The sequence below is a fragment of the Arachis ipaensis genome, chromosome B7 (assembly GCF_059453495.1).
Source record: "Arachis ipaensis isolate K30076 ecotype BB chromosome B7, ASM5945349v1, whole genome shotgun sequence".
NCBI lineage: Eukaryota > Viridiplantae > Streptophyta > Magnoliopsida > Fabales > Fabaceae > Arachis > Arachis ipaensis.
In genome coordinates, this window is record NC_142442.1 from 9,989,643 (window position 1) to 10,061,731 (window position 72,089).

Here is a 72,089-nt window from a genome sequence, read left to right on the forward strand (position 1 = left end):
TCTTACGTTCACAGCGTCTATCAGATTAGCTCGGTGTTCAGTGTGTATCGGATGGGATTCACACCTCCGATCCCGGAGGGCTTCTGGCCACCTTACGACGGGCCCACGGTGATTCCGGACCCTGACAGGAGGCGTGCGAGAGAGGGTCGTCCTAGATCCACAAGGATACGGACGAATATGGACGAGGCAGATCCGAATCGGCCAAAGAGGTGCGGCCTATGTCGCCAACCTGGACACACACGATGTTGTTGCCCACAGGTTGGAGGATCGTCTCAGGCAGGACGCCATTAGTGGGAATGTAGTTAGTGTTAGTATTATTTACATTTTATTTTTCCTGTTAGATGCAATGTCTTAGCACGTATGTAACTGTTTGATCTTTATACATTGTACTTTGATTGTTGTGAGTAGTAATGAATATATTGTCTTTCATTATGAATACTGCTACAAGTTTCGTCGATGCAAATTTTAATATGCAAAGGTAAACACTAAACTGTTTCATGATTCGATGATTATAAATAGTCAATGTCCCACAACACAAATAACAAATAACAGAGGTAAATAGACTACAACATAACAAGGAAAGTACATATCGTTATCATACACGATTGAACCATAGGAAAAAAATACATGAAACGTGCATCATCTAAACAGATGCGATCCAGTACCACAGCGACGGGCTACCCGTGCCCTCTGACCTCGGCGGATAAACGGCTCCTCATCCTCGATGTCATCCCCATCCTCCTGCAGGGCAGGCTGTGCAGGTGGCGCAACATGCAGGAGTGCCGCAGCCACCCCTGCGACAGACTGTGATGCAGCGGTGAAGGCGGATGGAGGGGTACCTCCGAGACAGAACTGCTGACCACCGGATGACGATGGAGGCTCGTTCAGATCAACATCTAACGGGGCCTGTGTGCCTGAGCTCTGACCACCACTGCGGGGAGTGACGTCCCCCTGCATGATGGCGCTGATCTCCTCTAGGAAGCGTGGACTCCCGAAGTCCCCAACAAGCGTCTCGGACCCAATAAAGTCTGACCACTGTGATCCCGGGATAACCCAAGGTGTACCCCCCTGCTCAGGCTGGTCATCGGCTGGCACACCAACGAAGTAATGTCCAAGAGGGCCCGATCCAAGTCCAGCGTCACCCGTGTCAGCCCCGTCACCCATCCCTGTACCATACCACTCACCCCCATGACCGCCATCGTGTGTACTAGTACCTGCAGCTGCAATAGCCCCTGAACCACCCCCGCCAACGGGCCCATGCTGATGATCGTCGTCGTCCCCACGGTCAGCATGCCCCCTCGCCCAACCTCCCTGGGCTCGTCGTCCGCCTCTAACTGGACCGGCGTCGTGATCATCGTCCATACCATGATCAGGCCACCTAAACTCATGCTGGCTCCGCCGTGTCCCCACACCCATCCTCCTCTCAACCCTACGCCTGTCCGGCACGTCCTCAGGACGATCCATGTCAGGAACTCGCCCCGGACCTCGCTGTGACGCCTCAACTGGAACCGGAACTGCTCTAGGATCCCCCAGCTGCGTGTCCGGAGACAAGAACCTCTTCCCATGCTGACTCCACCAATCAAGGAACTCATGCAATGGTCCGGGGTCGGCAACAACGTCGAACCTCAGCACACTCTCCTGACGAGAGTCCCAGTAGAGATGCCACTTCTCCAAATAAGACGGGAACCACCGATCACCACCTCTACCGTCCTTGGACATCAGAAAGTCGATGTTCAGGGCGGAAAGCGGAGGGGGATGAACCCCTCCAAACTGCGGAAGAACACGATCTATCTGATGCCACTCTATGACAGCAAAGTAGATCAGCGCGGTCACAGAGCGCCACAACGCCATATGCCGAGGCTCCAAAACCTCCGGATGCAAAACCTGAAGTACGTCGGGGCTACTGTACGGCATCCATATGAACTGCACAACACAAGAAAGCCATTCTTGTCAGGGCAACTGTTGGAACCAAATAGAAAAGCTTGCTTATAATACGACACTTGTTAACTTGCATACTCACCTCCCTGTCCTGTAACCGGTCTATCCTGAGCCTCCACATCGCCACTCTAGGACCCTTCTCGCTCCCGGAAGGGTTGTAACCTGACCATCTGCAACATACACATGTGTTACATCAATTGAAATATGTGTTTAGAGTATGCAATAGACTATTAATGAAATGCAGTGATGTGTGTAAAATTGAAACAGATAAGGCCGTTTCGAGTACCTCGAGGCCAACGGCCAGCTGAACGTCTCATATCCTGCAGGCCTAGACCGAGGAAAGCGCCAAAAGATCCAAGACTGAAGTAGCTGAAGCGGGCCGGCTAACTTGACGACATGTCTGTTCGCCACTCGGCACATGCAACGGTGCAACCAAGCCAGTGCTGCAGAACCCCAGCTGTAGGTACCCAGCTCCTCCAGCCTCGCTACGTACGGAAGCCATCTGATGTGAATCCGGTTCCCGGACTTGTCCACGAACAACTGCGTGCCCAACAACATCATGATGTACGCACGGGCATATCGGCGCACAGTCTCCTCATCTGCATCCTCCGGGCACTCGCCAAAAGTCTCCTGAAACCAGCTGCAGTTCACGGCGTACTTCTGAACCTGACTAGGAGGAGGTATAACTCCGAGCAACTCCTGGAACCAGACCCAGGCTGGACGGCCACCCTCGATGTATATATGGAACTCTGACAGGCACCCGCTCACGTAACGGCCGTCCACTGGCAAACCCAGCTAGTATGCCACGTCCTGGAGTGTGATAGTGCACTCTCCGAACGGCATATGAAACGTGTGCGTCTCGGGACGCCATCGCTCCACGAATGCACTGACAAGGGCCTCGTCTAGGCGGAACCATCGGTCGTTCAACCTTGCAAGATGGTATAGACCTGCCATCTGCAAGTACGGAACGTATCTATCATCAAGTCGCATGCCCTGCTACCGCCGCATGCTCCTAATGCATCGCTGGGGCTGCGAGTAGTAATGAACCGCATAGTTAAAACCAGCTTAAAAACCAACCACAACCGTAAGCAACGCGATAAATCATCAACAAACCATTCTGCTAAATAAAACCGCATAACATTACATGAAAGATAAGCAACTGGAAAACAAACCCATATACCGCACAACTAAGCCGTTAACATAAACCGGCTTAACGAGATCCACTAACAAGAAAAACCTTAACTAAACCTATTTACATAAAATATCTAGCGTAAAACAACTACAATCAAACAAGTCAAACAAATCACCAACATAAAACCACTAACGAAAACCACCTACCCTAAACCACTCAAATAAACCGCTTGCATAAACCACTCACAAAAACCGGTAACATAAACCATCAAAATAAACCACTAACAAAAACCACTAACTTAAACCACTAACTTAAACCACTAACATAAACCACTATCCTAAACCACCAACCTAAACCACTAACATAAACCACTAACTTAAACCGCTAACTTAAACCACTAACATAAACTACCTACATAAACCACTAACATATACCACCATCTAACCCACATGCAAAACTACTAAGTCACAAATACCGCTATAATCAAAAATATTTCCGTACTAACCTCGTCGTTGATGACCCCGGCTATATGAGCGACTCCGTCCAAGCGATATAACCGTGCCGGATCGTCCCCCATCAGCAGAGTATTCCGTTCAGGTCTTCCTCGGAGAGAATCTGGGTCGTTTTCTCTGAGATTTGGTGGGGGTAGGGGGAAGGAATAATAGTTCGAATGAGGGTGATTCGAACTCCTTATATAGCCGAATCACTCCTAATTCGAACCAGCTTGGTTCGATTTATGAAGGACCATGCCAAGGGTAATTCGAACCAGCCTGGTTCGAATTACATACGTTGCACAATTGGCAATAGTTCGAACTAGAGGAGTTCGAATTACTTGGGTTAGTAGTTCGAACCACATTGGTTCGAATTACACACAAAGCTCCTCTTCACCTAATTCGAACCACCCTGGTTCGAATTACTAAGGTTTGTAATTCGAACCACCCTGGTTCGAATTACATAAAATTCACGTTTGGCTTATTGCTGAAACGATTTTCACTTTGGCGTATTTAGGTTACACATTTCTTGCCTTGGCTTATTCTAGTTTTTTGCCCCATATATATATATATATATATATATATATATATATATATATATATATATATATATATATATATATATATATATATATATATATACAAATTTTTTAGCATTGTGTTTATAGTTAATATTATAATTTTATTTCACACAAAACAAAATTTATTTAAATTTTAATATTATATACATAATATATATTTAATATTATTTTTTATGTATTATTTATTTTAATTCTAAAATCCAATAATTTTTTTTACAGGCATGTTATTTTTAATATTTATATACTATTTTTTTATTTTGAACTTCAGCCCAATACCTGAGACTTACAAAAAAAAATCTAAAACTTATCAAAAATGATTAACCTGATTAACAGGTTACCTTTTTAAATCCAGACCATTCAAATAAAATATAATAAATGAAGAGTTCAGATTTACGAATTCACAAGGTGTGCAGCACTCCATACTTAGCAAGGAGCGTTTAAGGATGAGCCAAAACACTTATATAAATCAAACTAATGTCAATATTACATAAATCACCCAAATCAAATAACGTTATATGAATGTCTCAAATCATAATTCTATATAAATCGAATTAAGTTAATTCGAATTATACAATATAGTAGTAAATCGAAACACATTGATTTGAATTACATGGGAACATTGTTTGAAGTAGAGTAAAGTATTGTTTTTATCCCTAACGTTTGGGGTAAGTCTTAAAGTTGTCCCTAACGTTTCAATCGTCCTATTTAAGTCCCTAACATTTCAAAATTGACTCAATGTTGTCCTACCGTTAGGGATCCGTTAATAGAATTGACGGCGGGACAAAATTTAGACGATTTTAAAACGTTAGGGACTTAAATAGGACGAAAACGTTAGGGACAAAAACAATACGTAAAAATAAATTTTAATTTAATTATATCTTTCAATAATATTAATTTTTTACTATAGATAGTATTCAATTATTTTTTAATTACATCTAAATAAATTACATTTAATCACATTACTTTTATTTTAAATAAATTTATTTTTTTATAATTTTAAAAAATTTTGATATATTAGAGACAAAAGGTATAATTTATATTTTATTGTATATATATTATTTTTTTCTTTTCTGCAAGTTTATATACTAGTTATTCTACAAACGTTTTATGATAACTAAAAATCTTTAAGAGTAAAATTATAAAAAATAATTTATTTAAAATAAAAGTAATATGATTAAGTGTAATTTACTTAGATGTGATTAAAAAATAATTGGATACTATGTATAGTAAAAAATTGATATTATTGAAGGATAAAATTAAAATTTATTTTTATGTATCATTTTTGTCCCCAATGTTTTCGTTCTATTTAAGTCCCTAACGTTTCAAAATCGTCTCAATTTTGTCCCGCCGTCAATCCTATTAACGGATCCCTAACGGCAGGACAACATTGAGTCAGTTTTGAAACGTTAGAGACTTAAATAGGACGATTGAAACGTTAGGGACAACTTTGCGACTTACCCAAAACGTTGAGGACAAAAAAGATACTTTACTCTTTGAAGTATAAATCGAATTGGTTAAATTCAAATTATACATTATAGTACTAAATCGAATCAGTGTGATTCGAATTAGTATGGAACAATGTAAACTAAGTCAATTGTTTATTTATTCTATATTAACTTTAAAACATAAATGTCAATAAGGAAGTACCCCATTTGGATTCAAATAAAATATCAAAAAATCAAAACGAATAAGAATGAAAATCCAACTTTTCTGTTTTAGTTCAAATTTCAGAAAATTTACATTTTTATAAACTTATGAATTTAAAAAGGAACATTAAACGATTTCTAAAAATTTATTAAAAATTATTTTTTGACTTATTAGCATCTAAAAAATCATTACCGAGACTTTTGATATTGAAAAAGTTAATATAAAGTATAGCCCTCCAAGGTAGCATAGGAGTTAAAATTTGAATTTTTTTCAGAGTGAAGTAACAGATTGTTATAAATTATAAAATGACCAACTATATTTATACAATATGTAATTTGAAAAATAATTAAAATACAGTATAAATATAGTTAAACAATTAACTTAAAAGTAATAAATATCAATAATCTATTACAAGTAGTAAATCGAATCAAGCTGATTCGATTTATATTGTTCCATACTAATTCGAATCATACTGATTTGATTTAGTACTATAGTGTATAATCGAATTTAGCCAATTCAATTTATATTTCAAACAATAACCCATGTAATTCGAATCAATGTGTTTCGATTGACTGCTATATTGTAAATTCGAATTAACTTAATTCAATTTATATAAAAGTATGATTTGAGTTTTGAGACATTCATATAACATTATTTGATCTGGGTGATTTATGTAATATATATTAGTATTGGTTTAGTTTATACAAGTTTTTTTATCTTTTTTTAATATTAGAACCTAAAATAATCCTTTATATATTTTTTAAAAAAAAGTGAATGATTTAGTGATTCCAACACAAAACAAACATTTTAATTGAATTATAAATAGTTGTACTATAGAAAATATTATAGGTTAGGGACGATTCAAGCACCTTGTGGTTAATATAATATCCACATGACAACATTTGAAATTGAACTAATCTTTTAAGACGTACGATCTTAGAAACAAAATATGAAACACCTTCCAATTGTTGAAGCCAAATATATAAAAGGGTCCATGTATATAGGAGATTAAGCACTAATCCTTACCCATACCAAATACTTAGGGACAAATCAAATCAAATCTAAACCCTCTTAACCTTTTTCATACAAACAAATTAAAAGGCAAGCCCACAAGGCTTAGTGGCTTTCTATGATTATATTGCATTTATCAAATTTTTCTGGTAGAGAATTAGACAGAACCTCCAAAATTAAAAAATTTCAAGTTGTTGCACGTCACTGAAATTAAATGTGCTTGAGTTCTCATATCCACCGGTGTGGCCATTCATATGCAATTATGCATATGTGTGGCCATTTTAATTTGGTTGAAATTATCATAGGTGTTTTCTCATTGAAGATAATCTTGTCGGAGCATTGTTAGATATATAAGTTATGAGTTTTTTAAAATACTGATTTTAATATACTTATTATTCAAATTTGACGGCACAACTGATTAAAATTTTTTTAGTCAAAGTGTCTTAAGGGAATTGGTTAAAAAGATAAAGATAAAAAGTTTAACCTTTTTTTTAATGCATAACAAATTTTATAATTAATTTATAGAATTTATTTTTTATGACTATAAAGGTAAGAGAGTTTTATATAGATAATCAACTGTGTATTATCATATTAATAAAACTAATTAATTTTTAAATTTGTCACTTAAAAAATCATATGAATCATAGTTATTAGAATTGAACCTACAATTAACCCAATAAGAGTATTAAGTTAACGAATTACTGATTCAATTCAATAGATGATTGATTGAACCAGTTGATTCAGTCATAATTAAATAATTATTTAAAATTATATTTTTTTCTTATTATAATAAGTAATTTTTTATTTTGTTTTTGTATTAAATTAATTATTTTTATATTTTAATAATTCATTAGTTTATACCTATTATATATTTTAAGTATTTATTAAAACATAATATTAATATATTTCGTATAACTATGAATAGAAAAAGAGTAAAGTATATTTTTTGTCCAGTTTGTCAAAAATTTTAAAAATACTCATAAATTTTAATTTTTTTCAATTTTATCCTCAATATTTTCGATTTGCATTAATTTTATCCTTATCCTCAAATTCTTCTGGTTAAAATATAGTCAACAACATTTTTTTTTCAATTTTATCCTTTAAGAACTATTTACCATTATCATCAATTTCAAAATATGTTCTTCTCTCCCTCTTTAAACTATTCAAATCCTTGTTGGCGGAATGACGGCATGTTCAGAGTCATTGGGCAATTGGACGGATGGTTCTTAGCACAGCAGCAGCCGCCTATGCATGCCAAACAATAGCTGTGTGCAGGGACTGACAGTGCTGTGGAAGAGCAACGTGCAGGGATCGACGGCGACGTAAAACTCCTGGCAAGGCGGCGGTGTAGTGGAACTTTCAGGAAGAAGAAGAAGAACGCTGCTAAATGTTGAAGAAAAGAGTCTTCAATCTAGATTCGGGTTGGAGAAGGAGGTGCAGAGAGGCAGAAAAAGAAAATGACGCTACAACACAAGGGTGGAATCATAGCAATGGTAGCGATAGTTACCAAGTTTTCAGTCATCAACGACGGTCGAAGTCTTGCATCCAAGGACGACAGATGTATTAGAGGTAGCATCTGGGCGAGAATCTCAACAGTGGTGTCGTGTCATCATCGACAAACCTGGTCCCCCCACCGATTGGCAACGACGGAGACCAACGGCTGAGGCGATAGGGAAAATGCTGGAAGCAAGGGCGCGCGATGAATGATCTTCTTTGAAGCACAGTAGCGACGGCCATGGAGAAGGGAAGGAGAGGCCTCGTCTTGTAGTGTCTGCTAGGTCGGGTTGGGGCTGGGGGTTCTGTAACACCACATTACCCTAAGTCTTACCTCTAGCCGTAAAGCGAAGGATAACAAGACGTTACGACAGTTCTAAAGCTTAATATATATATATAACTAGAAGCCCAATGAAAGAGTAAAGCTCAAAGTCGTTTAAAGCGGAATTACAAAACGCGAAGCATTCACACACGATAACTAAACGCGTAGGTATGAACAGAACAAGACATAATACATTTAAAATTTTGTAGATAGCTCCAGGATACATAAGGTAATAATTAAAATAAACAAGATACATACAAGCCTCTAAGGCTAGTCAAATTGGAATACAATAGAGTTTTAGAAGTCTTAAACAGCTTATACAACTTATCTCTCAAATAAAGCCTCTAAGGCCATAAAGTCTAAAATAAAAATGTGAAAGAAAATACTACAACAAATAATCAAAATACAAAAGAGTGCATAAACTAAGATCTTCCGCTCCGTCACCATCTCGTAACTCATCGAGGTGGGTTACGACCTGCATATGAAAAACAACAACATATGGTATGAGAACCAGAGGTTCTCAGTATGGTAACAGTGCCCAATATGTAAGATGTAAGGTTTCGGGATGCCAAAGACAATTCTAGAACTTCACATCACAAATATTCAAGCTTAACCAAAAAAAAAAAAAAAAAAACTTAAACCATAAACCAAAATAGGGTTATCTAAACTTAGGGAATTTCTAACTAAAACTAGTCACACCGCTATATCCCACAGCCTTAACTAACCTAACTTCCGCGCGATCCCATCACCGCCGCCTACCTGACCTCCTCAGCACCAAACAATCACAGATAATACAAGCAAGTAAAACACAAGTAATATACATATATAGCAGGTAATTCAACTAACATTTAGGCATGTTATTCAAATAGGCATAATTCAAGTAATCAAAGCAAGCAAGCATATAGAAGATGCATATGATGAATGTCTATCCTATATGGCTCGTGATATCACTTGTCGGTTCAAAATGCCAACCCGACACATCCCCGGTGATGTTGCTTTTCTGTCACGACCAGGGATATAGTGCCATGCTCACTCTTATGTTATCTTGCGCCTCGCGAGTTATAGTGCCCGACACACTCTTTTGAGTTATAGTGTCTAAGTTCACTCTAGCAGCAAAAAGGTTATGTGAGCGGGAGACTGCCATAGCCCTCATATCTCAACGTAGACGGGAGACTGCCTCAACTCCTACGCTGGCACCGCTACCTCACACAAGTGGGAGACTGCTACAACCCTCACATCCGAACATAGGTGGGAGACTACCACAATCCCTACGATGGAGAACAATGCATGTCACAAACACATAATCCATCTCAGAGGCCACTGCTTATAGCACACTTCTGTTTATACTCATTCCATTAACCATAATCATTCATCAATATATCAAGTTCATCATCAACCTAGCTCCCCATTAGTTAACAAGACGAAAACACCCAACAGACATACCAAGCCTAAGTCACCGTCTTCTAAAACCCGTACATAAATCTATTAATCTCAAACATAAATCTATCTATACTAGTCTTAGGGCCTAATTACTATCCACAAGTCTTAAGGAAAAGTTAAAGAAGTTTGAAAAACTAGGGAACACTTAAAAGTGAAGAAAAACACATTTTCAACAAAACAGCGGTTGTGCGTACGCACACCCCTATCATGCGTACGCATATGTTGAAAAAGGTACGTTCGCGTACGCATACCTGGGCCGCGTACGCAGGAGTGCTAGATAGAGGCCACCATCCGCGTATGAGGCATGGTTCCGCGTATGCATGTATATCAGAATCTAGAAAAATTAAGTTGCAGAAATTTCAGTTTTAGATCCCAAACTTTAAACGTTCATAATTTTCCCTACAAAACTCTATTTTTCTCAAACTATATATCAATTTAAAGCTCTTTAAATCATCTTTAATTTAAAGTAATTTTCAACAAATTTTAAAAATTGAGGCTCAAGTTATGATCTGACAAAGTTCACCAAAAATTAAATTTTACACAAAACATCAAAGTTCTCTACTTTCCAAATTCCCTAACCAAAACAAACCAAAACATACCCAATCATCATAAAACACCACCACACACAATAACTTACCATTTCATATCATTTCCATCAATTTCAACCTCTATCCCACTCATTCTCTTCTAACTCTTCCCACCACAAATCCAATACAATTCACAACTTCCAAATCAAAATATCAATATTAACCAATTTGCACAATCCAACCACTCATAAACCTCATCCATCCTATGACATCTTCAATCCTCATAAATTATATCATTCAACACTAATATCAATACTCAATATCACTCATTAACAATAACATCATAGTATCATCAAAATCATCACATTCATCAAAATCAACATACATCATCAATTCACAATTTTTAACAACCAATCCAATCCTATCCTAAGGTCCATTAGCCTAAGTGTCAATAAATATTACATATTACATAAAGGAAACTGAAACTATACTTTGGCCGATTCCTAAAATGCACCAAACACCAAAACGAAGCCACCAAGCTCGATCCAAAAGTCTCAAACCAACTCCGATAAACACCAAAACTCAATCTAACATCATACAACATACCAACATCAAACTTAGGTTTTACAAAAATAACTAAACACAAGGGTTCAGTGAGATCTTACCTTACCCAACGAGATTAGGGACAAAACCTAATAATATTATAATGCTAGATCACCCCTAAACAAACAAAATTACAAAATCTACTCAAAAACCAAACATAAAAATGCGAAAATGTTAGGGCAGAAAATTGGAGTACAAGTTTTGAGTTCCTACCTACAAACCTTAGTTAGAAATGATGGACTCAGCGAGAACTTCGCATGACCGTAAACGGCTCGTCAATTGGAGTATCGTAGCTCAAGATACAAGCAAAAGAATGAAGAAGTGAATAGTGTTTTTGTTTTTTTGCTCTCCTCTCTCACTCTCACTCTCACCGTGCTCCCTCTCTTGGCTGCAAGGAATGAGCTGAAATGCTCATTAATGAGGGTTATATATATTAGACTTGGGTCCAACTTGAGCCCGGTCCAACCCGTTAGTGTTTTTGGCCCGTTTGACTCAATTTTGGGCCAAACCTTTAGAATTAGTGCTCGATTTTTAATTCTAAATTATTTTTGTCATTTCAAAATAATAAATTAAATTTTTAAAATCTTATTTTTCTCAATACGCGCTTCCGGTCAGACTAGAATTGGTACTTCTGGCTTAAGTGCCGGTACGCATTTTTACAACAAATTTTCGTAAAATATACATTTTCCCACTCAGAAAAATTCATTGAATTCAAATTTTACCTTTATATTTTCAAATTAAGATGTCTAATTTTTCAAACCGATTCTGTGCAGTTAAAATTATTATTTTATTAAAGCGGTTAAATCGGTTCTTATAGGTTCTGTCGGTTCGGGATCCTCGACACTAGGATGAGGCCGAAGACAAAGAACTTCGACGATTCTGGCATGCCTCTGGTTCCCACAAGGTGGCGCAAACAATGTGAGCTCACTTCGAATTTCGATCCATCCCTCTATAACAGAAAGCTCATCGGAGCCGGGATTTTTTCCAAAGGCTACTTATTGTCCTCCGACGGCAGTTACATGGTTAGGGAGAAGGACCAAGGGTCTCCACACGACCATGAAGGACATGGAGGATTTGAGGAGGGATGTTTTGAAGAGAGAGAAGAACATATTTTAAAAATGATGATGATGGTGAATAGTCTTTTAAAGGATAAAATTAAAAAAAAATGTTGTTGACTATATTTTGATCAAAAAAATTTGAAGAAAGGAATAAAATTGTTGCAAATCGAATAGAAGATATTAAGAATAAAATCAAAACAAATTAAAATTAAGAGTATTTTTAAAATTTTTGACAAATTTTAAGAATAAAAAATATATTTTATTTATAAAAAAAATATGTTATGAATTATAAATATTTTTAATTTATAATTTTTTTAATAAAATTTAATATTTGTCTTAATAATTATGTATAGTTAAAAATATAATTAATTTAAAAATGAATATAAAATTAAAATTAAATAAATATGAAAAATTACATCTAACTGCAAATTTTAGATAATATGTATTAATTAGCATATATATTGGTAAAAGCAAACTTAGTAATAAGCTTTCCAAAACTTCTCTGCCTCCAAGCTGCAAGTTCAGATAGTACACTTTTCCTAATTAAAATTAAGGGGGTTTTAAATCTAAATCGATCTAAATTAAATCGTTTATTAAATTCAATTCAAATTGAAAATTGATTAAAAACACATTAATTTAGATTTGATTAGATTTTATTTTTTATAAACTTCATGGATCAGATCGAATTTCAAATCTACTTCTCATAATCGATCCAATCCAATTTAATCTAAACCGCACAATATATTATAATATTATTATTTTATTATTATATTTATAATTTTACTTATAATATGTTCAATTTATTATATATTTTTATATATTTATATATTATTATTATTTAATAAATATTTTATGTTTAAAATGAGATTTATTTTATATTAATTAACCTATAATTTTATTTTTATTATGTTATTATTAATTTTTTAAGATATATATTATTGAGACTTGTTATTTCATTATTAATTATTTAAAATTTGATACTGAAACTTGTTATGTATTTAATTTTTTTAATTTATAAAATTACAAATCCAATCCAAATCGTACCGCAAGTAAAATTAGTATTCGAATCAAATAATTTTTTGCTCAAAACCGATTTAAACTGCACCACGAACACCCCTAATTAAAATAATATTAGGTAATTAATTTTTTCAGTCTAATATTTTAAAATGATTTTATTTGTTTTAAATTTTAAATTTTAAATCTTAAATTTTAAATTATAAAATTAAATATTAAAATTGACGACTAATATTAATTAACTTAAACTTCATTCACATAATTTTTTTAATTGTTAATGTCAGCATTAAATACCCTTGTTAACCCGCTTTCCCCCACCTTGGAAATTAAAAAAAAAAAAAAAAAAAAAAAAAAAAAAAAAAAAAAACCATGTTAGTTTTCTATTTATATTTCTTCTGGAATTTATTATTTAATTCTCATTTCACATGCACCTCTAAAACCCCATCAAATACACGTTTCAAATTCCAAGTCCATGACGGTCCCCACATAGCATGGTCCACATTTTCCTACACCCATACCTCTGACCTCTCCTCTTTAAATTTCTCTTTCAATATCATGTCCGGTGATTAAAAATTAAAATTAAAATTTTAAATTTTGAATATAAAATTTTAATTTTTTTTTATTGAAAATACAAAAAATTAAAATTTTTAAAATAAAAACTAAAACCTTAATAAATTTTTTTGGTGACATTTTATTAAGTGTTTTTTGTAATCAGTCAAAGATTTTATTTTATGATTATTTATAGGATAAAAATATATATTAAAACTTAGGTAGATAAAGATTTACTTGAAGAAGGAACATACAGAACAAATAAAATATTTCTACTAAAAAATAACACTAAGAATGTTATAGAGACAATTTTTATATTTTTCTATTTCTACAATAAAACATACAAAAAATTTGTATTGAAATAAAAAATCAATACTAGTATGACATAGAATTGTATATATATGAGGTTGAGATGAAATTAGAACCTTAGAAATAAAGAAAGCCTAGTAGTAACTGAAACTATTGTAGCAAAAGAAGAATAACAACACATAGAAATAAACAATGATGATGAATGATAGCCCACAGGAATGGCCAGAACCTATAATCAGGGTTCAATCCTTGTCTGAAAGCATCAAAGGTTCAAACTCAATCCCTGAAAGGTATATCAAACCCATAAGTGAGCGTCCAAATTCCAATAATAATATGATTAGTGATGATGATTGCATCAACATACCAATCATTGATCTAAAGGGTGTGTATAGTGAGGACCCAAAAATAAGAGCCTTAACACTTAACAAGATTTCAGAGGCTTGTAAAGAGTGGGGGTTCTTCCAAGTGGTGAACCATGGTGTTAGCCATGAATTGATGGACATGGCAAGAGAAACATGGAGGAAGTTCTTCCACATGCCCATGGAGGAGAAGCAGAAGTATGCAAACTCTCCAAAGACATATGAAGGTTATGGAAGCAGATTAGGGGTGGAGAAGGGTGCAATTCTTGATTGGAGTGATTATTATTATCTTCATTTTCTTCCATTCAACTTGAAGGACTTTAATAAATGGCCTTCTCACCCTCCTTCTTGCAGGTTTCTTTTCTTCTCTTTTTTATATATAGACTCTTTCATTCATTCTTAACAAATTAAAACAAGGTGAAAACTCAGGTAGAGTCGGCTTCACGTGAAGTTCATACCTGATAACCGTTAGATGATTTGACTGATTTGATTAAATTTTCATCTAACGACTCTCAGATATCAACTTCAGGTGAAGACTTCACCTTAAAACAAATACAAAGGATATATCTTTTTAATTTTTTTTACATGTAGTAATTAATTTGTGTATGCATGTTAGGATGCTATTATTAGTATAGATTTTGGTGTTTAGACCCCACAAATTAAAGTACAAACACATGCCTAGCTAGCCCACTGGAGTCTTTTGGAACAAATTAAAGACAATGGTTTCGTAGAAGTTAATAAAATCCAAAAACCCCCAATCATCAACTACTTTTTGTGTCTACACTTTTCTATAAATTCTTTTACTTTTGGTTGGTTCATATATATTATAGATGACGATGGTTTATATCCGCGGTAGTTAATTATATGGTTAAAGATATAATTATTTATATATTTTTTTATTGATGTAAATTTTTAAAATAAATAATTTTATATGATTATCAAAGATTTTTACATAAAGAAAAAACATGTTAAAGATATAATCTTGTTAATTTAATTTTTTATTGGATAAATACTCATATAATAACACTTGTATAAATAGAAATATGTTAATAATATAATAAATCCAAAATCATATGTGTAAAGGGAAGTGGTAGATGAGTATGGAAGAGAGTTGGTGAATCTATGTGGGAGGTTGATGAAGGTGCTATCAAAAAACCTTGGATTAGAAGAGGAGTGTCTTCAAAATGGTTTTGGTGGAGAAGACATAGGAGCATGTTTAAGGGTGAATTTCTACCCAAAGTGTCCAAGGCCAGAGTTGACTTTGGGTCTCTCATCACACTCAGACCCAGGTGGCATCACTCTCTTGCTCCCTGATCATAATATTCCAGGCCTTCAAGTTCGTAGAGGCCATTCTTGGATCACTGTCAAGCCTTCTCCTCATGCCTTCATTGTCAATATTGGAGACCAAATTCAGGTTATTATTCTTTTTATTTCTCTAAGTTATTATATATTCTTTTCATTAAATCAAATCGAGTGTTCAGCTCACTCATCCGTTTAAATAAATGTCAAAAATTTAAATCCCACTTTGTGTATGTAGTATTCTATTAGCCAGTGAGACAGCGATAAACTTTAGCTTTAAAAGGAAGTTAGATTCGCGACAAATTTTAACCAAAAAAAATTTCAAATGTCTTACTTAAACATTTTCAATTTTTTAGATAAATATAATTTTTTTTGGTAACTAAAAGATTTAAAATTTGATCATTATTAATCTATTTTTCTAAATAACTATTATAAATTTGTTAATTATAAAAAATATGTATGTTATCATCATACCATAAAATCTTAAAAGACTATTGTTGTTATATCATATTTTTTTGTTTTTATTATATCGTCCAGAACCCTTTTATTAAAAAACTAACACTAGAATTCTTTTACTATAATTAAACAAAAAGTTTTACATATTCGTGATAAATGAATTTGTCACGTGGAGGGGGGCACTTGAACTTAGTTGAGGCATTTTGATTATTTTATTTATTTTGTTCCTTGTCATTTTTTCCATCTTGTGGTTGTTGCCTTCACATTATTGTAGCTGTTGTGTGTGTATATAATTTACTATTAAATTATTTAATTTTATGAATAGTTAATAGGACTGTGAGCATGTGTGTGTACATCTACTAACATATGATTTCTCATGATTCTCTATGAGTAATACAATTAAAAAACTTAACTATTATATTATCTGCTGATCTCTCATGAAATTATATAATATTTAATGATTATTATATTCAGTGATTCTACAAAGCTATCCAATATTATTATATTTACAAGGATATTTCATGGAATATTATAAGGTTATATATTAGATCTAATATCATCTAAATGTAAGAAAAATTAAGGTATGTTTTCTTCAATCAAAATATTTACGTGTAATATATCATAATCAAAAAGAATATCAGTATACAATATATATTTCTTTTAAAATAGCTTCTAAAAGAAAGTAAGTCTACATATAAAAATATTACTTCTCTTTTTTTTTTTTTCTTCTTTCGGCTAGAAGTGAGATATTCAAGATTATATTATTTTAGTTTGCATCTCTGACATCAGAAGGTTAAAGGCATCAAGTATATATATAAAAAGATTTATACTTTAAGTTAAGCTCTTTTGTGCTTTTACATGCCTTTCTACTATGTAGGTTATTAGTGACAGTGAAGTAATTGTGTAATCTTATATATAATTGCAACCAATTATATAATTGAGAACTAGATTTTCTACTAAAAGAGTGCAATTTAAATATGGAGTAGGGTTTACAAGGTAGGTGGGAATAATCTATCTTTATTTGTGTAAAACTAAATAAACCTAACATGCAAATGAAGGCTTAATAATAAATTAATAATGGATGCATGAGTTGTTATTCCTGTACGCAAATACAAATAATAATAAGAAGAAGAAGTTAGCTACCCACGTGGCCACATGTGATAGGATGTGAGTGATTATTTTTATATATTGAGTAATGCTACATGTACACTAAAATTAGTTTCTAAAATCAGCCACTAATATAAAATACATATTGGAATATAAATACACATTGAAAATAAATTAAATTATATATGTATTTATATACAAATGTATTAGTGGCTGATTTTAATGATTAATTTTAGTGTACAAATAACATTTTTGTATAAATTTTGTTGGTTACCGTTGTAAACTGGAAAGGCTGGATCCCAACCAAAAACTATATGAAAAAATAGACTAATTTATGTATTTAATTATGTATGCAATAATTCTGAGTTTATTTTTCAATGTTGATTTATAAGACTACTTATTATATATTAAAAAAATTAAAAAAATCTTAATTTATCTTTTCGATTATCCTCCAAATTTTAAATAAAAAAGTTGTTTGAATTTTTTTTACTTTTTTATGTTTTCCAAAAAAATATGTATTTAGATTTTTACTTAATTATTTAAATATTAAAAAATAATTAAGTGGATGAATTAGAATTTTCAATCATTTCTCTTATATATTTACTTAAATAATGACTCTAATTTATTTATTTATTAATTAATATTTAGGATTTATAATTTGGAGTTTAAATGTGATCAATTGATCATTGATGGATATTATTAGCTTGTCAATATGAAACTCATCATACACAATTTTAATTTTTTTTTTTTTTTTGACAAGGTTCTAAGCAATGGAATTTACAAGAGTGTAGAGCACAGAGTAATTGTAAATTCAAATGAAGAGAGGGTTTCCTTAGCGTTCTTCTACAACCCTAAAAGTGACATACCCATTGAACCAGTGAAGGAATTGGTGACCAAAGAAAGACCTTCACTCTACAAGGCCATGACCTATGAAAAATACAGGCTCTTCATTAGATTGAAAGGACCTTGTGGAAAATCTCATCTTGAATCTTTAAAGTCTCCACCACCATCAACAAACTAAATGCATAAATAATTTCTTTATTAATCAATCATTGTATGATCACATGTTAACTGCCCTTAATTAGCTTCTATGGTAATTGTGTTGTAATATATATTATATGTAAAGAATTGTGTCATATATATATATATATATATATATATATATATATATATATATAATGTGATGATATTTTATATATAGATATTATTAGAACAGTTCAGATATAACTAACGTAACTAAATTATACAAGTATTTATACAAATATGAATAAAATTATTTAAAAATATAATGGTGAGATTTTTCTGTCCTTTTGATTATTTTGGTTATTGATTATTCTGTTAAAAATATATACACGATGTGATAAATGTTAATACGCTATGAAAAAAAGTAAGGAGTATAGTACTTTTTGAAAATTAATTTATTATTAAAAAGAAAAAATAATAGTAAATAAAATATTTAAAAAATTTTAAATTATAAATTTTAAATTTTAAATCTAGATGGTTATATAGAATATAATAGATGAAGAGTTAATATTTATTTAGTTAATAAAAAATGCAACATTATTTAGTTAGTAAACGTGAGCGTTTAAAGATATAAATGATATCAACGGTTAATTATTATGGTATTTATAAAATATTTTTTAATGAATATATATATATCTATCTATCTCAACAGAATATCTATCTATAATAATTTTCAATTGTGGAATGCTTATAGATAGTTGACCTACAAAGTGAGGGTTCGAATCAGAGATTATCGGATGAAGATATAGAAATGATTGGACCACAGTGTTACTGTTACTTAACAAGAGAGTTCACTGATAGTTAGTTAGAGAAAACTGATTAGAGTAGTTAGATATTTATGCTACTAGCTGTGTATAAATATAAGAAGATCAGTTATGTAAAAGAGTAATTCATCATTTTAACACAAGTATATATTTTCACTCCTTCTCTCTGGTTTTTCTATCCTCTGCATTTTTTCTCTGTTCTCATGCGCAACCTTCAACATGGTGCGGTGAACGATTGTGATCTTCGATTCACGAACATCAATCGTGGTTGGAGAGAGATGATGGATTCAAATTCCTCTTCAAGACTGATTTCTCTTAGTTCGAGTTCTCTTCAAGCATTCTAATTTCTCTTTCAAGATACTTCGATTTCCGATCTCATCTCTTTCTGCAATTTCTTCTTCGATCTCCAATTTCTCCTTCTCCGATCCTACAACTTCTTCTCCTCTTTCGAACTCACACCGCAGAGCTTGATGAGAGCCTAATGGCTTCCTAGTTCGACGAGTCATATCGAAGCAATTAGGTGTTCCGATCAACGAGATTGAAAGAGGAAGGTTCAGATCTGTGCACCAGATCCACAGTTTCCGTCATTATGAGTTCCGATTCAAGTTCTAGCGGAGTGCAATTTCCCACCATGGACGCAACTCAGTTTGCTGCATTCTTCAATCAAATCGCCGCGATCCAACCGCACATCAGCAAAAGTGCGAATCCGAGTCAAGATCCTACAAATTCGTACTTCATTCTCCCATATGAGAGTCCAAGTATACCTCTCACTTCTGTTGTTTTGACTGGATCGAACTATGGAGCCTGGAGTAGAGCTATGCTGTTAGCTCTCAAATCGAAAAATAAGCTGAAATTCATAGATGGTAGTATTGAGAAACCGGATAGCTCAGATCCACTGTTTGAGGCGTGGGAGAGGTGCAACACATATGTCGTTGGTTGGCTTAACCTCTCACTAAGTCCAGATATCTACCAAAGTGTTTTGTGGAACAATCTAGCCTATGAGATATGGGATGAGCTAAAGCATAGATATTATCAGGGGGACAAATTTCGAGTGGCTGAATTATATGAGGAAGTGTATGCACTCAGGCAAGGAGACATGAATGTGACGAATTACTATACCAAGCTCAAGTCAATTTGGGAAGAAATCAACAATTTTAGAATCTTGCCACAATGTAACTGTGACAAAAGGTGTTCGTGCGCCTTATCCATAATTAGAAAGCAAAGAGAGGAAGATAAGGTGACAAAGTTTCTTCGAGGTTTAAATGATCAACACTCCACCATTCGATCACAAATGATGCTCATGGATAGTTTACCAAATCTGAATGCGGTCTTTGCTATGATCACGCAGCAAGAACGGCAGTTTCTCAGTCCTGACTCTACCTCGGACATTAAGGTTTTGGCTAACTCTGCTCATCCCTTGAACACTGCGTTGTCTTCGCTAGGTAGAGGGAGAGGGAGAAGCAGAGGAGGTAGATTTCAGCCTGGGAGAGGACAAGGTGGCAGAAGCAGGCTGCAGTGCACCTTTTGCAACAAGACTGGACATGGTGTTGATACCTGTTATAAGAAACACGGGTTCCCCCCAATTTTAGACAACGATATGAATATTCCAACTCTCAAAACACTGGCACACCAGTCCTCAATTGCATCTCAACAAATGCAGGTACTGAGGGTATTAATGATGAACTCAGTACCAGTCAAGGCCAATTGGGAGCGAGTGAAATCACAGGGGCTGGATTCACTCCAGATCAAAGGGAAGCCCTACTAGCTCTACTTAGCAACCAAGAGGTCAAGCATATCCATAGTGTCAGCCAGATTACAATACAACCTCAGCCATCACCTCATCAAGGTAGAATGGTTCATCTTTTGCATTTCAATTCTCACATACAGGCTCTAGATGTATGCATTCAAAAGCATAAATCCTGGGTAATAGACACTGGTGCCACGGACCATGTCTCATATAACATCAAAGATTTCAAAGATTTTCGAAAAATTGAACCAATAATTGTTAGATTACCCAATGGTGCTGGTGCACGAAATTGTGATCCCTGGTAATGGCTCCAAAAACTTGGTGCTCTAATCTTAATTTATAATATGTCACAACTTCGATACAACTAACCAGCAAGTACACTGGGTCGTCCAAGTAATAAAACCTTACGTGAGTAAGGGTCGATCCTACAGAGATTGTTGGTATGAAGCAAGCTATGATCATCTTGTAAATCTCAGTCAGGCGGATATCAATTGGTTATGGAGTTTTCGAATAATAATAATAAATAAACAGAAAATAAAGATAGAAATACTTATGTAATTCATTGGTGAGAATTTCAGATAAACGTATAGAGATGCTTTCGTTCCTCTGAACCTCTGCTTTCCTGCTGTCTCCATCCAACCAGTCCTACTCCTTTCCATGGCAAGCTTTATATAGGGCATCACCGTTGTCAATGGCTACATCTCATCCTCTCTGTGAAAAAGGTCCAAATGCTCTGTCACGGCACGGCTAATCATCTGGAGGTTCTCGATCATACTGGAATAGGATTCACCCTCCTTTTGCGTCTGTCACTACGCCCAGCACTCGCAAGTTTGAAGTTCGTCACAGCCATCCCTTCTCAGATCCTACTCGGAATACCACAGACAAGGTTTAGACTTTCCGAATCTCAGGAATGGCCATCCATGGGTTCTAACTTATACCACGAAGATTCTAATATCTCGGACTCGGTCCCCTATATTAGATATCCAAGAGATATCCATTCAATCTAAGGTAGAACGGAAGTGGTTGTCAGGCACGCGTTCATGAGGGAATGATGATGACTGTCACGATCATCACATCCATCATATTGAAGTGCGAATGAATATCTTAAAAGCGGAAAAAGTTGAATTGAATAGAAAAACAGTAGTACTTTGCATTAATCTTTGAGGAACAGCAGAGCTCCACACCTTAATCTATGGAGTGCAGAAACTCTACCATTGTAAATACATAAGTAATGAAGGTTCAGGCATGGCCGAATGGCCAGCCCCCAAACGTGATCAATAGATCAAAAGATAATCCAAAGATGATCCGAAGATGAAACTAAAGATGTAAATACAATAGTAAAAAGTCCTATTTATACTAGACTAGCTACTAGGGTTTACAGAAGTAAGTAATTGATGCAGAAATTCACTTCCGGGGCCCACTTGGTGTGTGCTTGGGCTGAGCATGAAGCTTTCACATGTAGAGGCTTCTTTTGGAGTTGAACGCCAAGTTGTAACGTGTTTTTGCCGTTCAACTCTGGTTCGTGACGTGTTTCTGGCGTTTAACTCCAGACTACAGCGTAGAACTGGCGTTCAACGCCCTTTTGCGTCGTCTAAACTTGGGCAAAGTATGGACTATTATATATTGCTGGAAATCCCTGGATGTCTACTTTCTAACGCCGTTGAGAGCGCGCCATTTGGAGTTTGGTAGCTCCAGAAAATCCACTTTGAGTGCAGGGAGGTCAGAATCCAACAGCATCAGCAGTCCTTCTTCAACCTCTGAATCTGATTTTTGCTCAAGTCCCTCAATTTCAGCCAGAAAATACCTAAAATCACAGAAAAACACACAAACTCATAGTAAAGTCCAGAAATGTGAATTTAACATAAAAACTAATGAAAACATCCCTAAAAGTAACTAGATCCTACTAAAAACATACTAAAAACAATGCCAAAAAGCGTATAAATTATCCAGGATGGTCCATTCTGAAAGCATGTCAGAAGGACACTTTTTGGTCAGTTGCTTGTATCTCTCCCAAGCTTCATAGAGGGATTCACCTTCTTTCTGTCTGAAGGTTTGAACATCCACTCTAAGCTTACTAAGCTTTTGAGGAGGAAAGAACTTGGCTAAGAAAGCCTTGACCAGCTTATCCCAAGAGTTCAGGCTATCCTTAGGTTGAGAGTCCAACCATATTCTAGCTCTGTCTCTCACAGCAAAAGGGAAAAGCATGAGCCTGTAGACTTCAGGATCTACTCCATTAGTCTTAACAGTATCACATATCTGCAAGAATTCAGTTAAGAACTGAAAAGAATCTTCAGATGGAAATCCATAAAACTTGCAGTCTTGTTGCATCAGAGAAACTAGTTGAGGCTTAAGCTCAAAATTGTTTGCTCCAATGGCAGGGATGGAGATGCTTCTTCCATGTAATTTAGAATTAGGTGCAGTAAAGTCACCAAGCATCCTCCTTGCATTATTATTTTCGGCTGCCATCTCCTCTTCTTGTTCGAAAATTCCTGTAAGGTTGTCTCTGGATTGTTGTATTTTAACTTCTCTTAGTTTCCTTTTCAGAGTCCTTTCAGGTTCAGGATCTGCTTCAACAAGAATGTTATTGTCCTTGCTCCTGCTCATATGAAAAAGAAGGGGACAGAAAATAATAATAGGGATCCTCTTTGCCTCAGTAGAGGGAGGTTTCTTTGTGTGAGTAGAAGAAGAAAGGGAATAAGAGTGAAGAAGAATGGATAATCCAAACACAAGGGTGAGGATAGGAGCAGTGATTTGAGATGAAGAGAAGTGTTAGTAAATGAATAAATAAATAGAAGGAGATGGGAGAGAGAGAATTTCGAAAATAATTTTTGAAAAGGAGTTAATGATTTTTGAAAATTAAGATAAAATTAAAATTAAAATTAAAAATTGAAACAATTAATTAATTAAAAAGAATTTTTGAAAAAGAGGGAGGTATTTTCGAAAATTAGAGAGGGAAGAATAGTTAGGTGGTTTTGAAAAAGATAAGAAACAAACAAAAAGTCAATTAGTTAGTTGAAAAAGATTTGAAAATCAATTTTAAAAAGATAAGAGATAAGAAGTTAGAAAAGATATTTTAAAATCAAATTTTTGAAAAAGATATGATTTAAAAAGATATGATAGAAAGATATGATTAAAATTAGTTTTGAAAAAGATTTGAATTTTAAAATCAAAATTAATGACTTGACTCACAAGTAATCACAAGATATGATTCTAGAACTTAAAGTTTGAATCTTTCTTAACAAGCAAGTAACAAACTTGAAATTTTTGAATCAAAACATTAATTGTTGATAATATTTTCGAAAATTATGAGATAAAATTAAGAAAAAGATTTTTAAAAAATATTTTTAAAATTTCCGAAAATAAATAAGATAAATTGAAAAAGATTTGATTTTTGAAAAAGATTTTGAAAAGATAAGATTTTCAAATTGAAAATTTGATTTGACTCATAAGGAACAACTAGATTTTTTAAAAATTTTGAACAAGTCAATCCAAATTTTCGAAATTTATGAGTAAAAAGGGGAAGATATTTTTTTAATTATGAGAGAGAAAAACATAAAAAATGACTCACAACATGAAAATTATGAATCAAAATACATGATGCATGCAAGAACACTATGAATGTCAAGATGAACACCAAGAACACTTTGAAGATCAAGATGAACATCAAGACTTATTTTTGAAAATTTTTAATGAAAGAAAAACATGCAAGACACCAAACTTAGAAATTTTCAAACTTTAGAAACTAACAAATTAAAAATGCATATGAAAAATAAGAAAAGACACAAAACAAGAAAACATCAAGATCAAACAAGAAGACTTTCCAAGAACAACTTGAAGATCATGAAGAACACTATGAATGCATGAATTTTCGAAAAATGCATAAATTTTTAGAAAAAATGCAATTGACACCAAACTTAAAAATTGACTCTAGACTTAAACAAGAAACAGAAAATATTTTTGATTTTATGATTTTATAAATTTTTTTTTTGGATTTTTGTACATTTTTATTTTTTTGAAAACCTATAGGGAAAAGGAAGCAATGAATTCATAGTCCTCAATCAAGATTCCAGGAATCATACCAGGTTGTCTAAAGCTTGATGGCCAGCCAAACTTCAGCATACCATTTTGAAACTTTAGAATTCATTCTTAAAAATTTTAAAAGAATTTTCGAAAACAAAAGGAAAAGAAATTTTTTTTTTTTGAAAGATTTTTGAAGAAAATTTTTTTTGAAAATAAAACAAAAATAAAATTACCTAATCTGAGCAACAAGATGAACCGTCAGTTGTCGAAACTCGAACAATCCCCGGCAACGGCGCTAAAAACTTGATGCACGAAATTGTGATCCCTGGTAATGGCTCCAAAAACTTGGTGCTCTAATCTTAATTTATAATTTGTCACAACTTCGATACAACTAACCAGCAAGTACACTGGGTCGTCCAAGTAATAAAACCTTACGTGAGTAAGGGTCGATCCCACGGAGATTGTTGGTATGAAGCAAGCTATGGTCATCTTATAAATCTCAGTCAGGCGGATATCAAATGGTTATGGAGTTTTCGAATAATAATAATAAATAAACAGAAAATAAAGATAGAAATACTTATGTAATTCATTGGTGAGAATTTCAGATAAACGTATAGAGATGCTTTCGTTCCTCTGAACCTCTGCTTTCCTGCTGTCTCCATCCAACCAGTCCTACTCCTTTCCATGGCAAGCTTTATATAGGGCATCACCGTTGTCAATGGCTACATCCCATCCTCTCTGTGAAAAAGGTCCAAATGCTCTGTCACGGCACGGCTAATCATCTGGAGGTTCTCGATCATACTGGAATAGGATTCACCCTCCTTTTGCGTCTGTCACTACGCCCAGCACTCGCGAGTTTGAAGTTCGTCACAGCCATCCCTTCCCAGATCCTACTCGGAATACCACAGACAAGGTTTAGACTTTCCGGATCTCAGGAATGGCCATCCATGGGTTCTAACTTATACCACGAAGATTCTAATATCTCGGACTTGGTCCTCTGTATTAGATATCTAAGAGATACTCATTCTAGCTTGTTTGCATGTAGAACGGAAGTGTTTGTCAGGCACGCGTTCATAAGTGAGAATGATGATGAGCGTCACATAATCATCACATTCATCATGTTCTTGGGTGCGAATGGATATCTTAGAAGCGGAATAAGTTGAATTGAATATAAAACAGTAGTACTTTGCATTAAATCATGAGGAACAGCAGAGCTCCACACCTTAATCTATGGAGTGCAGAAACTCTACCGTTGAAAAATACATAAGTGAAAGGTTCAGGCATGGCCGAATGGCCAGCCTCCAAACGTGATCAATAGATCAAAAGATAATCCAAAGATGATCCGAAGATGAAACTAAAGATGTAAATACAATAGTAAAAAGTCCTATTTATACTAGACTAGCTACTAGGATTTACAGAAGTAAGTAATTGATGCATAAATCCACTTCTGGGGCCCACTTGGTGTGTGCTTGGACTGAGCTTGAAGTTTACACGTGCAGAGGCTTCCTTTGGAGTTGAACGCCAAGTTGTAACGTGTTTTTGGCGTTCAACTCTGGTTCGTGACGTATTTTTGGAATTTAACTCCATACTGCAGCGTAGAACTAGCGTTCAACGCCCTTTTGCGTCATCTAAACTCGGAAAAAGTATGGACTATTATATATTGCTGAAAATCCCTGGATGTCTACTTTCCAACGCCGTTAAGAGCGTGCCATTTGGAGTTTTGTAGCTCCAGAAAATCCACTTTGAGTGCAGGGAGGTCAGAATCCAACAGTATCAGCAGTCCTTCTTCAACCTCTGAATCTGATTTTTGCTCAAGTCCCTCAATTTCAGCCAGAAAATACCTGAAATCACAGAAAAACACACAAACTCATAGTAAAGTCCAGAAATGTGAATTTAACATAAAAACTAATGAAAACATCCTTAAAAGTAACTAGATCCTACTAAAAACATACTAAAAATAATGCCAAAAAGCGTATAAATTATCTGCTCATCAGGTGCCCACACTACTAGCTGCATCATAGGCACAATTGTGTTCTCTGACACATTATTTCTCGCAAATGCATTATACATCCCTTCATTCAATTTTAAACTAATCTCAGTCTCAAAACTGACATCATCATTGCATTGCAAAATGAGTTTTACTGATGAAATGTGTGAGATACAGGATCGACACACTTTGAAGATGATTGGTGCAGCTAGAAATATTGATGGCCTATACATTTTGCACCACGATGTTCAAGGACCAACACATGCATCACACATTACTGCACTCATGCCTCATACATCTCAGAAAAATTTATGGCATGATAGACTAGGACATCCATCTAATAATAGGTTAGCAACACTGAAACTACAGTTTGAATTTGTAGATTGTTCAATAAGCAAGGAGCCGTGTAATTCTTGTCATCTTGGCAAGCAAAAACGGTTAGCATTTCCTCATAGTGTTTTTGTCGCTGAAAATGTACTTGAGTTGATTCATTTGGATATTTGGGGCCCGATCTCCATTCCTTCATTTTCTGGTCACAAATATTTTTTGTCAGTTGTGGATGATAAATCTAGATTTACATGGATTTTTCTTATGAAAACCAAGGCTGAAACAGCTCAATTAGTGAAGAATTTTATTAATTTTGTCAAAATTCAGTTCAATACAATGGTGAAAATAATCAGGTCTGATAATGGTGCTGAATTTTCAATGCCTTCATTTTATAACAATTTTGGAATTTTGCCCCAACGATCTTGTGTTGAGACACCACAGCAAAACGGAATCGTTGAGCGAAAGCATCAACACATTCTGACTGTGGCTCGCACCATTATGATTCATTCTCACCTTCCTAAAATCTTTTGGAGCTATGGTGTTGAACATGCGGTCTATTTGATTAACAGGTTGCCCTCACCATTCTTGACCAACCAAACACCCTATCAGGTTTTATACAATGCTCCACCAAATCTACTTCATCTTCGGGTGTTTGGTTGTCTTGCTTATGCTAATACTATTACGCGTAACAGAACCAAACTTGATCCAAGAGCATGAAAATGTTTGCATCTTGGATTCAGGGAGGGTGTTAAGGGCTATCTGTTATTTGACTTACAAACCAAAGCATTCTTCACTTCTAGAGATGTTCAATTTTATGAAGATTTGTTTCCATACTCTGAGGTTGAGGCTCAAAATGAAAATGCTAAGACTCAATCTAAAAATACTAACACCAACTTTGCAAATGAGAAATTTTCAGTTGACCAATTGCATATCACAAATCCAAACAATAATGCACATACACTCAATCAGGATCACATGAATCAGAATCATATTCAACATTCATCTCCTATGCATTCTAGTATTCATTTAGATAGTCCTATGCATCATTTGGAAGCCTTTGACAATCCTGACCATACATCACACACAAATGTAGACACTAGTCCGAGATTAGATACCCAGATGCATGATTCACCTAGTCTCCCTACTCGTGGTATGCTGAGAAGATCCACAAGAATTTCAAAACCACCAGCTTACTTGAAAGATTACAAATGTATGATAGCCATCAATGAAAATTCAAAAATCACGCAAAACCTTCAAAGATATCCTATCTCAGATTTTTTATCCTATCATTCCATTTTTCCCATGCATCTTGCATACTCATTAGCTATTCAAAACATTGAGCCTAAGCGCTATGAAGAGGCGATATCTCAAACTTGTTGGCAAGAAGCTATTAAGGCTGAACTGACTGCTCTGGATGAAAATAAAACCTGGAAGTTGACCTCACTCCCACCTGGCAAGAAGGCAATAGGATGTAAGTGGGTATTCAAGGTCAAGTATCATCCGGATGGTAGTGTGGAACGTCACAAAGCTCGTCTCGTTGCAAAGGGATTCACGCAGGTTCCTGGAGTTGATTACAAGGATACCTTTAGCCCAGTTGTTAAATTGGGAACATTGCGAGTGGTTTTGGCTCTTGCTGCTGTGAAAGGCTGGCACTTGAAACAAATTGATATTAACACTGTGTTTCTGCATGGTGACTTGGATGAAGAAGTATACATGAAGGTGCCGGAAGGACTTCATTCAAAGTCAGGGCAAGTGTTCAAACTTGAGAAGTCACTGTATGGATTGAAACAAGCTAGTAGGCAGTGAAATTCAAAACTCAAATCTGTTCTTGTGGAACTGGGTTTCAAGCAGTGCAAACCAGATTATAGTTTGTTCACAAAATCAACTCCAAAAGGATTTACAGCAGTCTTAGTTTACGTTGATGATTTGGTTTTGGCAGGTGATGATCTTAATGAGATTGAGAATGTGAAGAAGATACTTGATGATAGGTTTCGTATCAAAGATATTGGGGACCTCAAATATTTTCTTGGCTTAGAAGTGGCTAGGTCACAGAAAGGAATTGCTTTGTATCAACGAAAATATGTTCTGGATTTGCTTAAAGAAACAGGTTTTGAGGGATGCAAGCCTGCCCCAACACCAATGAATTATGGTGCAAAGCTTAGTAAGAGTGATGGAGAGCTGCTGTCTGATTCTAATCCATACCGAAGAATCATTGGAAAGTTGCTCTATCTTTCAAACACTAGGCCGGATATAAGTTTTGCTATAGGAAAGTTGAGTCAATTCTTGGATTGTCCTACCACAGAGCATTTGCGAGCTGCTCATCGAATATTGAGGTATGTAAAAGGATCCCCAGCTGCTGGCCTTTTCTTCTCAGCCAAATCAGACTTGAATCTCACAGGCTTCTCAGACTCGGACTGGGCAGGGTGTCCTGACTCTAGGAGGTCGATTTTAGCCTATTGCTTCTACCTTGGTTCATCTCTTGTTAGTTGGAAGAGCAAGAAACAACTTACAGCCGCTGCTTCCTCCTCCGAGGCAGAATATAGGGCGTTGGCGCTTGCAACTAGGGAGGTCCAATGGTTGAGTTATGTTCTTCAGGAACTTGGTGCACCACTTCAGAAGGCAACAAACATTTACTGTGATAGCAAGTCTGCTGTGTATATAGTCACTAATCCAGTCTTCCATGAGCGGACAAAGCATATCGAAGCGGATTGCCACATTGTCCGCGACAAACTACAAGAAGGCATGATTAATCTGCTACCTATCTCTACACATGAGCAGGTTGCAGACATTTTGACTAAGCCACTAGCACCAGGCCCTTTCCATTACATCCATAGTAAGCTTGGGCTGCTGAACATCTTCGCGGTCAGCACTCCAAACTTAAGGGAGGGTGTTACTTAACAAGAGAGTCCACTGATAGTTAGTTAGAGAAAACTGATTAGAGTAGTTAGATATTTATGCTAATCAATAATTAGCTAGCTGTGTATAAATATAGGAAGATCAGTTATGTAAAAGATTAATTCATCATTTTAACACAAGTACATATTTTCACTCCTTCTCTCTGGTTTTCCTATCCTCTGCATTCTTCCTCTATTCTCATGCGCAACCTTCAACAGTTACTCCCTATTAAAGATTCAATTTTTTTGTATGTTTTCAATATGATTTTAATGAAGAAAACAAAGAAAAGGAATTTTACTCTTAATGAAGATTCAAATGTTTATGTTTTTAATATACTTTTAATGTATTAAATACATTAAAAATAATGTCTATCCTTAACCATTCATTTATAAATAAAAAGTAAGAAGTGTTATATTTATTGTAAACTAAAAAAAAAATAACTCTCTATTTAAGTATTTATTATATTTTATATCAATAATTTAAATTTAAAATTTAAAATTTAAAATTTAAAATTTAAATTAAAATCAAATAACGTTGTACTATTTGCTTTTTTCAGAGTATATTAGGATTTGTCTATTAAAAACATCAACACTTATTATTATTATTAATATTTTTAATTAATATCTTAAAATTTATTTTATTATTTTTCTTCGTCTGAAGATTTGTCCACACGAAAAGCACGACACACAAAAACAAAAGACTTAGGAATTAAAATTAATATTCCTGAGTTTAAAGGGAGACTCCAACCAGATGATTTCATCGATTGACTTTAGACGGTGAAAATAGTGTTTATGTTAAAGGACATTCCGGATGACAAACACGTAAAATTTGTAGCAATCAAGTTGAAGAAGCACGCGTCAGTATGGTGGAAGAATCTCAAGTGTCAACGAAAAAGAGAAGGAAAAAGAAAGATCAAGACATGGGATAAAATGCATCGTGAGCTTAAGCGCAAGTTCCTTCCTGATAAACATTACAGGCAAGACACCTTCATCAAATTTCATAATTTGAGATAAAAGTTATTATCTGTAGAAGAATATACAATGGACTTCAAAGAGTTGCTAATGAAGTGCGTGACGTCAAGAACCTAAAGAACAAACAATTGCTCGTTATCTTGGAGGACTGAATATAATACAGAAATTTCTGATGTCGTTCAGTTGCAACCATATTGGATCTTGGATGATGTCATTTGGCTGTCATTAAAGATTGAAAAGCAAATAACACAAAGAAATAACACTCAGTCGCCGAAGGACAAAAAAGTCATCCTTGATGTTCAATAAAAAATGAAGACATGATCTTTTAAAAACAGCAAGGAGCGTGGATCATCAGGTAAAAAATTCTTCAAATGTCAAAGTTTTGGGCATATTGCTGCTGATTGTCCAAACAGAAGGGTTATCACTCTTGTCAAGAAAAAGGTTAACGAAGAACCAATCAAGGAGCAAGAGGACGAAGGTGAGGTTGACTATGCTATTGAAGAAGTTCCAACCGATTATGGAGAAGTTTTAGTAGTTTGTCGAAACTTGAATACTGCAAAGGTAACAGAAGATGAGAGTTGGCGACGCCACAATATCTTTCACACAAGATGCACTGTTGAAGAGAAGGTTTGCAAGGTTATCATATATAACAAAAGTTGTGAAAAATGTTGTTTCAAATTATATGGTAGACAAACTGAAGCTTCTAACCGAGTTACATCCTCATCCTTAAAAGTCGTCTTAGTTAAAAAAGGAGAATGAAGTTAAAGTAACAAAGAGATGTTGTATCCAATTTTCTATGCGAAGTAAATACAAGGATAAAGTGTGGTGTGACGTCATCTCAATGGATGCATGTCACTTACTGTTAGGACATCCTTGACAATGTGATCGTCGAACTATTCATGACTATTTCAAAAATATATACTCCTTTATAAAAAATGGCAAGAAGATTGTATTAAGGCTTAGTTTGATAAAGTTTTTACTTTTCAAAAGTAGCTTATAAAAGCTAACTTTTAAAAGATGGTTTTTTAAAAGTTGTAGCATTTATGTTTGGTAAATCAAATTAAAAATTGCTTTTAATAATCACAAGCAATAACAATTGCATTTGGTAAAATAGCTTTTAAAATTTAAAAATACTATAATAGACATAAATGCAAGCATTAAATTTGAAAATTAGTTAACATATGAGGTTATATTAGACTTTTAAATTTTGAAAAGCACAAGCCAACTTTGAAAAGCTTTATCTTATGTGCTTTCAAAAGTACCCCGATATTTTAAAAGCTGCAAGCACAAGCACATGATCTTTTTTATTTACCAAACACAAAATGAGAAGCTTGAGCTTTTAAAAAGTACAAGCACCTTTTCAAAAAGCTTTACCAAATCAAGCCTAACTCTGTTACGATATGTAGATGGTCAAAAGAATCAAGTTGAGCTATGTCTTTTTACATTCTTCAAGACTAAATGTACTCATCAATGGAATCTTTCGCTACTACAAGCTGAGCCTTTTTCAACTCAGGAAGGATAATGCAGGAGCTCTTTCCAACCCAGAGAGAATGATGCATGAACATATATCTTTACGTTTGTGCCGTTAATTAAAGTAGTATAGTTTAACATATAGAAAAAGTATGAGGAGCCAATGGAATATTTATACAATGTGTACAATGGAAGTTTAGAGAGTATTAGAGATATAATCATTAGTGTTACATTTTCCTATCAGCTGAAATTTTTGGGATGAGTGGTATCATGCATGGTATTAGAGCGCTAGATTCGAAAGGTCAAGAGTTCGAGTCTTGGTAAACCCCAAAATCAGTTTAAGCTTTTGGGAAGATGTTTATTATCGCTAGTACTCGGATGGTTATTCTAGATAGTATGGAAGATGTTCATTTTGTAACTCAATAGCCCATTGTACACATTGTACAAATAGTCCATTGTCTCCCTAGTGGGATCCATATATATATTATTATATTGTGTTATAAGTTAATCCCACATTACTCGAATCATGAAGGTTTTTTCTCCCCTACTAGTATAAATATGCATATGTACCTCTGATCTTTTGCTTGTGAAAAAATGAAGTTGATTGAGTTGTACATTAAATTAAATAAGCTATGTGCTTATTTTTCTCTAGAATCTTTGAGAGTAGAAGTGCATTTTTAGCTTAGCCAATTAAAATAGATTTTTAGTTATTTTCACTATATAGTAAGATTGTTAACTTCGCCAAAATTGGTAACTCAAACGACATCCCGAGGTTACCGATAAATAAATTAAGGATTTAACTAATTTGTAATCTAAGAACATATTTTAAAAATATAATAATAAATTTTTTAATATTTTTATTATATTTAATGCATTAAAAATATAAAAAATTAATTTTTACAATAATTTTTATAAAATATTTTTTTTATAATATACTTAACCTATATTCTTAGGACACAAGTTAGTAAAATTTATAAATTAAAGAAAAAATATTCAGCAGTATATACTATTTTGTCATAATCTTTATATTTCTTAGACAACGATTGACTTGATCCAATTTAATTTGCAGATTATCAAATATCTGTCTCTCTCGGAAATTAAGCCCCCACTTGACTTAGATTATTTACCGTTGAACGCTAATATATTAAAGACTTTAAAAATTTTTGTTTTTTTTTTTATCAAGTATGATTTTTAAAAATTTTTAGTTTTATTGTGTGAGTGTATACAATTTTAATTCATTCAATAAATATATAATTTAAATTATTATAAAATCACTTCTCCTAAAAATTTAAATTAATAAAAAATTATATAAATAATTATATTTCTAAACATGTCTTTAGATAAAAAAAACTTCTTTGGAATTTCCTTGAATAAGTTTTATTTCTCTCCTTTGTCACAAAACTGAGAGTAATAATGTTCAAAATAAAATATTGACTTATCACAAAGTGATGAAAAGAAAGTGAGACATCATAATTATTGTAATTCAATGACAAGTGCATGCACATACACGTTCGTAGAGTTTGGATGAGTTTGAATTTTTATCATTTTTAATAACGATTATTTGGACATATGTGTCTCTATGGATTAGTTTTAACTTTAGAAAAACCCTAAATTCAAACTCATCAATCAATTTAAACACCATAATGTTCACGTAGCACGCCCCTATATCTAAACGATTATCTCAAATTAAACATGTGGTGTCAGTAATTTTACGACAACAATGCAATTCATACACTATTTACCTCCAATCAAATCTGATAAGCAAGACTAAACTACGTTACATTTTAAATTATTGTATTTGTATATGTATAACTTGTAATACATAAACTATAAGGTCGCGATTGGAAGTTTACATCTAATGATGTAAGAGATTCTCGATTTCTCATCTTTCTTTCTTTCTTTCTTATCCTTTTTCTTCAATTATTATTGGGTGTGCACCTCATCATGCCATGACGATTTATGGGTTAACACTTTACTATTTATATATTTTATTCTTGTTCTTATTATAAATTGAATTAATATATCTTCGTCTACTGTTTGAATTGAATGAGATGCACTATTCTTTAATTTAAGGCCAAAACTGTTTTTATGAAATATAAGTTTTTATTAGAGATACACGAGGTAGGGTAAAACCAAATTCGTTTTGATTTGGACCTAATTTTAAGTAATGACTGAATTTATTTTTGAGACACTTATCCAACTTTAAATTTGGTGAAATTACACTTTTTTAAAGTCATATTAAAATCAGATCTTGACCGAGTAAAGTCTAGATATTGATAAATTTTAGGGCAATTTACCTAAATAAATAAATTGGGTGAAAGCTTTACTCAAATATACAAAACAGAAATCTCTTACATACATGTGTATTTTCACACTTCTATGTAAATTGTGAGAAGTTACCACGGTTTCTGATTTTAACATAAACCGTGGCAAGCTACTACGGATTATGGTATTTGTGGTTTGTGTGTAAACAGTGGCAAGCTCCAACGGTTTACGAAGAGAGAAAACTAAGCATAAACCGTGGCAAGCTCCCACGGTTTATGAAGGAGGAATTTTTATCATAAACCATTTATTTTTAGATATTTGATTGCATCAATGTGGTATCATTTAGACTGCGCATGATAATTGTGACAGAATACATGTATATAATAGAAGCTCAAACCGCTTAAACTATCAAATACATAGCAGATAATATATTAGACAATTCTCAAACCTTTTTAACTATCATTTCCTGTTACTTCATTATTGTGTCATGTCATGCACCCAACAAAACTAATCTAATGTAATCTAATCTTCACTTTCAAATCTCAATACTCACTGCTCAATACACAATAATAAAACAATTTTGTTAACACATTCATCGTATTTTTTTTAAGTTTTGGATTATAAAATTAAAGTATCAATTATATGTATAAAATATATATTAAAATGTAAAATATATATTAAAAATAAATAAAATAATATATATTTATACAAAAATATATAATAATTGATTATATATATATATAAAGTTTTTTCTTTTTTGAAAAAAATACAATATTAAATTTTTGAAATGTTAGACAATGAGTACAATAACTTTTAAAGAAATTTTTTGGTTTTTTAGGAAAAAAAAAATATTCTTCTTAAATTAACATTAGATCTCCGACAAGTACTCTTGAAACCTCATTAGATCTAATGTTAATTTAAGAAGAATATTTTTTTTCTCCTAAAAAGCCAAAAAATTTCCTTAAAAGTTATTGTACTCATTGTCTAACATTTCAAAAATTTGATATTGTATTTTTTCAAAAAAAAATTTATATATATAATCAATTATTATATATTTTTTTATAAATATATAATATTTTATTTATTTTTAATATATATTTTACATTTTAATATATATTTTATACATATAATTGATACTTTAATTTTATAATCCAAAACTTAAAAAAAATACGATGAATGTTTTAACAAAATTGTTTTAAAGATTAGATTACATTAGATTAGTTTTGTTGGGTGCATGACATGACACAATAATGAAGTAACAGGAAATGATAGTTAAAAAGGTTTGAGAATTGTCTAATATATTATCTGCTATGTATTTGATAGTTTAAGCGGTTTGAGCTTCTATTATATACATGTATTCTGTCACAATTATCATGTGCAGTCTAAATGATACCACATTGATGCAATCAAACATCTAAAAATAAATGGTTTATAATAAAAATTTCTCCTTCATAAACCGTGGGAGCTTGCCACGGTTTATGCTTAGTTTTCTCTCTTCGTAAACTGTTGGAGCTTGCCACGGTTTACACACAAACCACAAACACCATAATCCGTGGTAGCTTGCCACGGTTTATGTTAAAATCAGACACCGTGGTAGTTTTCCACGATTTACATAGAAATGTGAAAATGCACATGTACGTAACGAATTTCTATTTTGTGTATTTGAGTAAAGCTTTCACCCAATTTATTTATTTAGGTAAATTGCCCTAAATTTTATGTCAAAAAATTATGATGCACTCATTTATAAAGAAAAAAAAAATATTTGTTACGGAGAAGTTGATAACTATACTTGAATTTGAATTTGTCCATAAATTCTAATTTCATGCTTCTTTGATCTATTTTCTAATTCAACAAATGTAATTAAAAACAAAACAATAAGCTTATAATTAATATAACATAATATTAAAATTAATTTAAAATATATATAAAATGCACATGGATCAGTGAAACCGGGTTCGCCTTGATTCAGATCCGATCCTAAATAATCATTGAATCTATTTTGGAGACCTTTATCCGACCATAAATCTAATAAAATCACATCAAATTAGTCCTAAAATATTTAGATTCGAACCAAATCTTCAAACCGGACCGCGTCATATGTGCCATCCTTAATGTTTATAAGAGTTAATTTTATAATAGATTAATTCATATAATTTCATGTTTAGATACCTCAAAAACACATACTATAAAGTTTTTCACCCAAGTTTTCTTGGGCCAATTTTTTTCGCATTTTTAATTCTGTCAAACTCGAGTTAGGGTTATTTTGTTTATTACAAAAATAACCAATATATATTATATTATACAATTATTTATTTTAAATAATATTTTAGTTATAAAATAGTTGTATTATGATTAAAATATTAATTCTTATTAAATTAAAATAATTTAAATTATAAATATAATTAATTATCTGATTAAGATAATATTTAATTAAAAATAATACTTCATAAAAAATAAATTATACATTATTTTAGGAAGAGAAAAATAGAATTCACCTTTTAATTTTCATAGTAAAAAGTTGGGTAAAAAACTCAAATAAACCAAGCTGAGAAATTTATTACCCAAATTAGCCAAAACAAAGTCACCAAAAAAAAAAATTAGCCAAAACAAAAATTTTTTCAGCAATCCACCAATGACCATTTAAATATAATTCGAATCATATTAATTCGAACTACAAATGCATGTAATTCGAAACAACTTGCTTCGAATTACGTTTGAATGGATATGCATGTAATTCGAATCAAGTAGATTCGAATTAGAGAAGGGTAAATCGAATTGACTCGATTCGAATTAGTAGGCTCACGTGACTCTATGGAGTTTGAATCATATTGATTCGAATTATTCAATGTTAGTGACACTAGGTTGTTCGAATTAAGTTGATTCGAATTACTAGTGAGTTGTCTATATAATGCTACGTTAGTTGGATATATATAAATTTTTTTTTTTCACATTCTTACTTGGATAGTTGGATATATATCTTATAGTTGATACAAAAGATATTTACTGTATAATTTTATTTTTCTATATATATATATATATATATATATATATATATATATTGATGATTACACAATTTTAGAAATATTTAAAAAGTATTATTAAAATTAAAATTATATTTTTTATTATTTGACAATAAAATTAAAAATTAAAAATTAGGGATTAAGTGTGTGTTTGAATTTCAGTTTGCAAAAGTGAGTTTGCATAAAATTGATTTTATAAAATTGATTTTGATGAAAAGTAAGTTTGAGTTAATGTGATTTATATTTGGCAATATTTGTATCAAAATTGATTATAGCAAAATAAATGTTGTTTGGATTATATTACTCAAAATCACTTTTAGATAAAAAATTACTAAAAGAGACATCAATTTAAATTATTTTTTTATATACATACAAAAACAGAACCTAACAAAAATAATATAAAAAATATTTATTATATAAATAAATAAATATAATAAAAAAATATAAAAGAGAGTACTATAAATTTTATAATGTTAAAGAAAAAAATATTCTATAATTTTTCTAATATTACCCGTACTCTTTAATTTAGTATTATTTTGGACTATAAATTTTTATTATTTATGACTCTATTGTTACTTATAATTAACTTTTTATTTATTTTGTCCTTTTTTATAGATCATAGTTTATATTATACAAAATTTTGATAATAAACGTAGTATATAATAATTACAATTACAAATTTTACAAAGTCAAAATACAAAATAAAAAAATTAATATAAAACAAAGATAGAGTACATCAAAGAATAGAAAAAAAATCATACAGATAAAAAATAATAAACAATATTTGTCATATGAATAAAAGAAATCAACAATATTTGTCATATGAATAAAAGAAATACAATAAAATAAATAAAAAATTATATAAACAAAATCAAACAAAAATAAAAAAATCATAAAAAATATACATATAAAAAATAGTATAGGAAATGATAAAAAAAAACTCATATAAAAACATAACATCAGAAATCGTAACATTAAAAATTAAAATATAAAAATGAGTACTAAAAATAATAAAAATTAAAATATTCAATTTACTAGTGATTGAAACAAATCTGAACGATTTTGATTTAAAAAAATGGAAAGAAGAACTATGAAAAAGTAGAAAGAACTACAGAAAACTAAAAATGAAAGGTAAAGTTGGTAAAAAAGAAAAAAATTTCTCACCTAATTTTCTAAAGGTAATCAGCAACCATGAACGATGAAATGCAGAAGCTACAAATTTTAGCTTCTTCTCAACGTGGGTTTAGAGGCAGAATCGTTTCTGCGTTTAGAAAGAAAAAAATTGCCAAATATTTTTAAAATTGTGTAATAAAAAATATAATTTTAATTTTAATAATACTTTTTAAATATTTTTAAAATTGTGTAATCATCAAAAAATATATATATATAATATTTTTAAAAAAATAAAGTTATACAGTAAATATCTTTTGTATCAACTATAAGATATATATCCAACTATCCAAGTAAGAATGTGAAAAAAAAAAATTGATATATATCCAACTAACATAGCATTATATAGGCAACTCACTAGTAATTCGAATCAACTTAATTCGAACTACCTAATGTCACTAACATTGAATAATTCGAATCAATATGATTCGAACTCCATAGAGTCACATGAGCCTACTAATTCGAATCGAGTCAATTCGATTTACCCTTTTCTAATTCGAATCTACTTGATTCGAATTACATGCATATCCATTCAAACGTAATTCGAAGCAAGTTGTTTCGAATTACATGTATTTGTAGTTCGAATCATATTGATTCGAATTATATATAAATGGTCATTGGTAAATTGCTGAAATAATTTTTGTTTTGGCTGATTTGGGTAATAAACTTTTCAACTTGTTTATTTGGGTTTTTTACCCAATGCTATTAAATTATTAATCAATTAATCACGTGCGTTTATGTATTTATTTATGTAAAGAACTATTTGTCTATTTCTAAAACAACTAGTGTTGTCTCAATGTCTCATAGTGGCTGTGACTGTGAGTCACCCCCCATCTAGAATTGTTTATTCTCATATAACATCGTGGATGACGTATACATGATAGGGTAGTTTAATTAGTTGCTTTGGATTTCTTTGTTATTTATTATGATTTATTTTTATTTATTGAATAATCTTAGATAATCATTTTTTTTAACTAATATCTGTCAATCTTTTTAAAATTATTTTATTTATTTTATATTAAATTTAAATTTTAAACTATAAATTTTTAATTTAAATTATAAACATAAATTCTAAAATTAATTAATATTAACTAAATAGAGATTAATTTAATGTACTTTCTATTTAGAAGTTTGATAATGATGACTCTAATATTTATGGTGCTGCTAACCTCATCATGGGTATAAATTTCAGAGAGAGACAAAACCGTGGTGGTAGAAGAAGTAGTTACTGATGCAGAGAACCTCTCTCATTTTCTTTTAAACAGAAAGTCTCTTGTCGTCATCATCCATGAATTTTTGTTTTTTCCTTTACAATTTGTTCCACTTGTATGAACTGTTAAATTAAAGGGGTATACTAAGATTATGTTTGAATATAATATTTGAAACGTAAATATAAAAAAAAAAATTTGTTTGGTTACAAAGATAAAAATAATAGTACAAAAAATTATTTATCTTTATTTTTTCTATTGTTGTCTCTTATTTCTGTATATATGTTTTTGTCTCATATAGTATATCCAAACATATCCTAATTAGCTTTAGTGATAATTTTGATATGAAAGTAATAGGCTCATTAGTTTACGAGGCCTAGAAGTATCTATTTTAATTACTACAAAGTGTTCTCTCCATTACAAATTAAATCAATCTAATTATTCGGTCGATCCAAAATGGAGGTCATATTATTGATGGTAGAAAATTAGAAATAATTACAACCCCACACTTACCCATCAAAACATATCTATAAAAAAGAAGTATCAACTTTTTTGTAAGACATATTTTGTTCTCTCATCTAACTAATGTGAGACTTTACAACCATCGATAGCAACGAACCAGACAACAACAGTGACAATATAGGAGAGAATGAGCTGATGGTGAGGGGTGGCGCCGTGTATCGGAGTGGTTGGAGGGTTGGGCTGAAAGTAGGGCTAGGATGGTTGAGAGTGACGAATTGAGCCGTGACAGCCAGTTAGATAGTCGGGGGTGGCAAACACATATAGTCTGTCCACTCAAAGTCTGACCCGTTTTATTTAGGCTTGGTTTGGTAAAGCTTTTGCTTTTTAAAAGTAGCTTATGAAAGTTATCTTTTAAAAGATCATTTTTTTTAAAAGTTGCAATAAAATTAAATTAAAAATAACTTTTAATAAGTACAAGCACCACAATTATATTTGGTAAAATAGTTTTTAAAAGTTGAAAAAATTATAATAAACATGTTTATAACAAAAAATAATTTTTTTTTAAAATTTTTAAAAATTTATATAATATTTTAAAATAAAATAATGTTAAATAAAAAATTCATAATAAACATAAATATAATAAATAAATTCTTTTATTTTTTAACTTTAAAATTTTATATAAGTATCATAAAAATTTATTTTATCCTAAATATCATCACTAAAAATAAAAAATAAAAAATATATGAAAATTAGGTTGAAAAATAAAAAATATATGAAGATTGTGTTAGAATTTGTGAAGGTTAGGATGAGAAGTTAAAAATACATGAGGATTTCAATGGCAATATAATAACGAGAAATTTGTGCGGAAAAATGAAAAAAATTTAGTAAGCATAAGCCAGCTTTGAAAAGCTCCCTCCTAGGTGCTTTCAAAAGCACCCCTAACTTTTAAAAGCCGTAAGCACAAGCACTTGGGTTTTTTAATTTACCAAATGCAAACTGACGTGCTTGTGCTCTTTAAAAGCACAAGCACTTCTTGAAAAAGCTTTATCAAACTCAGCCTTAGTAAGGTGGTCTCGAATTACTCTTCTGTTTTGTCTAATGACGGATTGACAGGTTAAATGTGTAAATTCTCTCTTTTTTAATTAATTTTTATTTTTTATTAATAATTCATTAAATATTAAATAATATATATAATTTCACAATTATTTCAATAAATATACATTTTCAATTATCATATTCAATTACGAAAAAAAAAAAAAGGCCTGCAGGAGAAGTCCGTCCTGCTCCACTGAAATCCGCTAAAGCCTATAAATTAGACGATGCAAATTATAACAGTTCTAAATTTTCAGTCCAACCTGCATTTTTTAGTGAGTTACAACAGACCGACCGATAAGATTCAGTCCGTTTGCGGCTCATAAATAAGACGAGAAATAGAAAAAGACAGGAGCGTTTGTGACCATAATAATCATAATAATAATATGATAAAGATGAATTTAAATTTTTAAATTGTAAAAATTAGTATAAAATAATAAAATAAAAGATTAATTACTATTAAATTTATAATTTTTATCATATATAAATTCTATTAATTTAATTTAAGAATAATTAATTTTTCACTTTAATTATTTAATCTTTCATTTTAGAAAAGTTTGATCCAACAAAGATAATCATTGTCTTAGGATAGGAAATTAGGGATAAATTAAAATTGATAAAACCAAGTTTGATTAAATATTGATTTCTAAAATATTAATGCCAACAGTAAAATTAAAATTGATTGAAATACTAAGAAAAACATTGAAACAAATTAAAAAGATAAATAAAATATACGTTGTCATCCATATATAATATAGAAACGCTTTTCTAATACTAGCAAGTTAGGCGGAACATATTTAATTAATTATTGCCTTATTATTATTATTATTTTCGGTTAATTATTGCCTTATTATTATATGGTGCATCTAGAATTTTCAACAGAGCTGAGTAGAAGGAGTCTGGTTCTCGGTTACCTTCCTCGTATGAAAGCATTTGCTTAATTACGAAGGGACACTGATATGACCAAAGATAAGATAAATAAAATAAAATAGTCAAATTCCACGTGCCTGATATGAAATTCGCATGTTTTATTCACTTTGTTGCAGAGGTAGTAATAGATAGGATCCGATAAGGTTTGAATTCAACCTTATTTTATCTTTAAGATAAAATTTTTATATAAATTCAATTTTATTTTATCAATAGAATTGAGAATATTTTTTAATTTTATCCGTTCTTAACTTGTTCTTAACTTGTCGAGTATTTGATTCTACGCACGAAGTACAAAAAAAATATAATATTATTATATAATTTGATGATAATTTAAAATAGAATTAATTTTTATGTAAAAAAATATATTAAATTATTAATTAATAATATTTTTTTAATAATTAAAAATAGTTTGTATTTAGAGAAAAAATTTTTGTTTAATATTTATTTGAAACATATTTTTATATAAATATATAATATATACATATATAAAATGCAAGTTGGTATCCGATGCCAATGAGTTATAGCTCAAATAGCATATTTTCTTATACTCAATTAAAAAATTGCGAGTTCGAGTCTCCTATCTTTAGTAAAAAAAATAAAAAATAAAATAAAGTTGGTATCCGACATCCTACCCAACTTAATTATACAAAAAACCCTACCCATACCATTATAAATTGAATTGACAATTTTATCCTATTGAATTGGATCAGGTTGATAATTTTACTCAACCGAATTAAATATCTACGGATAGTATGCATGTTGCCATTTTTACTTTATTGTTGTGGGTGATTTTTATTTTTAATTTTTTATTATGTGTCAAAAGAGCTTATATCATTCTTTGGTAAGAAGTTACATAAAGAAAAAAGAAGTATTACAATAAAATCTAAAATATATGATACAATATGCATAAATTAAATTAAATTATATATCTTGTTTGGGTCACTTATCATAATTAAGCAGCATTCATTGGCTTCTATTTACCGATGATCATTCAACTACTTTTATGTTTTATCAATAATTCTTAGAGATTAACAACATTACACAGCATGAAAATTTAACAAATGATTTACAACAGATGATTATCTACTTGAACCGTATAAATTCTTATCAAACACACTAAGTTATATATTTGCCTTTATAAACATTTTCCTCGTCATAAAATCATATTTGCCTCCAAACTAAAATTTAAAATTTAAAATTATTCTTTTGATGTGTATATTTTACTTTTATTTTTTTTATTGTGGGACGAAGAATTTTTTTATGGTATTTTCTGTTCGGTTGGTCGGGTACCGGACGTTTCGGGTTAGGACTCTGAGGTCAATGCTTCGGTTGATGGGATAACTCGTCTGGTCGCGGTTTCCAGATTCCGGGTGAGCGAGGTCCCGAGCACTTCTGATGGAAAAGGGGGGGCCACCTGCAAAGACACTCCGACGCCCTTGTCAGAATATGTGCAGGCGGAGAGAGTGATGTGTGAAATGTGACGTACCTTGGGGGGAGAGCCAGTCTCCCCTTATATACATACCAGTAGTGGGCCCTTCCAGTGGGTAGGCCCACACTCTCGAGGGTGTTGTCACACGGCTGTGCACAAGCCATACGGGACACGTGTTCGGGTCGGGTGGAGGGCGAACCATCGGGCCGGCGCGAACTCGGGTCGGGTCGACCCGCGCGAGTTTTGGGCCAGGCCGTAACAGTGCCCCCGACGCGTCAGCGATGGTCGCGAGGGCCATGGGTGGCGCGTGACGTTTACCTTCATGTGTTGTCGCTGGGTCGTCTGGTCGTGGGAGGGACGCGTCTCTTGTGCGCGTGCCCCTTGATTTGCTGTGGCATTTGTTTGCCGTTTCGTTTTCTGCGCTGGGCATTTAATGCTCATAATGATTTGAAAAAACCCGTGCGTAAAGACTATCTTACCCCTGCTTCCTTTCGCGCTTCTTTGGGGGTGGTTTTTAAGTGGTTTTCGCCCTATCCACCTCCCACTCTTATTATTTCTAACTTCTTCTTTCCCTTACATCCAAAGCTTCCTGCGCGAACTCCTTCCTGCTTCAACTTTCAGCCCAGATTTCCTTCATCTTTCCAGGTAATCTTCTGGCTTCTTTCTTCTGATATCTGCGTTATGCTCTGTTATTGCGTGATTTGTTGTTTGCATCTATTGCATGGCTGATTTTATTTTGTTGAGAGGTTTTTTCAGTGTTGGGATAGGTGGGTTAGGGTAGGGGTACCATTCCAGGATAGTCTTTTTTGGGTGGTTTGTGAGGTAGGCGTAGGTTTTTGGCCGTATCTGGTCACGATTGAGTTGAAAAGGTGTAGTTTCTGAGTTTTTTCGGGCTCCCGACCTCTTAGACTAACGGAGTGGTACCCCGCTGTAGGTATGCCTCGCGTTGTCTCCCGGGCTTCCGGATCCGCTGCGGCTTATGACCCGTATGCTTGGGTGACTGACGATATAAGGAGTTCGCCCAACCAGATGGGCTTGGAGGAATTGACGGAGTTTCGGCAAGCCGGTTACCTGTGTGGGGGTACTGACGAGGAGGCCAACTATGAGTCCATTGTCCCGCTTCCTCGTGAGCGTATTTATGAGCTCAATTTTCATTCTCCTCGCGTCCCCGATTGGATCTGGTTTTACAAATCCATGTTCACACAAGTCGGTGTTCGGATCCCGTTTTCCGATTTTCAAATGGCGCTGCTGAATCGGATATCCGTCTGTCCGTCTCAACTTCATCCGAACAGCTGGGCTTCTATCCGCTGCTTCGAGATGGTCTGCGAGTATTTAGAGCTGCCGGTGTCGGTGGACGTCTTTCTTTTTTATTTCAACCTTACCAACCCCTCCAAACAGGGGAAGGCGAGAAAAGGGTTTCTTTCTTTCCGTGCTGCCCAGGGTAGGAAGATTTTTAGCCTTTTTAAGGATTCCTACCATGGTTTTAAGGATAAGTATTTTAAGGTTCGTCCCGTCAAGGGTCGCCATCCCTTCTGGTTGTCGTTAGAGGGGGAGCGCCTTATCCAGACTTACTGGAGCTTTGGCGCGGGGTCGAATCCTTTTGTGAAAGTATCGTACAAGAGGTTGTCGGCTGTAGATAAGAATATAGCGAACGTTCTTCTCGCTATCTTTGAAAAGAATCCTGTGAATCCCCATCTTCTTATGGGTGAACGGGAGGCCGGCCGGAGCTATATTCGTGAGTTACCTTTTTTGTTTGTCTATGTTTCTTTGTCGTTGTTATTCTTCTTTCCGGTTTGACGACTAACGTTCTTGTTCTTTATTCGCAGTGGAAATGTCTGCCACAGTGACCGGTCTCGAGAACCTGATGAAGACCTTTTTTGAGGCTAGTGATGATGAGAATGCCGAAGAAAAGGGGGCCGGCAGGTCGGAGGGTCCGTCAGGGGAAAAGGAGGGCCAGGCTTCCACTGCCCAGGATGAGGAGACGTCGGGAAAGCAGGGCCTAGGGGGTCAAGTTTCCCCTGCCCGGGAGGAGGGACCTACCGACGGGAAGGCGACCCTCTCCCCCCATCCAGATAGCGACGTGGAGCTTATCCACACTCCCAAAAAGCGAAAGATGTCTTCCAGCCCGGAGGGGGTCCTAACCGTAATGGAAAGGAATTTTGATGCCTCCAAGTTCATTGACTCCCAGTTGATACCCGGGACGGAAGAGCATTTTCATGCAACCGAGCTGTCCGGGCAGGCGAGGTGGATGTATCGCACCTTGCTTCGTGGGGCCGTGATAGCTCGGAAGGCTGAGTTTGAGCTATCTGGGATGGAGGCGCTTCGGAGGAAGCTTGAGTCTTCTGTTAAGGCGAATAATGACTTTAAGGCTCAAGTTGAGCTCCTCCAGGGTCAGCTGTCCGAGATGGGGGGAAAGCTTAATGCTGCCGAGGAGAAGTCGTCGTTTATTGCGGAGAGGCTGAAGGCGTCTGATGAGACCGTGGCTCGGCTTCTTGAGCGTGAGATGACATTAGAAAATCAACTGAACGCCGCTCAAGGTCGAGTTGTCGCTTTGGAAGAGGAGCGGGAGCAGGCCATCTCGGAGGCGAAGGCCGCTAAGGCAGAGGCCGTTGATCTTAAGAAGAAGCTTAAGGTGGCCAAGGAGCAAGGGAAGAATGCCATCTTGATGACCGAAGATGCCTTGAAGGCCCAGCTGAAGATTGCTGCTCCTGATTTCGAGATCTCGTCTATTGGTGTTTTCAAGACTATCCAGGATGGGAAGATTGTCGATATGCCGAGGAAGTGAAGTCTTGTAACTTAGGATATTTTGTAATGTATTTGTCGAACAACTTGTTGATGCTTTGTCGTTTTGTTTGCCTTGAACAACTTTACGTGTTCGTTGCACGTTTTGACGCTTTGTAAGTTATCATCGTTTGATTGCTATGATTTCTTGCTTATTTCATTATTTTGTCGTGTTGTCGTTTTCGTGTTACCGTTTGTTCTGGGCGGGCTTATGTCTTGTGCCCGTCTTGCCGTTTTCGTATTTGGTAGCAGTTCGGACCGGTTCGGTCGCGTAATCGTTGAATTGGTTGAGGCCTATGAGCCGTCTGGCTCCCGGGGTGATCAGTCCCGGGGTGCCGTTTTAGATTTTGGTCACGAGGGACAGATATCAAGTAAGAGAGTTTTAAACAAAACATTTGAACAAGTAAAAATTACTCGACAGTAAGTATTTGACAAGGTAAGTAAACAAGTTGAAATAACATGTGGACGGGGCGAATACTAACTCTCTGGCTAGGCTATTTGGTCGTTGAGCCGGTGGGTCAGGAGTAGAACCTCTTTAGGTTGCTCGCGTTCCATGTTCTGGGTATTTCCTTGCCGTCTAGTTTTTCGAGTTTGTAAGCGCCCTTGCCGAGCACCTCCCTTATCCTGTAGGGGCCTTCCCAATTTACCGCCAGCTTGCCTTCTCCTGGGGTCGGGGCGCCGATGTCGTTGCGTCGTAGGACGAGGTCCCCTTCTTCGAAGTCTCGTTTGAGGACTCGTGCGTTGTAACGCAGGGCTATTCTTTGTTTCAGCGCCGTTTCTGTTAGGTGAGCCATCTCCCTTGTTTCTTCGATCAGGTCTTTCTCAACCGCTTCGCTCATGCCCGCGAGGAGTAGTCGGGGGCTTGGTTCGCCGATTTCGACCGGTATTACCGCTTCGACCCCATAGGTTAGGCGAAAGGGGGTTTCCCCCGTGGCGCTTTGCTCGGTTGTCCGGTAAGACCATAAGACTGAGGGGAGTTCGTCGGCCCAGTTTCCCTTCTTATTGTCTAGGCGCTTCTTTAGCCCAAGAAGGATGACTTTGTTAGCGGCCTCTACCTGCCCGTTTGTTTGGGGGTGTTCTACTGAGGAAAACTTTTGCTTTATCCCCAGGCTAGAGAGGAATTCCATGAACTTCTTGTCGGTGAACTGGGTTCCATTGTCCGAGATAACGACCTCTGGGATGCCGAAACGGGTTATCACCTGCCTCCACATGAACTTCCGGCAGTTGGAGGACGATATGGTGGCTAGTGGTTCAGCCTCTACCCATTTGGTGTAGTAGTCAATAGCTACAATGAGGTATTTGACTTGTCCTGGGCCGACCGGGAAGGGTCCCAGGAGGTCGACTCCCCATTGTGAAAAAGGACGTGTGGTCGTTAGCGAGCTTAGCTCGGAGGCTGGTGCTTTGTGAAAGTTGGCGTTTTGTTGACACTTTGTGCATTTTGTGACAAATTCCTTCGAGTCCTTCATCATTGTTGGCCAGTAGTATCCTGCTCGGACGAGCTTCCTTGCTAGGGCTTTGCCCCCGATGTGATGTCCGCAGCACCCTTCGTGGACTTCTCTAAGCACGTAGTCCGTTTGGTCGGGGTGCAAACACTTCAATAGGGGCTGGCTGAGTCCCTTTTTGAATAGTTGTCCTTGTATGATTGCGTATCTGGCCGCCTCCCTTCTTAAAGCTTTGGCCGCCTTCTCATCTTCGGGTAACTTGCCGAGTTCCAGGAAGGTGGTAATGGGATCTAGCCATGAGGGGCTCGCCCCCGTCAGGTGGAGGGCGACCGTTGGTTCCTTCACCATGCCCTGGATGAGCGACCGGTTACCCGATCCTGGCTTTGTGCTCGCTAGCTTCGACAAAAGGTCTGCTCGTGTGTTCTTTTCTCTTGGAACGTGCTGGATAATGACCTCCTGGAACTGGCTCATCATTTGCTTAACCTTTTCCAGGTACTTTTGGAGGAGGGGGTCCCGGGCTTGGTAGCTTCCGTTTACTTGCGAGGTGACGACTTGGGAGTCGCTGCATACTTCGACCCTCGTCGCGCCGACTTCCTGAGCCAGAACTAGACCGCCTAGGAGAGCCTCATATTCAGCTTGGTTGTTTGACACTGGGAACTCGAACTTGGTCGATTGCTCATAGATGACCCCTGCTGGGCTTTCCAAGATGACCCCTGCTCCTCCGGACGTTTGGTTGGAGGCTCCGTCCACATGAAGCCTCCACCGTGTGCCCGTTTCCTCGGGAGGATTGCCCGTTACTTCCACCAAGAAGTCGGCCATTGCCTGTGCCTTGATTGCATGTCGAGGTTCATACTGTAGGTCATATTGTGAGAGCTCGATGGCCCAGGTCATCATCCTTCCAGCCAAGTCAGGTTTTTGCAGTATTTGCCGAATCGCCTGATCTATCCTCACAACTATTCGGTGACTCTGGAAGTATTGTCTTAACCTTCGGGAGGATACTAGGAGCGCCAGCGCCAGTCTTTCCAGTTTGCTGTACCTCAGCTCTGGTCCCTGGAGTGCCCTGCTCACGAAGTAGACGGGCTGTTGTGTCTTCGCTTCTTCTGTGACGAGGACCGCGGCAAGCGCTTCCTCGGTTACTGATAGATAGAGGTAGAGTGGTTCTCCGGCTCTGGGTTTCCCGAGGACTGGTGGTGCCGCCAAGATTTGCTTGAAATGGTTGAATGCTTCTTCGCACGCTGGTGTCCATTCGAACGTCATTCCCTTTCTCATTAAATTGAAGAAAGGTATGGCCTTTGCTGCCGATGCGCCGAGGAAACGGGACAAAGCTGTCAATCTCCCAGCGAGTCTTTGGACGTCTTTGATGCAGCCCGGACTCTTCATCTGAAGGATAGCCTGGCATTTTTCGGGATTGGCTTCCACTCCTCTTTGAGTGATCATGAAGCCTAGGAACTTTCCGGCTTCCATGGCGAACGCGCATTTGAGCGGATTAAGCCTCATGCCGTGTTGTCGTAGGGACGAGAAGACATCGTTAAGGTCACTCAGGAGATCGTCAGATCGGGCGGTTTTTGCGAGTATGTCATCTACGTAAACTTCCACTGTTTTGCCCAGGAGTTCGCTGAATATCTTATTCATCAATCTTTGGTATGTGGCTCCTGCGTTTTTTAGGCCAAATGGCATGACCTTGTAACAGTAGATGCCTCCTGGCGTTATGAACGCCGTTTTTTCCTCGTTAGGTCGGTGCATCGGTATCTGATTATACCCTGAATAGGCGTCCATGAAACTCAGATATCTGTACCCTGCCGCTGCGTCAACGAGCGTATCAATATTAGGTAGGGGGTAGCAGTCCTTGGGACAAGCCTTGTTGAGGTCAGAGTAGTCTACGCACATTCTCCACCTCCCGTTGTGTTTTTTAACCAGAACCACGTTCGACAACCAAGTCGAGTAATCTAGTTCCCGGATGAATCCCGCTTCTAGGAGGCTGGCCGTTTGCTTGGCTACCTCGTCTGCCCTTTCCTGCGACATTTTCCTTCTTCTCTGGGCCACTGGTTTGGCTCCTGCCTTTACGGCCAGGTGGTGTGACATGAGCTGGGGGTCTATTCCTGGCATGTCGGCAGGCGTCCAGGCAAAGAGGTCGGCGTTAGCCCTAATCATTTCCATCAAAGGCTCCTTTATTTCGTGCGGGAGGTTCTTGTTTATGAATGTGAACTTATCGTGCTCCTCGCCGACTCTGATCTTCTCCAAGTCTCCTTCTGGCTCTGGTCTGGGTTTGTCGTCTACCCTGGCGTCCAGGTCGGCCAGGAAAACCCCTGACGCTTCCTTTGATTTTTTCCTGAGGGAAAGGCTGGCATGGTCGCAAGCGACTGCCGTTTCCAAGTCGCCCCGGAGGGATCCCACGGATCCGTCATCGGTGATGAACTTCATCACCAGTAGTTTCGTACTGATGGCTGCCCCCAGATCGTTAATGGTCTTTCTCCCCAGGATGATGTTATAGGCCGTTGAATCTCGTAATATTACAAAGTCGGCCATGATTGTCCTTCGTCTTTGCCCTTGTCCCACAGAGGTCGGGAGTGTGATGATCCCATCTGGCTTTATGAAGTGGTCTCCTAACCCTACCACACCGTGCTGGTGGGTCGTCAGGTCGGAATCTCTCAATCCCAGGGCATCGAAAACGTTTCGGAACATGATGTTTGAGTCTGCCCCCGTGTCTACCAGGATTCGTTTGACGAGGCCGGTTCCGACCCTAGCCGTAATGACCATGGGCGGACTTTCCGGCGCTTCGTCGAACCATTGGTCCTCCGGGCCGAAAGAGATAGGTGGGAGACCTTTAAGGCCTCTACTAGGTGGCGCGGAGATCGCTAAGACCTTGGCATCTTTCTTCTGCGCCGATTTCGACCTCGGGGCGGTATTCCTGGCCGTCACCACGTTTACCACCGTGAGACCGTGGTCGTCACCCTCTGGCTCCTGTCGTCGTCTTATTGGTCGGGATCTGTCCTCGTTGTCGCTGTCCCGGTTGCGTCTTCTTGGTTCCCTTATAAGGTGGGAGAAGTCGGCGTGTTTGCCTTCCCTGATAGCTTGCTCGAGGGCGTCCTTTAGGTCAAAGCAGTCTTGGGTCTTGTGCCCGTAACCCTTGTGGTACTCGCAGTAGAGGTTCTTGTTTCCTCCTGTCCTGTCCTTCAGTGGTCGGGGCTTCGACAGTATCCCCTTTTCTGCTATCTATTGGTAAACTTCAGTGATCGAGGCCGTAAGGGGGGTGTAGTTGGTGAACCTCCCAACTCGGGGGAACAGTTTGGATTGTTTGCTCGGACCGCCGTCCTTGGCGCTTTCCTTCGGTCTTTCTCTGGCGTCGAAGTGCCGGGATTGGTTGTAGGCGGGCTGCCGTTTATTGGCAGCCACGACTCGGCTGACTTCCTCGTCGTTAATGTATTCTTTGGCCACGGATTGGATCTCTTGCATCGTCCAGACGGGCTTCGTGGTGAGGTGCTTCCTGAAATCCTCATTCGACAGCCCGTTTGTTAAGCACAAACTTGCCACTGAGTCCGTCAAACCGTCGATTTCCAGGCACTCGTCATTAAAACGGTCCAGGTACTTCCTGGTCGGCTCTCCGGGTCTTTGTGTCACCCCCAGCAAATTGATTGGGTGTTTGGCTTTGACAATCCTAGTTGTGAACTGAGCCAAGAAGGCGCGGCTGATGTCGGTAAATTGGGTCATCGAGCCTTGCGGGAGGTTGTTAAACCACCGTATTGCCGGGCCCGCTAAGGTGACCAGGAAAGCGCGACATCTGACCTCGTCTCCCACCCCTTCTAGGTTCATTCTGGCCTCGAAGGCCGTCAAGTGTTCTAGGGGGTCTTGTGTTCCGTTGTACTTCATGTCTGTCGATTTGTCGAAATGTTTTGGTAATCGGACCTCGAGTACAGAGCGGTGGAAAGGGGTCGCTCCTATTATGACAGGTCCTCGGGCAGTTCTTCTCAACTCATTGTTCTCGCGATGGGGTTCCTCGTTGCCTCTGTTCGACGCGCGCCGCCTTTCGTGCCGAGCGTAGATGATGGGGTCGCGACTTCTTCTTCTGGGGCGTATCCGTTCCTCAGTGCTCTCCGACTCGCATTGGGGGCTCGGCGTGCGCCTCGAACGGCTTCTCGAACGGGAACGGGTGGGGCTCCGCTCCGGGGAGCGTTGGTCGCGCTCTCTCTCTGCTAGCCTGCGCTCTAAGTCTTGCATTCTGTGGCGTAGTTCTTGCATTATCCTGGCGTGGTTGTCACCCGTCCCCCCGAAGGGGCGTCTCTCGTGAGTCTGCGTCGCATCCCTCGTGGGCGACCGTTGCTGCTGCCGGGATTCCGTCGCGACGGCGCCTCCCCCGAGTATGGGAGGCGCTACCTCGGAACCAGTCCCAGTCTGGACCAGTACGAAATCCATGAACGTCTGTCCCCACAGACGGCGCCAATGTTTGGTTGGTCGGGTACCGGACGTTTCGGGTTAGGACTCTGAGGTCAATGCTTCGGTTGATGGGATAACTCGTCTGGTCGCGGTTTCCAGATTCCGGGTGAGCGAGGTCCCGAGCACTTCTGATGGAAAAGGGGGGGGCCACCTGCAAAGACACTCCGACGCCCTTGTCAGAATATGTGCAGGCGGAGAGAGTGATGTGTGAAATGTGACGTACCTTGGGGGGAGAGCCAGTCTCCCCTTATATACATACCAGTAGTGGGCCCTTCCAGTGGGCAGGCCCACACTCTCGAGGGTGTTGTCACACGGCTGTGCACAAGCCATACGGGACACGTGTTCGGGTCGGGTGGAGGGCGAACCATCGGGCCGGCGCGAACTCGGGTCGGGTCGACCCGCGCGAGTTTTGGGTCAGGCCGTAACATTTTCCAATCTGACATACTAAAAATTAATACGTTATAGATCAAAGCTCCATTTAACATATTGTTTGGTTTAAAAGAAATTGAGTGGAAAAAAATGTATGGATGGAAAATTAACTTTTTCTCTATTTGGATCAGGATAGAAAATTGGAAAAAAAAAACAGAAAAGTGGTACAGAGGCCATTGAAAGCTTTTCTTCTCAGACATGAGATGAAAACTGATAGAAAAAATATAAACAATGATAAAAATACATTGGTATATTATTATTTATATATAATATAGGGAAGGGTATTAATATAATTTCACTTGGTTATGATTTTTTCTCTTAAAAATTTATCGCTGACTAATAAATTGCTGTATATACAAAATATGATTTAAATTCTCAACACTTGTTTAAATAAATTAGTGAATTAATCACTGGACCAAATTTGATTGTTGTGGGACAAAGCTAACCCCATGATTATTTTTTTTGGGTCATAACCTGCGATGTTTGAAACAAAAAAAAATCAATAAAAACCACTCCAAGCCTCCGATTAAAAATTAGGCAGAGGCCCAAATGAAACAGTAAAAGAAAAGAGATTTCAATCTCCCTTATAATTTTCTACTAAGCCTTTTTTGTGTCCAAAATGGTTGATAAAAAGTATCCATACTTGAGTTTAAAAGATTTCATTCTCTAAGGCCCACATATTGAAAACAAATGCTTAATGAATATTTTCTGGTCCAGTGCAAAAAAAAAAAAAAAAGAAGAAGAAGAAGAAGAACAATTTACGTTTATTCTTCTGAGCTAAAAAAAAGTGTATTCTAAATTTCTAACACCCAATATTTTTTGATAAGGTTAAATATGTTTTCAGTTCTTATAATATTACAATTAACAGTAATTTTAGGTGAGAGGGAAAAATTAAAAAACCTTAATCATATGAAAAAGAGGAACAAAAAATAAAGTAATAGCTTTAGAGGAGAGAACAAATAATGACACATCTATAGAGAGACTAATAAGTAATAACATAATTAAACCTTTAATAATGTGATTATATTGAGTTAGATAAACGCTCTATTTATTTTATGTACAAAAATAACATATTTCTTTTTTTGGTACAGTACATACACATCTCATATTTATAATCATTCTATTCAATCTTTTTTTCAGTATATATGTTGAATTTTATTTTTCTTTTCTTCCATCACTATATTTATTTTAAGTTTGATTTCAAAAAAAAAAAAAATAACGAGGATGGTGAAAAAAATCTTTGCCGTGCCAACAGATCTCTTGTTTGTTAGATCCAATCTCTAGGAAGGAAAACTTTGGATGATAGCAATTATGCCAATATATAGTGTCTATGATAAGACATTAATTAAGTAGTAATCATCACCACCTAATTAAATTTGGATCCAAATAAGGAATTTTTTTTTAATTTAAAAATTACATAATAAAAAATTCCGATAATACTAAAAAGACAATAAAAAACAACTAAAATAATCTAAATTTATCTTATTTAATATTTATTAATTTTAGCAATAATTAATGAATATTAAATAAAATAATTTTTGGTTGTTTGTAGTGATTTTTTTCTCTTCCAAATATTATTGAAAAATTTCAAACACTTTTTTTTTAAGTCAACAACCCAATAGAGAGAAAGAAAAGATAGAGATAAAAAAGGACAACACTAGTTGAATGTTAGTTTGAAAAAAGATTAATTAATTCCTTAAATTTGTAGGGTTTTTCCTTTTTTTTTTTTTTTTTTTTTTTTTCTTTTGGGGGGTTCTCCACTATCTTTTGGTGTCACTTTCATTTAGAATAGGATATATTAGGAAACTATCAATTCTTTGTACAATAATCTTTGCCCTCTTTCTCCGGAAGGTGCTTCAAACCATCTGTGGCATCCAATGATCCAAAGATACCACACTAATGTTGAACAAATCATAATTATGGTCATACAAGGGATCGGAATAAATCTAAATAGATATATATTTTTTGATTAAGTCTTAAACTTTGCACACATCACACAATTAGGAAAAAAGATAAATTATTTAATGGTATATAATAATAAATATAATATAATCATCATTTCCACAAAGTAAATATTATCATCATTAAGGAATTGAATGGTTCTTTACCCTATAAAATAAGCCACTATTCATTTTCAAAGTTTGCTCCTTTGGACTATTATTGAATCCTAGGACCAAAAACAACACAACTCTCTGTATATATAGAGAGGGGGAATCTGTTTATGTTAGATGCCTTACCAAATTTTATAAAACTTATATTTTTAAAATCGTAATAATACCTAAAAATAAAATGTTATGATGACATATAAAATTAATCTCAAATTTTATAAAATTTTATTAAATCTGTTTATATATTGAAATATTAAATTCAATAGTTAGATTGACGAAATTTATTGTACTAAGAAGTTATTATTTGACAATATCAATTAGGACTTTATTTTAATTTATGTAAATAAATTTCTCATCTCCTTAATTTATTCGATAATATTAGAAAAACAAAAAAAATTAGTCTAAATTTATTTTGTTTAGTATTTATTTATTATAAAATGTATTATAAAACTAAAAATAATAAATTTTAATAATTTATAACTAATATTTTTTTGTTATTAAATATTTCTATTATTATATATTTCAGAGCATTTATTGATGCGTTGAGTATTTCATTTTTATCTATACAAAGAAGCAATCTAACTATCTAGGATTGAGACAATAAGAAATAGAGAACCTTTGACAACATTGCAATTATGATTATACGTAAAATTTACGTACGTATTAATGCATCGTATCCATCTAAATGTAAAGGATCAGGATCTTAAACCAGGAGATTAAATTATCCATTAGCACTATTGATAAAGCCAACAAGTGAAGTTGCTCCTAGGAAGAGAACTACATATTAATGTTAATTAGTTGATATCTTCTTCTTTTTTTTTTGGGTTAAGAACTTTTTTTTTTTAACTGAAGATAGGAAGATTCGAACTCGCGACTTCTTAAATGAATATGGGAAGACTATGTCATTTGAGTTATAACTCATTAGCTTTTGGGCTAAAAACTTATAATTAATTACTTGTGATAATAAATACATTTTTTTATCATTTGTATTTAAAAAATTAAGTTAATAATTTTTATCTTCATAAATTTTACGAATATGACTCTTTTGTTGGTAAATTAAAACCCTTAGAATTACTATCAGTCTTAACAAGTGTACTACTTTGGAAAATTAAGTTGGTACAGAAAGATCTAAATATTTATTAATTGTGGGACAATAATATAATTGTTTTCGGTACGTAGTTTTACTTCTAAGTAATTGACATTTTTCACTGCTGCGTTTATTTGAAAGTTGCCATAAATGCAATGGTTGAGCTTCATTCAGGTTGAACCATGCAATGTCACATTTATATTTACACCCTGTCACTAATAATAATCTTCATAATACCATAAACATAAAGTGACATTAATTCAACAAATTTAGCATGTTACGTGTGGCCTCAGCAACGGGCAAACTTGTTTGAAATTCGAACGTTATTGTTTGTCCGAGATCCGGGGCCAGTTAGAAAGAAGAAAGAAAGAAAGAAAGAAAAAATGGTATAAAAAAGAAAACAAAAAGGAATGCAAGGACATCAATCATTATTATAAAGTGAACAGATGAAATTGAGGGTGGATTTTATTTTATTTTTTATTTTCTTTTAACAAAAACGCTTAATGATTCTACCACAAATCTACAATAGCAGCCCAGTGATGAGTTTGGTACTGTATTGTGGTGAGTGATGAATGGGATTATTGAAAAAACAAAATTAAAGTGAATTGAAGTGATACTAAGGATTTGTCGTTGGCCAATAGGTTGCTGCATGTATAAAGTGGGATTTGAACCACTAGACCAACCCAATTTGATTACAAATTAGCCTTTAAAGTTTAAATGTAATATTTTATTATTTTAATTTTTAATTAATTATATTTTCTATTTTTAAGGAACCACTCTTATTTTAAACTTTATCAACTAAAAAATCTCTAACTTCTTATCACTATAATAAAATATTTTCTTTATTTTCTCCTTCTCTATCATCGTTACCAATTTCTCGTTCACATTCTTTATCTTTATCTCTCTTTCATAGAGACCATATTATTCTCTCATATAGCAAAATTTTCTGCTTCAAATAAAAAAAAACTCATGTAAGTATTTTATCTATACATCCGAAATTAGAATATCATTATAAACTCAGCTGGTCCAAACACATTCAAAAGTATGTTGCCTTTGATTATTCAGGAAAAAAAACCAAAACAAGAACAACATAAACACATCCAAAATTATGTTACCTTTCATTAATCGAGAGAAAAATAAAAAATAATATAAACACATCTAAAATTATGTTATCTTTCGTTAATAAAAAAAAAAGAGGAGACAAACCACTACAAATAATGTAAGATAGTGAACAAAAATTATCTACACATCTAAAACTAGAATGTCATTATTCTTTTTTATTATAAGCTCAGCTGGCTCCAATTAAATCCATAAACACATCTAAAATTATGCAACTTTTTAGTAACCAGAATTAAAAAACAACAACAATATAAATACATCTAAAACACATAAAAACACATTTAAAATTATACAGCCTCCCAGATTAAAAAAACAACATAAAAACATCCAAAATTATACTTTAATTAATCAGAAAAAAATAACAATATAGACACATCCAAAATTATGATGCCTTTCATTAATAGAGGGAAAAAAAAGCCAGCAAGTAAAGCATAAACACGTTTATTAACAGAAAAAAATGATAAGATAGGAGAGAGAAAGCACTACAAATCATGCAGAATAGTGAACAAAAATTATCAACACAGCCACATCCAAATACCCGATGAGTGTTTCCGGCACGGAAGGAGCATCGTGGAGGAGGAAGGCGGCACGACAGAGCTACGCCAGGGGGAGTAGCACGGCGTGACAGAGCTGCACAGGGGGAGGAGCGCGGTGTTTAAGAGTTACGCAGGGGGAGGAGATCGACGCGGGAGGAGGAGAATGCGGGCAGAGACCGGCGACGGCGGCGACGAAGATTGGATGGTTATTCCTTTTTATTCGGTTTACTCATGCATAGTTAATAATGGGTGGATGTTCAATTCATTAGGTGTGCGTATAGTTATCTTAATGTTAGGGTTTAGGGGATAATTTGAGAGTAGAATATTTTTTTTACTTTATTGGGACAATTCTAGAGCTCATTGTTCATATTGTTCACAAAAGTCATTATCTACCTAACAAAATTCTTTTTTTTTATTTACATTTTTATTTATCAAATTTTTAATCCTAATCTATCTATTATCTCTTCTCAGTTCGATGAGATAATACTCAATTTGGTTCCTAAATTTATATCCAAACCTCAATTTAGTCCCTAAAGTTTTAATTACCTTTATTTAGTCCCCAAACTTTGCGAATATAACTCATGTTAGTCCTTGAAACAATTTTCAACGTACAAATGTTAACGAAACATTGTAGTGGACAGCCGAATGCTACACTAAACTTTGTAAAACATGTCGTTTTAGTTTTGACACTCAAATAACCAAAAAACAACATCATAAGTGGTGTTTATTAAAATTTACCTAACAAAATAAGTAATACGAAGCTGTTTATGAGCTATTTGAATGTCGAAATCAAAACTGCATCATTTTACAAGTTTCAACGTGACATATGATTGTGTATATCAGCGCTCCATTAACGTTTTTATACTGAAAAATCGTCTCAGGGACTAATGTGAGGCACGTTTATAAAGTTTGGGGACTAAATAGAGGCAATTAAAACTTCAAGAATTAAATTAAGACTCGCGTATAAATTTAGGGACCAAATTGAGTATTAACTCCAGTTCGACCTTCCTGCCATATTTACCACCTCTCCTCCTCTTTTTCCTATTTGTCTTGTCGTCGCTTTTCATTCTCTTTCCTCTCTTTCTCTTTCCACCAGCTTTTCTCTAACTTCCTCACTCCTTTTTCTCTCTCTTTTCGCAGATTTTTCTCTTTTTGTGTCTCTTTGATCTTCTGTCTTTGTGTTCTTCACTTACCGTCGCCGTTACCTTTTTGTTTACCCCTTTTCTCGCTTTTCCCTTGCTGTGTTTGCACTATAAAAAATTCGTTGGGTACCGTCAGATTTATTAAAAAATTCGTCGGTAATATATTTATGTCAGAATAAATTCGACAGTATAAACCTCGCCGATAATTGTTTACTAGCAAATTTTTTCGTCCGCCATTAATTACTATCGAAAAATTCCTGTTGGTAATTTTTATCGTTGAATTTTTTTCTCGATAAATCTGACAGTAATATATTATTAATTAACAATTATCGACGGTAAACTTAAATTTTAAATTTTTTAAAAAATTGTTAATCATCATATATTGAAATATGCTCATCAGTTAAGAGCATATCTTCCAATGAAACATAAGACGATAACAAGATATATAACAACAATCCTAGATTTTTAGTTATCCCTATATGGGCAGAAAAGTACAAATACTAACAAATAACAATAATTAGCAGCATATATTTCAACATATATTTCTTTAGTCTCAACAAAGTAAAAATCTACTTAATTTTCATGAATGAGAAATCAATAGTTACCTAATGAACACTCTTATCAGCAAGGTCCTTATCTTGAAATCGGTATTCATGCAAAATCTAATCAGTGCAATCTTCCTTAGGTGCTTTACCCTTGTAAACACTAGAGTCAACAAACTTCTTATTCTCGATGGATCTATACAAAAAAAAAAAAAAAAAACGATTACATAAAGGTAATTAAATCAGTCGCAAAAAGTAATGATTATACCAAATACTTTATACATAAAGGTTTCATGTATAATCAAATAAGAGTGTAATTTGATAACTAAATAGAATCTATACTCAAATTTCAAGTATAGAAAAGATAGAATAATTTTTCCAAAACAAAAGTCTATCGTAGCATCTATATCAGCTTACTTTTCATTCGAATTAGATTGTAATGCAAAAAAAAAAAAAATTAATTCACTCCAAAATTAAAACTAAATTTAGATGACTGTTTAAAGTCTCATACACGACCACAAAAGACACAGCATAAAGTTATATCATGAATATAAAATTTCAGTGTACATAGAAACAATTGTCAAGCCAATTTAACAAATTGTGCAAAATTAAATTGTACAAACCTACCACAATACAACATGCAACTGAGACAAAAAAAAAAAAAACTAGCATAAAAACATATTTTGATTAGAATCTCATACAATTCAATCATTTATATAATATTTGCTTATATAAATTAGATAGAATTCTCAAAAATCACTCACTATTTAGTATTTGCAACCAAATTTTTTCAGAATTCAATGCAACCATCATAGAAGAACAAAAAAAAGCTAAAATAGTAAAAGCTTCATAATCTAACAACTTTCCTTAAATCAAACAATCCAACAAAAAAAATAGAATCATAAAAAAAATTCTGAATTAAAAAAATATCCTAAATTAAAACAGAATTAAAAAAAATCCTAAATCAAAATAGAATTAAAAAACCTTGAATCGAATACCGTCTGGTGCGTGCTGCAACTGTGCGTGGAGAACAATGACGGCTATTGGTGCGTGGATGACAACGGCAACTGTTGGTGTGTGGCACCATGAAGGAGGACGGAGAGAGAAGCGCTTCGAGGATGGGGCAGGGAGAGGAAAGGGTCGCACCGCCGCGGGACGCGAGTCAGGGTACTGTGGGGCGGCGTTGATGGCGAAGAAGAGGGAGGAACTTCGTCATTGTCAAAGGCTAAGAAAGTGAAAGGAGATTCGATGCTGGGAGAGTGGGAGTGGGGATGTTTCGGCATTGTGAAGAGTGAGACTGTGGAAGAGATCCTTTGGAGGCTGTTGGTGGCACCGGCACTGATAGAGTGGGCTGCCGGAGGCATGGTTTGGAGGAGAGAGAGAGAGAGAGAGAGAGAGAGAGAGAGAGAGAGAGAGAGAGAGGGAATGATATTCTAATTTAGGGCAAAATTGCCGTTGGATTTACCGGCGGATACATCCAACGGCAATGTATTGTACTTGACCAAAACATAACGCTGTGCTTTACTGGTGGATAAAATCCGCCGGTAATTCCGACGGTAATGATCGCGCCAATTTTTTTTTCTTTCTCTCTAATTATTACCGTCGGATTTAGCGTCAAAAAATCGAATCCAACGATAACTTTTTTATCTGACGAATTTATTACTAAATCCATCGGTAAATTCGTCAATAAACCCAACGCTAACTGCTAACACTAAATCTGATGGTAAATCCAACGGTATTCAACATTTTTCTTGTATTGTTGGATCTGCTCGTCGTTCTTGGGTAAGATTTGCGTTTTCTCTCGTTCACCCATCTTCTCTACCACTATTGCTTATGCAAGAATCGCTAGTGTCCTATACTTCGTATAGCGTGTGCCTTTGTTTGTGTTTTAGATTATCCATTGCCTCTCCTTTTTTCGATTTGCTCTATCTCTTTCTCTTTTCTTTGTCATCATCTTCTTTTTTTTCTCTCCTTCTAGTTCTCTATTTTAAAAAAAAAAATTATATATTTAATTTTTTATTTAACTTTTGATTAATATTTGATAAAGATAGTTGTCTTGCTTTAATTAAATTTGTTTGTGTAATAAAAAAATGAGAATGATGATGATTTGAAATGAAATTGGAAGAGATAAAAATTCAGTAGTGATGATGAGAGTGTACTGTTAGGAGTGTGTAATTGTATCTTAATTATTATTAGTTTTATCAAACACAACATATAAACATAAATTTTATGTGCTTATACTTTTAATATTTGTGTTTTTATGTCTATATTCCATTTTGTACATCAACAAAGAGAAGTCTAGCAACACAATTAAAGTATTTACCGTCGAGCATTATGATTAATTTTTCATTGACTTGTAATAAGTACTTTTGTTAAAAATGATTTTAATTCTTTTTATATCCAATACAAAACTTGTCCAACATTCAATTAATAAGAAAGGATGAATCTCTTTCTATTTAGTCACACACTAGTATTAAAAACACCATTTTTAATACTTATAACTTATTATAGGAGAATTACGCTATAAAAGATTCAAAGGTGGCCTTTGAAGCTGGTTGAATGGCTCTACTATATCCCAATTGAATTTGATAGTGAATTAACACAATATCTTATCCGTTAATATCTTTCACATAATACAATTCAAAGTAGAAAATAAAAGGGAAAAATGAAAAGAAAAGGAGTTGGTAGCGACTCTATTTCATAGACTTAATAGAGAAACAAACATTATTATGACCAAAGGTGGGTCTCTCTTGTGTGTGTTACTGATTTGATTTCTTGACCCTCTAATCAAAAGTAGGTTATACCTGCAAAAACCTTTAATTTACTCCTAAGATTCAAAATCTGCACGTGGTCCTACATACTAATTTCATTATTATATTACTTTATTATAATTATAATAAATTAATAATCCTTACTTCTCTCAAAATTCTCTCTTTCTTTCCTTAATTTGATGATTTCAATCAAATAATATATAATATAAGATATATATCCATTTATGCTTCTAATATAGGAGTGTTCAAAATTTGGCCCAGATTCAAGTTTGTTATTTTGATCTAAGTGTTATTTTTAGATTCAGTTTGAATATATTCATTCCGAAAACAAATTTTATAATTAAAATATATTTTAGGATGAAATAGTAATTAAATATTATGTTTTTATATTTTTATTAATTTTTTATATTATATGTTATTATTTTAGTTTTAAAATAATTTATTTCAATATAAACGTATATAATATTTATTAAATTTAATTTTTAAAATATATGTTTTTAAATTTATTATATAAAATTTATAAAATTATATATATCAAATTTATATCGATTTATATTGATGGGTCGATTTGATTTAACCAATAAATTTTTGAACCAATTTAGAATTAAATTAATTTTTTGAAATAAATCTAATAAATATTAAGATTGATTATGAGTCTAATCAAACCTGTTTTGATCCGACCACGTACACTCCTATTCTTGGCTCATGAGATATTCATATGTGTGAAAAAAAAAATTGCCTTGACCAACTTCTATAAATTAATTTTCTATGTGACATAGCCTCTAGAAGCCAAAATTGCTTAAGGAAGCACACTTTGTCAATATCAGCAACTAATTCTAACTTATTCATTTATATATAATAATTCTTTATACTTGCCCCTTATTTTCAACTTTCTTTGCTTCTTTCATTCTTCCACCACACAATAATACAAGGGAATAATAAATATATAAAATTCTATAGGGGAATATTCGAAGCATAAAGAAAATAATTAGGGCAATATGATAAATTAAATAAATATAAAGATAAATGAATGAATAACTATATTATCATTTCATTCAAAGAACATAGCAAGTCAATAATGCGATATATATTATAATATGAATCGTGCGAAAAAGTGAAGCAGCAATGATGAAAGATTTAAAGTTATAAAAACATTCTCCAATAAAAAAATTTCTGTACATTATGCATGAATAATATAGTTTTTGTACCATCATTAAGCATTATTTTGTATTTAGTTTTTTTTTCCTTAAAAAAAGATTTGTTATGTCATTTAATATCGTCATGAAAAGAATGAACTCCCCCAACAAGAAAAGAGAGAAAAAGTGCAAAAGAAACCCCAAAAACACGTTCTGGAAATTTAAAGTAAAAACACAGCTAAGAGAAAAAAAAAAGATTAAAAGAAAAAAAAAATCAATAAATCAAGTGAGAATGGTCCCATATACACTGATACACATATTGACTTCCCACCATAAAGGCATAAACAAACAAAGCAGAAAAAGAAAATTTAAAAACAAAAAAGCAAGAAAAATCTTCATGTGACGTGGACATCACATCCTAATACCATTTGTCGAATTCCATGCAAATAATAAGGTAACGATTGTTTTTGGACACTAAAATTTAAAATTAAAGAATTGAAACTCAATATTATATTTAATAATTAGAGATTAAACTTAAAATTTTAGTGTTAAAATACAAAATTTTAGTCTCTTTAATATTTTTAAAAAATAAAGACATAAGGAACTAAATTTTTTTAGAATAAAAATTAAAATTTTAATAATATTTTTTTAAATATCTATTTAATTTTTTAAATTTAAAATTTATTTTTCAATTTTTATATTTATTTTAAATTTAATATAATACTAAAATATAATTCAATTAATATATTTTATATTAAATATAATACATAAATTTAATTTAATTTTTGTGTCTCAATTTCAATTTTTTCTTTTAAATGCAATCTAATAATAGTGACCATTAACCAACATAAGTGTTTATTTATTTATTTTTATATATCCTAATAATATAGAGAAGTTATATATACAAAATTATCCAATCAGAATTATAAAAAAGTGTCGAGTTATCATATTATATATTAATTTTAAAAATATTGCACACAACATATATATATATATATATATATATATATATATATATATCATGCAGATAATAGTGTAGAATAATTTAATATTTAAACTTAGTTTGAATGTATTATTCATGTAAAAAAGTATATAAATACTTAATTATATTATTATATTAGAAAATATTTAATTTAATCATCCTTTAAATTAAGATTCTTATAAATATAAATATAAATACTTCATTAGATGACAATAAATAGAAACTGAATTACAATCAAACTCTTTATATATTTTGCCTATAAATTATATATACTATAAATGTAATAGGGAAAAAGAGCTCTTCAATGATTTTTTTATTATCAATATTAATCATCATCAAATGTGTTTTTCTTTTTATTATTATTTTAAAGGTTTCTAAAAAAAAGTATGGTTCTTATTAGCAGAAATATCATTGTCAAATAGTAATGGAGAGAGTTTAACTATAGTAGTATTTATGTACGAGGATATGTCATTAGTAGTATTAAATGATGAAAAAATTGGTAGAATAAATTCAAAATAAGATTAGTCTCACCAATAATTAACATAGAATAATCAGTATATACTTTAAATGACTTAAAGTTGTTAGTAACTTGATTTCTAGTAATTTTATTACCATGCAAACAATTCAACTTAAATAAATAAATAATATAAAATTTAATTTAAAAAAAAAAATCAAGAGCTTCTTTCTCTCTCGTTGTTTCTGCTCGTTTTCAAAGCTGGTAAGAGTGTAAGACACAAGCACCCTTCATTTAGCTTAGGTTACTTTTACAACACTTTCGAGCATGCACATCACAAACCATGCGTGTTATTACATTCTTACCCTTCACTCAACCCTTAATTCACGTGTTCCTACCCCGTTCTTCTTCTTCTTCTTTTGGCTCCACTTTCACATTCCTCTGAACCTTTCTTGCTTCTTCAATTCGCACTTTCCATGGCGGTTTCAAACGGAATAGAAGTAGAAGCCGTTCTCCACTTCCTCAGAAAGAACGGTCTCTCTCAAGCTGAATCCGCACTCAGGCAAGATATCATCGACAAGAACGGAGCTAGTAGTGATGAAAACCTTCTTCGATCCTTCGATTACGAGAAGTTCTTCTTTCCAATGGTTCCTCCTCCGCCACCGCTCAAGCTCCGATCCTTTTCTCTCCTGCCGGAGGATCGTGCCGGTGCCGCCGCCGGAGCTTCCGGAGCCTGCTCTGTTTCCTCCGAGGATGACTTTGTTACTATAGCTTCATCTACTTCTCGTGCTCCTTCTTCAGGTTCCTTCTTTGATTTTGCATTACGTGTTCATAATTCGAACCAATTTTTGGTTTGTTATGGTGCTTAATTATCTGTGCTGATCCATGATCACTTTTTTTTTTTCTTTTTACTTTTTTTTTTCAAAGTAATGAGAAAAAAATCTTGAACAGTTAGTTACTTTACTCTGTTTTCTCTTTTTTTTTTTGTGATGCCACCGACGAAGACGGAAGTTTTGTTCAGTTAGATTTGTTTAGTTTTATGTTAGTATTATAATTATAACATAATTCAATTTTCTGTTGTACTCAGTGTTCCTGGTTCTTGTTTTATTGTTTAGATGATATGCACAATTTTTTTTTTCTCTTTTTTAATTACTATTAATATTATCATATGTTTCAACTAATTAAATTGGCCGTGCATGCAAATGAAATTCCCTTATTTTTGTCAAACTTTGTAAAATTTAGATATCCTTCACTGCATTTTGTAGTTTTATGAATGTGAATTCAACTATGTTGAAAATTTTAAATTACTCACTTCTCGTTGTTCATCACTGATTTATTAAGTCATATATGTATTACCAATTCATGAATATTCTGTTTTCCCTTTTGCTTAGTTGATTTCAATTTTCCATTCAGCCATACATGAGAGTAGAGCATCCTAAAACCTAGTGGTGTTGCTTTTTTTTTTTTTTTTTTTTTTTTTGGCAGAATTCATCAATCCATATGGAATTAGTTCCTTGTCTCAAACTCAAAATGATTCTGAATCCTCATCTGATAGAATGTCTCAATTCGGCACAGCGCGTGACTATCATGATTTCGACATGCAAAATGAACCATATTGGTATAATGAAAAGGACGAAGACTATTTCATGACTCCGAATTTCGAAGGGCCTGATTTCTTTGGGAACCAAAGTGAGGATAAGTTTGTCATGACAGCAGAAATGGAAAACCCACATGACAATCCTCTTAGTCTTGCTTTCGACCACAAAAAATTTCAGTTAGAGGGAAATGAATCAAATGATAGTTACATGGACAAGGTATGCCTTTATAATCATTCCTCTGTAAGGGATGGAAATGCGACTTATTCAAAAGGCTATAGTCTAGTGGATGATAACAAGGATTTTGAAGCCGAATCGGAAGGTAAGACCGAGAAACAAATCGTATCCTATGGTTGTGAGGTTCCATTTTGCAAAGGCTGTGATGGTTCAGGAGAGCCTTGTAACGGGGATCCTACGAACTTCAGCTATCCTAGTTTGAAGGAGATTCATCTGAATGATTTTCATTTGAAGGTTGTTGGAGATATTAGCTCTTTTGGTTCAGCTCTTGAGAATGCTGAGAATGGAAGTTTCAACTACTACACTAAAAAGGACAAAAGTAAAGACTATGAGGATCCGTTCGACATAACTATCAAAGTTGCTGAAACAGATCTACCAAAAGGAGTTGACAACCATGAAGCTCGAGATGATGGAGATTTCACCGAAGAGTGCCAAGATCCAGACATTGCTGCAGATGGAGAGGTTGCTACTGATGATGAGCTCTTAAAGTACACTCAAGAGGATGAATATGAAGTATTTGACCTGAGAATTATACACAGAAAGAACAGGTTTGTTTTGGAGATTATCTTTTGTCCTACTTCCTAAAATTTTATTTCTGCGTGATATTCCTGCTAATGGTGTGGAATAAACTGATTTTGAATGTGAAGAAGACTAGGAATTGATGCCACTTTGTTGGATTTTGTTGATTTAGTCTGCATTAACTCTGTGCTGATTTTAATCCAGTAGTTATTTCTTGGGGAATATATATTTTTTATCTCCACGATTTGGACTAAATATTATGGAATCTACAGGACTGGATTTGAAGAAAATAAGGAGCTCCCAATTGTGCTGAATACAATCATCGCGGGCAGGTACTATATAACGGAGTATCTTGGTTCAGCTGCCTTCAGTAGGGTTGTCCAGGCTCACGATCTTCATACGGGAATAGATGTTTGCTTGAAGATTATTAAAAATGACAAAGACTTCTTTGATCAAAGCTTAGATGAAATCAAGCTTCTGAAACTTGTGAATAAGCATGATCCAGCAGATCAACGCCACATATTGCGTCTTTACGATTATTTCTACCATCAGGTATGCTTTTAAAGTTAACTATACAGGACTATAATATTTAAGAAAGCCTATATTCTGAGCAAGGAAACTTTATTTATCCTTTCTCATACTGTATTTAGAATGGTCTAATTGAAATTTATGATTAACATATCCTTCTATCTTTTCAGTTTTCACATCCTGTTTGATCTTAAATGTTAATGTTGAGTCTCTTATCTCAAATGGAAACTTCACAGGAACATTTGTTCATTGTAACCGAGCTTCTCCGAGCAAACTTATATGAATTTCAAAAATTCAACCAAGAATCTGGAGGAGAAGCATATTTTACATTGAATAGGCTACAGGTTTGTTCAATCAGACTAATAACTTTTGTGCTCTTCTTGATTATAACATAGCCTATCAGTTGCTACATAGTACATAGTTCATTCAGAAATTTAAACAAAATGGCTTCTTGTAAGAAATAGAGATGTGGTCAAAGAATAATTATCATAGTTATTTCATATCCTTCTTTGCAGCTCATTACTCGTCAGGTTTTGGAGGCGTTGCACTACTTGCATAACTTGGGAATCATTCACTGTGACCTGAAGCCAGAAAATGTTCTAATAAAAAGTTACAAAAGATGTGAGATAAAGGTTATTGATCTTGGAAGCAGTTGCTTTCAATCCGACAATCTATGCCTATATGTACAATCCCGATCCTATAGAGCTCCTGAAGTTATGTTAGGCCTTCAATATGACGAAAAAATCGACATATGGTCTCTCGGATGCATCTTGGCTGAGCTATGCTCTGGTGAAGTATGTTTTAATTTACCTATTAATATATTCTGAAATGGATTTTTCCGTAACTTTAACATAAGCTTAGGAATTTAAATCCTTTTTGAGAAATTCAGTAAGTTATGCAGTTTGGTAGGCTAATATATTGAGGGATAATTTATATTCAGATTATGATAAATTCTTTGTTATTGATTTATCCTGATTATTTGTGTCTTCTGTAGGTGCTCTTTCCAAACGATGGAGTTGTGATGATTCTAGCGCGTATGATTGGAATGCTTGGTCCTATTGATCTAGAGCTGTTGGTTAAAGGGCAAGATACACACAAGTACTTCACCAAAGAATATGATATTTATTATGTAAATGAGGTTTGTTTCCCATTGTTTTTTCCCTCCTTAGCTGCTTCCTTTTTTTGTCAGTAGGTTTACAAATTTCGTTCATTCATTCTTCTTCATGCTGGTGAATATATGTCACATTGATTTCTTTACTTGACAGAAAAAACAAAAATAAGTTCCCTTCTAGTTTCTAAGTGTATTAGATACATAGCAAGGATTTTGTTGACGTGATGCAGTACCTTTTTTCTGCATTTTCTTATGAGGGTTTATCAAATCTTATTATTCCACTTCTTGCTTAATTTCAAATACTGCTATGGCTGCATTTCAATTAAAATATTTCACAGTATATCAACAAACAATGCAAATTCAATACTAATAAAAGAAAATGTGGTATACCATTTTGGGAGAGAAAGAAATATACAGCAACTGAAAAGAATAAGCATATGTATTAGAGTAAATTACACTAGCTTCCCCTAGAGTTTAGGTAATATTATACACATGATTCCTGGATTTCGTATAACTTAACCTTAGAGAGGTTGGTGCCGTGTGTAATATCACCTAACTTTACAGAGTTCAGTGCAATTCAACAATAAAGAAGGAAAAGGAGAAAATGACCTTAAATACATCAACCAAATGGAATCCTTATTTTAAATTTTGATTTCAGTTTATTTTTGTTCTTTTTCTTTTTTAAACTAATCTTTGAGTGTCTCAAACAGGAGACTGATCAATTGGAGTACATAATTCCAGAGGAATCATCATTGGAGCAGCACCTACAAGTTTCTGATACAATGTTTATAGACTTTGTAAGATACTTGCTTAGCATCAACCCTAAAAGAAGACCTACTGCTAGACAAGCACTAAAGCATCCGTGGCTTTCCCATGTTTACAAGTCCAAATAGTACGAGTTATTTTTATCTTCTATTTTTTTTTTTCTCCCTGCATATAGGAAAGCTTGCAATCACATTTTTGGTTTGTTTGTAAGCAACAAGAAGAAAATTCACTTTCTCAAGATGTATATGTTTTGTTTTTGTTCCTTGTTGTAACAGTTTGTTCTTGTACAGAACTTGTGTCCATTGTTTTTTGCCTTCCATGGATGGGGAGGTTTGAGAATTTTACTAAAATAACATTTTTGTTTTACCTTTATTTTATTAATATTTTTTTTAGAAAGCTGAGTTCTCCTCAGCAGTGCCAATGTGCCATCAATTTCCAAGGATCAACTTTGCCTCCTCTTCTGCATGCCCATTAGAACTGCAAACCTGGGAGCTGCATTTCATTACGGTAAATAAGCATCCAATACAGCCTAATTTTCATGTCACCTGTTTTACTCTTACCTATTTCACATCATTTTAGGGACATATTTTAAAAATATTATAAAAAAATGTTTTACTAAAAGTTATTAAATAGATTTTTTTTACATTTTTAATATATTAAATACATTAAAAACTAAAAAAGATTTTATAACATATTCTTAAATGATACACGGACGGTATATTAAAGTCAATTTTTAAATTGTAAAAGTATAAGTAGACAATGAAAATACTAAATAATGTGAATAATGGATATATCGGATGTTCAATTCATTAGATGTACGGATGGTTATTCTAATATTAAAATTTAGGTGAGTAATTTGAGAATATAGTGTGTTTTATAAGCCAATTTTAAAATTTATTGTTCATGTTATTCAAGAATATTATTGATTACCTGACATAAATAACCATCTTTTATGTTATGTAATAAAGGACAAAGAAGAGACTATAGTTTGTCATCTTATCCACCATTACCATAATAGAATCCTTTCCTCGTGCCTTTGCTTGGACGAGGTCTTGCAGCGGAATTTAATACATCTTGATAATCTTAATAATATTATGTTGAAATAATATTTAATAGGATTGAGGTTTTGCAAAATTAATTTATGTATTTGGTTTTCTCTTTTTGAGATCCAAATATATTATATTTTCTTTTATTTATTATTATGAACTTCTTATGTTCATTTATAATATTTTTAAAAACGAGAATAAAAATAATTAAATATAAATAAAATTTTCTATAAGGTAGCGTTTGTTTCTAGAGACATGACAGAACATGACCTCTGAGACAGAGACAATAGAACGAAGACATTAAAAGTTATTGTTTGTGTATTGTGTTTGGATATGATGTACAAGAAAGTAATGTAATGTCCAGTATTATGTTTGAATACACATGGACAAGACTAAAATATTATATGAAATGACTAAAATAACCATGTGATTTCAAATTTTCTGGTACAAATTAATTTAATAGAATGAGAGTACGTAGGAGGATAGATAATGGGAACTTGAAAAAAATGTTTGAAAGAGCCAAAAATTTTAATAAAAAATTATATAATAGTATTTATATTAAAATAAAATTTATATATATAATTATTTTATTTTTAAATTTATTATTAATATGTAGGAATACATATGGTTTATATTAACAAAAAAAATCTGAGTTTGATTAATAAAAAATTTTGTTTAGGATAATAAGCTAAATTAATTTTAAATACAAAATCAATTTTAAAAAAGAATCCGTTTTTACATGAAAAAAATTAGCTTTTGCACATAAAAATCTATTTTTATTTAGAAAGTCAATTTTTTTTATCTAAAAAATGATTTTTCTTTTTAAAAAATTGATTTTTCTTTAAATTATATAAAACCAATTACAACTTATAAATTATTTTTTAGCATTTTAAAAGATCAATTTTACCTTTATAATATTCATCTTTTAAAAGTCTCAAGATTAATTATTTTTTTTATTATTTTTATTACAAATCAAATAATATAATACAATGTTAAAATAATATTGAACAACAATAAGAAAAAAGAAATTATCCAGCCCAATAGAAATTTCTACAAAAGGGAGAGAGTACCTGAATAAAGAGAAAGAGCATAGAGAAGAAAGTACCTTTCTATGAACAATGCAAATTAGAAAAAATAAGAAAGGGGTAATAGTGGAATAATAAAAAATATTTATGGACAAAAAAAAATCATAAAAAAAAGTCCGCGTCCCT

General features: G+C 33.9%; 3 protein-coding genes and 1 non-coding gene across 5 annotated transcripts; all 4 read left to right on the forward strand.

Moving 5' to 3' along the window:
* Positions 1 to 14,238: 14,238 nt before the first annotated feature.
* LOC107608182 (jasmonate-induced oxygenase 2) lies at positions 14,239 to 18,457 on the forward strand. Its single transcript, XM_088492616.1, has 3 exons — positions 14,239 to 14,829; positions 15,559 to 15,889; positions 18,098 to 18,457. Exons 1-3 carry the CDS (start codon positions 14,309 to 14,311, stop codon positions 18,356 to 18,358), a joined length of 1,113 nt encoding a protein of 370 aa, XP_088348742.1. The 5' UTR covers positions 14,239 to 14,308; the 3' UTR covers positions 18,359 to 18,457.
* A 4,379-nt stretch (positions 18,458 to 22,836) lies between these two features.
* LOC148550314 (small nucleolar RNA R71) lies at positions 22,837 to 22,944 on the forward strand. The gene has a single exon (XR_015893135.1). It is a non-coding gene; the product is annotated as a small nucleolar RNA R71 (small nucleolar RNA).
* Positions 22,945 to 45,053: 22,109 nt separating this feature from the next.
* LOC148550315 (uncharacterized) lies at positions 45,054 to 46,902 on the forward strand. Its single transcript, XM_088493111.1, has 2 exons — positions 45,054 to 45,852; positions 45,944 to 46,902. The coding sequence occupies exons 1-2, from the start codon at positions 45,054 to 45,056 to the stop codon at positions 46,900 to 46,902; spliced, it is 1,758 nt and encodes a 585-aa protein (XP_088349237.1).
* Positions 46,903 to 65,318: 18,416 nt separating this feature from the next.
* Positions 65,319 to 70,251, forward strand: LOC107607992 (uncharacterized). 2 transcript variants are annotated; one of them, XM_088493188.1, is made up of 7 exons: positions 65,319 to 65,878; positions 66,563 to 67,457; positions 67,701 to 67,980; positions 68,193 to 68,300; positions 68,472 to 68,750; positions 68,951 to 69,094; positions 69,778 to 70,251. In XM_088493188.1, exons 1-7 carry the CDS (start codon positions 65,554 to 65,556, stop codon positions 69,958 to 69,960), a joined length of 2,214 nt encoding a protein of 737 aa, XP_088349314.1. In that variant the 5' UTR covers positions 65,319 to 65,553; the 3' UTR covers positions 69,961 to 70,251. The 2 variants fall into 2 exon arrangements, with proteins under 2 accessions (XP_088349314.1, XP_088349316.1); XM_088493190.1 differs by having other exon boundaries at positions 65,335 to 65,878; positions 68,472 to 68,745.
* Positions 70,252 to 72,089: the final 1,838 nt, after the last annotated feature.

Excerpts from the sequence above, each read along its gene's own strand:
- LOC148550315 (XM_088493111.1), top strand. The coding sequence starts at position 45,054 with ATGCCTCGCGTTGTCTCCCGGGCTTCCGGATCCGCTGCGGCTTATGAC. Across the intron at positions 45,853-45,943 it reads GGCCGGCCGGAGCTATATTC|TGGAAATGTCTGCCACAGTG; the intron begins GTGAGTTACCTT and ends CTTTATTCGCAG.
- LOC107608182 (XM_088492616.1), top strand. The coding sequence starts at position 14,309 with ATGATGATGAATGATAGCCCACAGGAATGGCCAGAACCTATAATCAGG. Across the intron at positions 14,830-15,558 it reads TCTCACCCTCCTTCTTGCAG|GGAAGTGGTAGATGAGTATG; the intron begins GTTTCTTTTCTT and ends ATATGTGTAAAG. Across the intron at positions 15,890-18,097 it reads ATATTGGAGACCAAATTCAG|GTTCTAAGCAATGGAATTTA; the intron begins GTTATTATTCTT and ends TTTTTTGACAAG.
- LOC107607992 (XM_088493188.1), top strand. The coding sequence starts at position 65,554 with ATGGCGGTTTCAAACGGAATAGAAGTAGAAGCCGTTCTCCACTTCCTC. Across the intron at positions 67,981-68,192 it reads ACGATTATTTCTACCATCAG|GAACATTTGTTCATTGTAAC; the intron begins GTATGCTTTTAA and ends GAAACTTCACAG. Across the intron at positions 68,301-68,471 it reads TTACATTGAATAGGCTACAG|CTCATTACTCGTCAGGTTTT; the intron begins GTTTGTTCAATC and ends CCTTCTTTGCAG.